This window comes from Panicum virgatum, chromosome 6K (assembly GCF_016808335.1).
Source record: "Panicum virgatum strain AP13 chromosome 6K, P.virgatum_v5, whole genome shotgun sequence".
NCBI lineage: Eukaryota > Viridiplantae > Streptophyta > Magnoliopsida > Poales > Poaceae > Panicum > Panicum virgatum.
In genome coordinates this window covers 13,858,002-13,929,330 of record NC_053141.1, presented here as the reverse complement: position 1 = coordinate 13,929,330, position 71,329 = coordinate 13,858,002, and the positions used below count along the sequence as shown (strand labels likewise).

General features: G+C 45.7%; 5 protein-coding genes, 1 long non-coding RNA gene and 4 pseudogenes across 7 annotated transcripts; 3 read left to right on the top strand and 7 right to left on the bottom strand.

Moving 5' to 3' along the window:
- Positions 1–13,858: 13,858 nt before the first annotated feature.
- LOC120713940 lies at positions 13,859–17,726 on the bottom strand (annotated as a pseudogene).
- Positions 17,727–19,236: 1,510 nt separating this feature from the next.
- LOC120713265 (BTB/POZ and MATH domain-containing protein 1-like) lies at positions 19,237–20,391 on the bottom strand. The gene has a single exon (XM_039999257.1). The coding sequence runs from the start codon at positions 20,389–20,391 to the stop codon at positions 19,237–19,239; it is 1,155 nt and encodes a 384-aa protein (XP_039855191.1).
- Positions 20,392–22,444: 2,053 nt separating this feature from the next.
- LOC120713264 lies at positions 22,445–23,496 on the bottom strand (annotated as a pseudogene).
- Positions 23,497–26,626: 3,130 nt separating this feature from the next.
- On the top strand, positions 26,627–27,730 carry LOC120713263 (BTB/POZ and MATH domain-containing protein 2-like). The gene has a single exon (XM_039999256.1). The coding sequence runs from the start codon at positions 26,627–26,629 to the stop codon at positions 27,728–27,730; it is 1,104 nt and encodes a 367-aa protein (XP_039855190.1).
- A 1,127-nt stretch (positions 27,731–28,857) lies between these two features.
- Positions 28,858–39,870, bottom strand: LOC120713262 (annotated as a pseudogene).
- A 250-nt stretch (positions 39,871–40,120) lies between these two features.
- On the bottom strand, positions 40,121–41,275 carry LOC120713261 (BTB/POZ and MATH domain-containing protein 1-like). Its single transcript, XM_039999255.1, has one exon. The coding sequence runs from the start codon at positions 41,273–41,275 to the stop codon at positions 40,121–40,123; it is 1,155 nt and encodes a 384-aa protein (XP_039855189.1).
- A 1,165-nt stretch (positions 41,276–42,440) lies between these two features.
- On the bottom strand, positions 42,441–43,732 carry LOC120713260 (annotated as a pseudogene).
- Positions 43,733–46,442: 2,710 nt separating this feature from the next.
- Positions 46,443–47,546, top strand: LOC120713259 (BTB/POZ and MATH domain-containing protein 2-like). Its single transcript, XM_039999253.1, has one exon. It carries the CDS (start codon positions 46,443–46,445, stop codon positions 47,544–47,546), a length of 1,104 nt encoding a protein of 367 aa, XP_039855187.1.
- Positions 47,547–50,173: 2,627 nt separating this feature from the next.
- On the top strand, positions 50,174–52,912 carry LOC120711830 (zinc finger MYM-type protein 1-like). Of its 2 annotated transcripts, none has more exons than XM_039997493.1 (3): positions 50,174–51,090; positions 51,172–52,054; positions 52,721–52,912. In XM_039997493.1, exons 1-3 carry the CDS (start codon positions 50,189–50,191, stop codon positions 52,739–52,741), a joined length of 1,806 nt encoding a protein of 601 aa, XP_039853427.1. In that variant the 5' UTR covers positions 50,174–50,188; the 3' UTR covers positions 52,742–52,912. The 2 variants fall into 2 exon arrangements, with proteins under 2 accessions (XP_039853427.1, XP_039853425.1); XM_039997491.1 differs by having other exon boundaries at positions 51,172–52,642.
- Positions 52,913–55,265: 2,353 nt separating this feature from the next.
- Positions 55,266–56,857, bottom strand: LOC120711829. Its single transcript, XR_005690494.1, has 2 exons — positions 56,820–56,857; positions 55,266–56,700 (listed from the first exon to the last, which is right to left on the bottom strand). It is a non-coding gene; the product is annotated as an uncharacterized LOC120711829 (long non-coding RNA).
- Between the last annotated feature and the right edge of the window lie 14,472 nt (positions 56,858–71,329).

Here is a 71,329-nt window from a genome sequence, read left to right as displayed (position 1 = left end):
CATGTTGTTATCATAAGCATCAATGCGGGCCCCACTGTTATGGTAGATGCTTTTCTTGTCCTGTTGTACTGTGTAAAATGTGTATCCATTGATATCATAGGCCTGATATGTCATCACTGTGAATATAGGGCCTGCAGCTAGTTTCTTAATGTCATCATCCGCTACATTGCCTGTTGTCACATGGTCTTTGAACCAATTGTTAAACTATTTCATGTGCTTTTTTGCAACCCAACCTTCACCTCTCCTAGGATTTTGCTGCACAATAAGTTGTTTGTGCTCGAGTACATATGGCTCCACCACCTCCATATGTTCTAGGTCAAGAAAATGAGCTTGATCGTACATTTTTCATTCCGGATTCATAGACTTTTTGTCCAGAGTCCCAACCCCATCCAACCTCCCTTTGTGTCTTTGAATGAGGCACTCCAATTGGGTTATTTGGATCTAAGTAAGTCATCGACCACTCAACAACCTCCTCGGTCCTGTATCGGCTGATGATGTTTCCCTCCGGATATTTACGATTATTTATGAATGACTTCAGGATACCCATGTATCTCTCATAAGGAAACATCTGGTGGAGGTAAGAGGGGCCAAGGTAGTGTATCTCCTGTACAAGGTGAACCGTGAGATGAACCATAATATCGAAAAATGAGGGATGGAAGAAGGCCTCTATCAGACAAAGTGTATCATGTAACCGTCAGCAACAAATCATTAATGACCTTTTGCTCTATGGCATTTAAGAAGAAGCAGAGGCCCATGACTGTCTCATGAACCTTCACAGGGAGCACATTACTGATTACTACAGGCAGTATTAACGTCATAAGCACGTGATAGTCATGAGACTTCATCATGGCGAAATTCAGCTTCAGTTCTTTCATGCTGACTAGCCTGGCAAAGTTGGAACCGTATCGCGAGGAAAATTTTACACTCTGCAAGAATTGGCATAATTCTTTCTTCTCCTTTATGTACATTGTGGTGGCGGTTACATGAAGGTCTTTTTTATTGCAAAGCTTAGGATGAATGCCCATCTCTTCCAGATCAGCTCTTGTGTTCTCATGGTCCTTTCCTTTACCCTTTGTGTTCATGATTGTGCCGACAAGGCTCTCATAAATTTTTTTTCTTTAAATGCATGGTATCAATTGAATGTCGGACTGCTAAGATGTGCCAATACTCTAACTCTCATAGTATGGATTTTTTATTCCAGATCCCTTCATCATGACCATCATCATCAGCTTTATGATCAACTCCACGTTTCCGTTTGCCGAGAACTGTAGTGACATCCTTAACCTGCCTATACACATCACTCCCTGAGAAATGTGGTGGAGTATTTTGTGTCTCCCTTGTACCATCAAACTGTCTGTCCATGCTTCAGTACGGGTGATTCTTCGAAAGCCATCGTCTGTGGCCCATATATGCAAATTTGTTCGAGTTCTTCAGCCACAAGGAGCATGTCTCTGAAAAGCAATGGGAGCAACCTTGACCCTTCCTTTTGCTCTGCCCGGACAAATTATGATGTGCCGGATTGTCACTGATGGTGGATATCAGCATAGCATGCAAAGTGAAATGCTGATTGACGATAGCATCCCCAACCTCCACACCTTGCCAAAGGAGCTAAAGATCTTCTACGAGGGGCTGGAGGAAGATATCAATTCTATCACCGGGTTGTTTTGGTCCGGAGACCAATATTGACAGCATGATATACTTGCGTTTATCACAAAGCCATGGGGGGGATTCATGATTGACAATAAAACAGGCCACGTGCTATGTGAGGTACTCATGTTTCCATAGGTATTCATTCCATCTGTGCTCAGAGCAAACCTGATATTCCTAGGATCATCCCCGAACCAGCCATAGGTGTTATCAATATGTCGACATTGAGCACAATCTGTAGGGTGACGTAGCATTGTGTCTTTATTACGTCTCTCCTCATGCCAACGCAACAACTTCGCCTCCTTCTTGTTTGCAAACATCCGCTGCAGTCTGGAAATCAGAGAAAAGTACCATGCAACTTTCCTAGGAGTCCGCTTCTTCCTCTCATTGAGGTTGTCCTCTCCATCATCACCACCATCCTTTCGACGCTTGTACCTCGATGTTCCACATTCAGGGCAATTGTCAAGATCTTCATTCTCTCCACGAAACAGGGCACAATTATGATAGCATGCATGAATTTTTTTTAATTTTCAATCCCACAGGACACACAATCTGCTTGGCCTCATATGCAGTATCCGGTAGCAAGTTTCCCTCTGGCAGCATATCCTTCAGGAGAAGGAGCAATGCTTTGAAACTCTTGCCTATCCAACCATGAGCAGCCTTTAGTTGCACAAGCTTCAGGTCACCAATTACCCTCGAGTACTTCTCACAATGGGGATAAAGAGATTTTTTGAAATCTTCAACAAATTGCTTATATTTACGCAGCTCAGCTTCAGTCATCTCATCTTCTCCCCTTACATCATGGATCATCTCCTCAACATTGTCGACCAAGGCATCAAATTGGTCGTCATTGCACTCCAAAATGCACTCCTCATTGTTGTCATCATAAGCTTGACCATCATCACAGTTGCCTTATTCCCCATCTTGATCATCATTCCTGCACCCTTCTTGATTATCGGCGACCCATTCCCCCCTTTTGTTAGGCCCTTCCTCTCCGTGCTTATTCCAACAATTGTAATTTGGTACAAATCCACAAACGATCAAATGCGCATAAATCACTTCAAAGTTAGAGTATTTCTTATCATTTCCGCAATCGAGGCACGGACAGTACATTGTTGTTTCAGACCTCGCTTCCATGTCGCCCCTCACAATCTGTATGAAAGACTTCAAACTCCTCAAGTACTGCAGACAACAATGGCTAGAAAGTCCCATCCAACTTCTATCCTCAATCTACATCCGCAAAACACAAGATTTTTTAACAATTCATTGAAGAATGAGGAGGGAGGAGGGAACGGGGAGATCAAGGGGAATAATTTCGAGCTCTAACCTTGCACAACCCTCAAATCGCCCCAAAGCGCCGCCCCCTGCTGCCTCTGCCCAAGATCGAGGGCATGTGACTACCCGAGCAGCGGCTGCTAGAGGGGAAATACTAGGTCAAGATCAATTGTGATGGGCAAGGTTTATAGGTGACAGACGTCTGTAAAGAACATGGCCCCATTTAGGCCATTGTTTGTGATTTTGGTGATTGAGTGACAACATAATCAATGGGACTAACAAGTTTGTGAGATCATATTTGTAGGAGTTTTTAGGTCCCATGGATATAATTCAAAATATCCAAACTACCGTCAAGATGCAACGTTCAATCAATCGTCGAGACGTCAAGTCCAATCCACCATCAAGATGACAAGTCCAAACCGCCATCGAGGTGCCAAAGCATAGTTACAATCCAGAAATAGAATATATTTCAAGGATCCAAATGATCGCCGCGACGGATTGGACGAAAGGATGCAGAGTCAGCTGCACCAGTTAAACTGATGCTGTACCATCGGTGCATCCAATGGTCGCCGGATAGACCGATGCCCAAGCATCGGTGCAAGTTTTGGTGCCAATCAAGTCAAGACAGCTCTTAGGCACCGGTTTAACCGACGGGTCAGAGACAGGCATCGGTGCATTCAACATACTATTGTCCATAGACGATGTCAAGTGCGCAGTAGCCAAGCCTTTAGCACCGGAAGAACCGATACCCCATCGGAGCAAGCGTCGGAGCAATGATGTCAGCAAGGAATAATCAAGTGCAACGGCTACGAGAACACCTCCAAGCCATCCAAGAGCTTAGAGATCAAATCCTTAGTCCTTAGCATAAGCTTTGTGAGTGTTAGTGCTAGGTTAGCATCTAAGTGAGTGAGAGAGCAAGGTGCTGCAGCCTTGTGCACTGGTTCTAGAGTGAACCACTCTTGTATTTCGGTGCGCCGGCCCCTTAGAGCATTGGTGGCTCGCCGACAAGTCAACGACCCTCTGGCTTGGTGTGCAGCGGCGTCGACAACATTGTGCGGGGGACGGAGACCCCTCCTTCGTGGGCAAGCTCCCTTAGTGGAAATCGGGATCAAGGTGACCGTGATTGTGTTCACAGAAGAGACTTGATTGCCGGGAAGTGATACTCTTCGTGAGTGCTTCAACAACGTGGATGTAGGGGCGCCTTGGTGGTAATCTGAACCACGGGATAAATTCTCGCGTCGAGAGTTTGCTTCCTCTCATCCCTCCTATTTAAGCTTCCGCATTCATTCTTGCAACTTGACTGCCTTTACTTTCGTAGAGTAGTATCTTGCTAGGATTGGCTATAGGTTGCAAAACTTTTTTTGGGATGAGGGTTTCACACTAGAAGAACCATAGTTGCACATCTAGACAGATTGTTTTAGTTTATGTTTTTGTGCATACTAGTTGGAGTCATATGTTAAGGTTTTAAAGTGTCTAATTCACCCCCTCCCCCTCTTAGGCTAGAGCACCCTCCTGGCCGCTCTTCTTCTCCACTCGCCATGGTTGCCATCCCCTCACATCACACAACTGCTCTCGCACAGCCGCCGCCGCCGCCATGATGTCGGGTTCCGGATCTCCCTCCCACCGCCACCACTGCTTCGTTCAAGCAGTGGACTCGTCGTCGCCGCCATCGCTGTCTCCCTCCCCCTCTTCCCCTCGTCGCCCTTGCCATCGTCCTCCATCACCTCCTACGCCGGCCCCTGCTCTGGCCCCATCTCCGGCTCTAGCTCTGGCACCAGCGGCGGAGGACTTCGATCTGGACCACCCCTTCGGCCACGGCGACGCCTAGGCAATTGGCGTCCTGAGGTAGTCATTCAACGAGTACCTCTGCCGCCATGGAAGACATCGGGTGGACGCGCCACTCATGGCGAGCGTCGTCGGATATGTCTATGCCATCTTCAGGGTTTAGGGCTGCCATAAACTTCTGCCTTGTTATCTCGCAACAATCTCCTAATTTCAACCCTTTTGTTATTCTTAGCATTGTTACTTCTCAATTTTCATCCTTTTGTTAGAACTGGAGCGACGTTTTATTTGTCCGACAAAAAATGGCTAAGTTTGTGGGCACTGACAAGATAAGGCATACACATAGGTGACGAACTATATGCTTAATGCGTCACCTTTCAAGTACCATACGTTAAGCGCATCACAAGACGCGATGACGCGATAAGTAAGGGCGGTCACCTTCGCAGGTTCAGTCATGGCCCGTCACATTTGAATGTACTTTAGGTGACGGGCAAATAATGTAGACCGTCACCTACGCTAGGTGACGGGCGTTGTTAAGACATGTCACCTATCCTGTCTCAAAGGTGACGGGCCACGTTTCTGGCGAAGACTCGCGAGGCCTAAACTGGTCCGAGGTGACGCGCGGAGATAAAGCCCGTCACCAATACTTGTGGGGTGACGGGCAACAACTGCAGGTCACCTTTGTGCATGTCACTATAGGCCGTGCGTGTCACCACTGTGATGGTTTGTCGCCGATGCCTTGTGTGTCCCCTTCAACGCACAGGCATATTACTATATAATAATAAAACATAAACTCCAAAGGTAAATGCATATAGCTTGGTCTGGAGATAAAATTCTCAGAGACGGCTTGTGAACTAGTATCGACTCAAACTGGTTTAATCCATCACAGCATGCATGCACATTACACAAGTTATTTAACAAAATCTACGTACTGTTCTCCAAATAAAAGACGTCTACAAAATAGCAGACGTTACGAGTACTTTCAACAAATAATATATTTCATGATGAACAAGAACGCGCCCAACTTATTGGTTGCTTTCTCCCACAAATATGAAAACATGCTACCACATGATGTTTTCAGGCATTGATGTTGTCTTGCCTTGGCGCCACCCACTCTACATGAACAATTGGAGATATGATTGACACAAGCATCTCTGAGGTTACCGCAATCGTACTGGTCAGCTAGAGCATGCATGGTATCCATGGTCGCAGCCTCAAGACCCTTGCAAAGGATCCCTTCGCAGATCAGCTTCAGCCTGTTCATGGCATACCTATCCGCAGCGACAAGCAGCTGCCAAACTATTTCCCTCTTTTCATCGCCGTCGAGGCCTTCCATGGCCGGTAGCGTGTCGGTGTAGATGAAGTGAAGCAATGCCTTGAACACAGCAGGCTCCATGTCCTCAATTACAATGCATTCTTTCACATTTCCCAGCACGAGTCCTTCGTCAGGCTCCGCCACGAAGATTGGTGATCGCACCGCGAGCACGATCTTGTGGGCGTGGAAAACCTCGTCTCCAACCTTGAAGATCACGTCGGCTCTCTCCTCCATCTCCAGCAATTTCCCCAAACTGCTCGACAGGTCCGACGGAGGCACCTCGACATCAGACGCCGCCATGGTGTTCTCCACCTGTGGCTCCATGATAACAGTGACGTCACACTCGATCACGAGGCTGTCGTCTATAAGGAAGGCGGACTCTTCTTCCAGCTCGCTCCTCTCCATGAGCTCGTCCGTGCCCCAAGCGAAGTAGTTGTCCTTCCTGACGTCCAGGGTGTCGAACACCAGCGGCGCGGCCGTGCTGAACACCGACGACGAGGTGCCCGTGGAGCGGTCGAGGAGCCTGAAGTCGTAGTGCGCCCTCACCTCGGCGTCCTCGGTCAGGAGCTCCAGGAAGGCGGCGACATTGTCGTCGCCGTCGTCGTCCCTGGAATCCTCCTCGCCGTCGGCGTACCCGTCGGGGTAGAAGCGGATGCACCAGCTGTACCCGCCGACGTCGAAGGCGGCGGACCGGATGAAGTTGCCGACGCCGAGGCCGCGGTGGAGGCTGTAGCCGGCGATCTCGAACGCGTGCGTGCCCCGCGCCATCCGCGGGGTGCACCTCGACGCCGTCCTCGCCGCCGGCCGCGGGAGACTGGATGCCATTGTTGCCGCGCGGGTATCTCGCGATCTGTTACAACCAAGCAACTCACGGCGTAATCTAAGCTAGATATAGGCAGGCACGAGATTATTATTTACACGAAGGAAACAGAGATTGTTACGCGTACGTGATGAAAAGCCTTGGATTACGGTGTTCTGTCCGAGCCCAACACTGAAGCCTGAGTGCCGACCCCCACGAAAAGTATTTGGAAACAATCAGCCAAATCTGTTGGCAATTTGATCACGTCGAATATTCAGTTCAAATCACTTTAAAACCAAAGAACAACTTATGCATATTTTAAAAGAAAAATGACAAAATAATGTTGACGCTTCCTTAACATGAAAATTTTCAAATTTTCTAATTGATACTGAGTTGAACTTTCATTTCCTATTTAACACTTCCGTGCATTCCGTGATTCCAACAATTAACCCACAAAAATACAAACCTTGGACACTGCCCTCTCTTTTCTGGGCTAAAACGACTATCAAATCACCTCCAAAATTCATGAAACTATTTGTAGGGATATAACCAGTAGAGATGAACTCATATTGCATAATAACACATATTCAACATATAAAAACTTAAAATTAAAATTCATCAAAATAGGCTACATTTAAAACCTAAGATTTTTAGGTAACAACATTACTTTCAAAAAATTATGAAAATATACCTGAAAATCATATCACAGCATAAAATCATTTGTAAGATTCTCTTCAATCATTAGACAATCTTAAAGTTATTTCAAAATTTATTTTTTTGTGAAACAACTTTAAATTTACTTTTATTAAACCTTTTTAACTTATAATGTAAAGTAATTTTACCAAATCTTTCGTCCCATCATGTATTGAAGTCTGAGGAGGAGGAGGAGGACACGACAGAGGTACCTCTACGTCCGCTGTCTGGTTGCGCGGTCCCTTGCGACTCCTGGACAGGCTGATACCTATTTCCTTACGCCCGCTGATTCGATCGTGTGGGGATATGTAAGTAACTTTACATGTTATCACTAGCTACCTTTTCATTTGATAACTTGAAAATCGCAATAGAAACTAATATTTTGTCTTAATCACTTTGGCAGGAGTTGGACCATCATCAGTGGAGGTGCTCACAAACACAAGGTCAACGACATCCTAGGTCTTTTGCGCACGGAGCACTTCCCAGGCTTGGTCCACTACCAAGGAAGGTATGAGCCGGCCTGGATGTGGGACCACTACATCGCCGCCAACAACGGTCAGTTAGATTGGTACGACATGTCCTTTGAGAACAAGGCGGAGTGGGTGAAGGAGTAGTGGGTAAGTTTTCCTGCACAAAACTGGTGAATACATCACATTCATTGAACATTTTTGTAAAAATAACTTGATCCGTCGTCTTTATATGCAGGATTTTTACAGGTGGGAGGAGGGATATGAGGAGCAGGCAGTGATTGTGGCTCACAATCGATGCGTTAAACTCGTGAAGGATATGCATTACGAGGCACAAGTCTAGTGCGTCATGAACTACTGTGCATTGTACCTTGGGTAGAAGATCGGAAAGTGTGAGGCAAGAGAATTGAAGCTGACCTGAGAGCAATACTTGCAGCTAAGTTTAGATTTATTATGAGATTAAATACATACCTAAATTTGATCTTCTTACATGTCATACACTTGATCACGTGTAGGTGCCTGCGTGGTGGTGCCGTAATGATACCATGTGTTGGGAACACATAGTGGATAAGTGGTTCGACCCCGAGTGGCAGGAGAAGCACAATGCTGGCCAAGAGCAGCGATTGCTGATGACAGGTTCAGCACACCATCAAGATAGCCTCATGGGATGGGCTATGGCTTGCAAGGGAAAAGCGACATCCGGCGTCACCTACAACCTGGACGACCCGCTCTCGGCGTACAGCAATCCGTCCATCCATGGCCGTCTCCAAGCGTACACAGAGATGGGAAGGCAGGCCCATGGGCCAGACTGGGATCTGAGGACCCATACCCTTGATGGAGAAGTCATTATGAGGGTGGGAGGAGGCAAGAAGCATGAGTGGTACTATATCGGCGACGGCCTTCTAGACACGGCTAACACTCCCACTCTCTCTTAGGTTCGAGCAAGGAGCACGAGCAGTAGCCCGGCCATACGCCCATAGCTGTCCATGTCACAGCTCCAATTGCAGAAACTTCATGTTATTTCTGATTTATTTATCGTTGATTCAGTTTGTACATATGTTTTCTTTGCATTGTAACATTGGGATGAAATATTGTAGACTCAGATGGCAGCGCAAAAGGAGGCATACGAGGCGGCGCTGGCCGAAGAGAGGAGGATACGACAAGTGAATGAGGCGAAGCAGGCAACCGAGATGGTCTAGATGTACAACTTCATTCGAGGTCTTTCTGTCCAAATGGGTAAGCCCATACCGCCGATGGCATTCCCTGTGGCTCCTCCTACTATTTCTCCGGTGAGCAACTTCACAACCTTGTAGTTTCATTTCAAGTATTAGAGACTTAGAGAACTTTAGACTTAGAAATTATAACTTAGAGACTTTGAAAAGATAGAGACTTAGCCTCACTTACAGACTTAGGGAACGTAGAGACTTAAACTGACTTAGATTATAAATTAGAGAACTTGGTTTTTGTCTCACATGCAATATACTCTCTTAATTTTTTTTGCCGAATCAATCGACGGCATCGAATACGCCAGAAATGTCTCTAGGCATCTCACCTACGCTCCCCCCCCCCACAGCAGTTGTTCCCACCTCAGCTCGGCGGCCCACCATCATTCAATGACCCACCTCAGCCATAAACTTGTTGATTTGTGCATTTATGGACTTTTGGATATGTATTTGTCAACATTGGAATTGTAGACTTTGCATTGGACTTATGTGTTGTGATGCTATTATGCTTGTTGTGATATATATGTAACGTCTGTGATGTTTGTTGTGATATATGTATGGGAACATATCAGGTGCAAACCAACCTCTCCGTGCAAACTATGGAAACTTAAATCTGGGCCATCAGATCAACATTCAAGGGAAGGGGCGTAGAGAGGGGGGAGGGGAGATTTCTAAAAGTGTGATTACCCAATCCAAGGGCGGGTCCAGATTGTAAAATTACCCAATCTCCCATACCCCTTGGATGTTGATCCAATGACTCAGACTGGAGTTTTCATAGTTTGCACGGAGAGGTTGGTTTGCACCTGATACGTTCCTTGTATGTATATGTTTGAGTGAGATCCTTTATACGTGAAAAAACAAAAAAAAAACAGTCTTTTTTGGTCAATTTGCCGTGTGTCAGAGCCGTGTGTCAGAGCCATGGCACACGACAAAGTAATCATATGGGCGGCCTGGGAAGGTAGTTTGCCGTGTGCCATGGTCGCGGTACACGGCAAACTGACCAAGCTTTGTTGTGTGCTGCAGCCTTGGCACACGGCGAAGCCTGGCTTTTTTCTTGTGTCCCGCAGGCCAAGGCACACGGCGAAGCCGTGCTGCCGCCGGCCCCCCACGCCGGGTTTGATGTGTACGGCCTCCGTAGACACACGGCAAAGCCATCATCTTCGTCGTGCATCGGAGGCCGTGACACACGGCTAATTACTCCTGATGCGGTCCGTTCAACGCCACGCCGTCTGTTACTTTTTGTCGCCGTGTACCTTAATAAACACATGGCGAAAGTATTTGTCGTGTGCTCGAAAAATGGCACATGGCAAACTCAGCCTTTGCTGTGCCCGTGGCTGCCGTCGGCGGTTCGCCGTCGGCCACCCTCGGCGAAACGTGTGCCGTGTGCCAGGGCGAATTCGCCGTGTGCTTGAGGCACACAGCGAAGTCTTGAATTCCAATAGTGCCCAATGTAATGTTCAGTTTCAGAGTTGAAATTTACGATTGCACTTAAATAATCATCGCAGATTCCAAACTGAACTGATGACGGAATTTGTCCAAGATGTGTTTAGATTAGTGAAATAATGTCTTTTAAAAATGGAAAGAGCATGCAGCTTTCAACCTCCTCTTGGAGGGGGAATCTGACCACACATTAATGCACGTAGTTTTTTTTAACTGTAATACTGCACGTAGTAGACGGACGCCAAATACTCACACGATCAAAGTTCAAATTACCAGAAAAATTATTAAAAGCCAATTTGTAAATTAAAGACCATCCATGGGAGGCATAGAAGTGATTGATGTACCAATGTTTCAGGTGCCTGACACGCCTGAATCATCTCATTTTTATCCTCACCTCGCTGCAACTGCATCCGGTGTTGGAGCCCGTAGATTTCCCTGAATACAACCTGCATCTAAAACTAGAGCTCTGCCTCAGCCCGTTGGACACGAGTCATGAACTTTTGGTCCAAAGTAGTGTCAAAATCTACAGTTGCCATTCACAATTGTGAACATTTTCATGATGAGTTAATACCTCGAATTAACTGTGTATTTATGTGTCATGGATCATATATACTGTGCCAAGCATTTGATTTTCCAAACCTAGGGTGATTCTTGCTGTTCGACAGAAAAAAGGTTATGTCAACTGTATGTCGAAATGTGAATAGCCCAAATTGAAAAGTTTTCATGACGGTTGTGTCACAGCAGAAAAAAGGGAATAAATAGCATTAATTGAACAAATCCAAACAAGCAAGACATATTATTTGGTTTGAGTATGATGAATCTGTTATTTTTTTTTGGAAAAAATCTAAATTACTCCCCTCAATTATAGCCAAAGTTTGGATAACCAGTTAAACCATCGTTTGGTTTATTTTACACCCAAAATATGCAATTTGGTTCAAATTACCGCCTAATATAATTTGTCTTTTTCATTTCTCCATGCATAGGCGGAGTTTTAAGTTGAAATTTTATAAGATAATAGTGCACACTATAACATGTTAGAAAAAATACATCATAATTTTTTTATCATTATTTTGATAGCTTAGGATATTTAATAATAAATTAATTATTGGAGTTCAATATTATATGAAAACTGATGGGGGAAATTATAAAATAATCTAAATATGCATTAGAATGTCCACTAGTACCCTGCAAAATTTGAAACTAAAATTAAATTTGTGTATGGAGAAACAAAAAAGATAAATTATATTATGAGGTAAAATAAACTAAATAGCAAGTTTATGGGGTAAATTAAACCAAGTTATAGTTTAGGGTTATCCAAACTTTGGCTATAGTTGAGGGGAGTAAATTGAACTTTTTCCTTTCTTTTCTATCTATGTTAATTGATATTATTTGGATTGATTCTGATGAATCTGTTATTTCTTTTCTATCTACTTAGAATTTAACTGTTACTCCCAAGTCCAGAATATATGCATGACCAATGAAGTAAACATCACAGTGTGTGTTTTATAGATAAAAGCAAACAATGAACTGAAAGAATCAAAATTGTTCAAAATTTGTTTTCCTAATTTGCTGAGTGATAAATATAGGCAGCTTCTGCTGAGAGTTCTTGTTTTCATTTTTGTAGGGGGGTTTCGACGAACTGCTGAAATATGCGAGGGGTGCACAGATCAGTCTCGAATCTGTTTTCCTAATACATTCTACAGTGGCTGTCTATATGTTGTGTCCCTCTCGAGCGGTAATGATCAGGATGCGACTTGGATAAGAAACTTGATTCTCTGAAGAAGGTTGGGGATATCTATAGATTGCCATTCGGGCTGCCCGGCCCGGCCTGGCCCGAGCCCGAGCTAGCCCGAAGACGACCTGATCTGGCCAGGCCCGGCACGACCAGGCTAACGGGTCGGGCCGTGCCGCCCAACGTGCCGTGACCTCGGCCCAAGCACGAGCCCACGGGCCTCTTTTCGTGACGGGCCGGCCCGAAAAGCCCGGCACGGGTTATCAGGACAGGCCAGCCCGGGCCCGTTGGACTTCGAGCTGTGCCGGGTTTGGGCCGGGCCAAAAATTCGAGCTTCGTGCCGGGCTAGCGGGCTGCGGGCCAAATGGACAACTATAGGGATATCGGCTGTTCCGTCTCGGTTTGCGCTTCAGTGCTGCTGGTGGTAGGGCTCTGCCTTTGGGCTTCATGTTGTTGGATATGCCAATAGATGGGCGGCTCATTGTGTATTTTTTGTTGCTTATAAGACTCATGCTCCCTCCATACTCGTAAAAGAAGTCGTTTAGGAAAAGATTTAAATCAATCCTTGAAAATATAAATCATGAATAACTCTCAAGTTGTTGAGTTTGAAAATGAGAAAATTATATGAATTTATTTGTTATCAAAAATACTTTCATAAAAGTATACATATATCACTTTTTGATAAATATTTTTATAGAAATAAGAAGTCAAAATTGTATTTTGGAGACCATGACGCTGTACAAAACGACTTCCTTACGAGTAAGAGGGAGTACTTATTACTTGCTTGTGTGGAAGAGTTGTAGCTACGCAACATTGCTGATAATCATGGAGGCCTGGCTTGAACCCAGGGTGCTGCTTCGGGTCGTGTGACCCGGAGTGGACCTGTCACACCTACTCCCACCCCTTCAGGATTCTGAGTTTTGAGCCTAAAATCAGCCCAACAAATGGCTCATTTGTATTTTGTTGCTAGAACATATTTTTTCTGAAATAACTTTTTTATTGCTCGAACAATAACAATTATTCCAACAATAAAAAATATTATTCTAAAATAAAAAATAATTATTAGAGCTTGTGTGATAATTTGACTGACAGTCACACGTGTAACTTCTAACATTTACGTGAACCCGTGCTATTAATTAACATGTGAAATTTCATCAGTTCTCGGTTGTAGCAAATTTTATCATAGACCATGTGCTGGCTATTGATTTTATGCCTCCCCAATTCAAATGCAATTTATTCTTTGTGTGGTGCGAGGAGTATGGTTTATCGTCCACATGTTGGCACGAATTCAAATTTAGCGATGACATGAGCCCTGTGCCGGCACAATACACCATCCGTAGCATCGTTTGGTATGAGGAATTTAGATGGGAAGCACGATACATCTAGTATTGTACCAAATCCAGAGGAAATTACTGGCAGACAGCAACCAAAACATAATTAACCCGATCAGTTGCCACTAGTTATCGTTACCATCAAACAGCGTACTTTCAGCAGAAATTATGCAATGCGGCATCGATCATCGTCACAGGCCACATCTAGCGAACAAATACAAGCGAAACGCAGATTCTGTGGTCTGTAGTAGCCATCCACAAGCATTTACCATGCACACAAGCATTTGCATCAACATTGTACTATTAGCTTCGCCACTCAAGCTAACCATGCTGGCAGAGCTAATGACAAGAGAGGTTCAAGTGTAGCCACCTAACATTATCACAGAACCAGGACATCTGCATGCAAACAGGTTCAAGATCGACCTCAGATACAGCTCGCGCCCATCCCATCAGTCTTGTTTTTTCTTGGCGCTCAAGCAGGGCCTATTGTCACGAGAAAAGCAACATAAAAGAACACAACATGGTTAGCAACAGATTGAACTATTGTTATATCAGGCTATATGAAAAGTTCTCCCTTAAGTGAGGGCCGCTACTTGAAGTATATGTTAGTTGTCACTTAACAAAGGTAAAAAGTTCAGCTACTGCACTATAGTAGCATAGCACAACTCTGTGTTGCCTGAAATGATAGTCTGGTAAGAATGTCCCTAGGAGTTTAACTTCCAGCGTTCTCAAATCTGTGGTCACTGTATAATCCACAACTACGTGCATGACTGCAACATAATTTAAAATGATACAGTGCATAATTAAATACATAGTAGCACAAGCAAATGTTAGCAAAGCTCAGGTATGAGCTCATGAAGTAGATAAAGACAAGTGGAATGTGGTGCTGCTAGCACACGCTTCTCAGCTTGTCCCGTTTTTCATTTATATGTAAAAGAGAGTTACACCAACAGGAAAAATTACACCGTGGAGAAAATATGGGCATACAAGAAGCAAAGCTATATAATTCAACAAAATGCAACTTATAGCTTTGTAGAAAATCAAAATTGAGAAACATGCAACCCCTGTAATTCTGAATGTCCACAGCCCACCTGTGGTACATGAACATGATACACAATTGAAAGCAAAAGGTCCACAGAAAAGACCTAAGAAATGTCAAGGCTTGGTGTGTGTAAGTCATAATTGTTCAGGTGCAGGTCCAATGTTCATGCACTCAGAAGGTGTGGCATCACCAAAATGCATAATGCAAGAACTCAGAGTGACTTATTTTGTCAATGTCAAATGCTACCACATGATAATGACTTTGTAGTTAACAAACGGGAGACAAGCGCCTGAAACAATACGATTAAATTGGTGCCACAATTTTCGTACTACTACAATCAGACCCTCCAAGAAACTGCAATCAGCGATGCGCTACTTTTTGTGACCAACTTGCATCAGTCAAAAATTTCTTTTTGTGAACATCGACAACATAAAAACTGCAATCTTGTGATAATAATGACACATAAAGAAATGCAGTAACATGAATAAAATCTATGCATGCATGACAACAAGAAGGAAAGCAATACTGACCGCTTTCAATGATTTTAACTGGTGCAAAGGGTCATCATCATAAAAATTTGCTCCTCTTTGAAACATCCAGGGTCTACCACCTTCTGGACCAGTGCTCCCCAAGATAGCCAGTCTGAATTTAGTGGCCCATCTTGAATCATCCATATTCTGAACAATGGAAAACATCTGTTCGTCGGATATTCCAGTGATCCTTACATTGGCTGAAACGATTGCTGCATGCTTCAGCACCCGTGCATTCTGGTAGAAAAACTGGAGGAAGGCCAGCTCATGTTGCTCCCCTCGGAACTCACGGATTGTCATCACCTTGATGCGAAACAGGACACTTACGATGAGATCAGCCTCTTGCCATAACTTGAGGTTGAGCTTGTTAGCGGGTTCATCACATTTTACAGACTTCAAATGTTTCATACCAATAAACCATTGAAAAGTTAATCAACTGATGGATCATAAAGTAGGCAGCTCTTGTGCATAAAGATTTTAGAAGGAAGATAAACATTGAGTCCTAAAGTGTGTCTACAAATTATAGCAAATGGGTAAACAAAATACTAGAATGGATTCTCTAGACTTCAACCTGCAGTTACAGCAGTTGATTAAAGCACATTGCTGAAAGCTAGCACGCATAGTAGCAGCACGCATAGTGGCTGTGGCTTAATCATTGAGATCACTAAGTATAGACTATAGAAAAGATATCCGCACAGCTTTCCGCTGGAACGCAGAGCTCAGTTTACAGAACATAACTTTCCCTATTAATGATCATGTTTAACCCATGACAAAATACCACATACCAATTTATTCATTCTATTCCTCTCGTTTTGTGAAGTTACAGACTACCCAGAGTAGGTTCACTCCACCAGTTGGCTTGTCAGTGTTTCATGGTCCTCAGAATGTGTCAGCCAAAGCCTGAAGCAAAATACTTTACCAATCCATGGCAACAAGTAGATAAAAATCCCTACTTGCGTTTATACAGTGTTTGTTCTCATCCAATGGACAGACTTTGAATGTCGATATTACACAAATATTCCGTCTATGGACATTGAGGACAGACCAGAAGAGAATTTGAAAGATTGACTCCCCATTGATATTGAAAAGAATATGTTATGAAAGCTTGGAGACATGTCCATGGCATAAAAATACTACCGTTAACATTCACTCAGGCTTGCGCACCATGCTAGCTAGCGACAGCAGTATGAGTGTGCAGTGAGAGTACATGTAAACTATTACCGTAATATGCAGCGCCTCGACATTGGGAAAGCATTTGAGGATGGCAGGCACCATCATGGCACCATTTGCTCCAAAACACACTGTCAAGCTGAGGGTCTTCACGCTTGTGAGTATTGTGGTTGCGGTTGGTGTAATCCCAGCCTGCAATGCACGAAATTCAACAACATTGATCGCACATTGAATTCCACATCGTTGCAAAGTGAACAAAATGGAACGACGGGAGGCAGAAGAAGTACCATGATGACAGTCCCTCCAATCTCTAGCTGGTGCTGTGCTGGGTCCAGATATCCCAGTATGCGCAGCTTGGGGGCAATTCCAATCTTGATCCTGGTGCTCAAGCCACTGGCAGGGTTGGGATATCCCCGCACTTCCCACAGGATAAGCCGGTCGAGACAGGGGGCGTTCACCACAGCGATGCTCTCCTTGATAGTCCCTTGGAGGTTGAGGATCTCCAGCACGGGGCTCCTGGCGACGAGGGAGTCGATGTCCCCGTCCTCCACGACGACGCTGCAGACGCCGAGCTCGCGGAGGTTGGGGAAGGAGGCGCCTTTGAGGCCCGCCGCGCGCGGGAACTTCCAGAAGCCAAGGTAGAGGCGGGTGAGGGCGTCCATCCGGAAGAGCGTGTCGGGGAGGAGCACCTCCCGCGGGGTGGGGCGGTCGACGAGGACGAGCTCCTGGACGCCCTTGGTGGCAAGGAGGCGGAGCCAGCGCTTGAGGTCAGGCTGGCGCGTGTCCACGAGGCCGGACACGAGGTGGGCGCAGCGGAAGGGCCCCGGGTGCGTGGCGAGGGCGCACGACACGGCGGAGGTGACGGCCGCCGCCGCGGCGCCGGCGGAGGCCGGGGCCGGCGGCCCAGGAGGTGGGCGTCGGCGACGGCGAGCGGCGCCGCGAGCCAGACCCCGCGCCAGCGCGGCGGTGCGCGCGGCGTCCTTGCAGGGGAGGCGGGAGACGATGTCGCGAAGGAGCGCGTCGGATAGGCCGCTGATGCGGTCGACGCCGTCGGGGGCGGCGGCGGGCGCGCGGCGGGCGGCGAGGGTGGTGGTGGGGGAGACGGGCGGCTCGGGGGCGCAGCTGCGGACGTAGGACAGGAGCAGCTCCGGGTCCCGGACCAGCTCGTGCGGGCCGCATGCGGCCGCCGTCGCGGGGCCCGGGACGAAGAACGGCGCCCGGGGGGCCATGGGCGGCGGCGCCGGCAGGGGAGAAGGAGAGGATTCCGGGAGGCCAGGGTTTAACCGGCCGGGATCCTGATTGAGGAGCCAGTCAATAACTAGTTTCCAGTGAAAAAGTCCACACTCCAGACATACTCTCCTTCCTTTCTCTGAACCTCATCTTTCTTTGTGTTTGTGTGTGCATTATCAACTTCTGTTTCATTAGATCTCCTCCAATGGTTAGAGTCAACCACTAATTCAGAAATAAAAAAATAGCAGAAGAGATAATAATTTTTAATGATCTAACTCTTAGGACATACTCCCTCTGTCCCGAAAAAAATTCAATTCTGATTGTGTATCTAGACAAGTGGTCGTCCAAATACATACACATACAACAATTTATACAAAATCATATAATAAAAAACTGTACAACTATTTCAAATTATACAAATTATAGAACAAAACTATGTATATCAGCTACAAATTATATGGACTTAGGAACAAAAGTATGTATATTAGAGAAGCCGGCCACATTCCGCTAGAGAAAGGGGTTGCCGGTCACGGGAACGTCGAGGTTCATCAGGTTGCCGGGCACGGAAAACACGGAGGCCTGATGAACCGACAATCTCTACAAAGCCAGGCTGGATTTTTGGTGTCGAGCCACGCCAGGGTAAGGATGGAAGCGGATCGAATTTGGATAGCATTTTTTACCATATTTTAAATCGAATACAGATATGGATTCGGATATTATCGAATACAAATGCAAAACGGATATTACCTTGGATTCGGATATTTACTCGATATATACGATAACATTTAGCGATTTTCTTAATTGGTAGTTTTAGAATACAAATTTAATTTCACTAATAAATAGATAAACAAGAATATTTAAAAGTAATTTTTATCTTTTTATATCTTTTTTATAAAAAAATATAATCTAAGTTATGAAAAAAATAATATAACTTTTTATATAGTTTTAATGAAAATGGATATGGATAGTGTCGGATATTGTTGAATACGGATGTAGAATAGAATAGAGATAATCAATAAAAATTGCATTTTGATGTATCCACATTTATTATATTAAATTCAAATAAGGATACAAATATTTATATTGATGTTAAGTAGATACGAATATCGGATATTTTGGATATCCATATTCACATTGCCATCTCTAACTAGGAGGGACGCACACGGCCTCGAGGTGGCTTTTCCCTTCTTAATAAAAACCAGCGGTGAAGGAGAGGAGCAAGAGATGCTAGCACGTCCACGGGCAGAGGCTTTGGCTGTCTCCCAGGCGCAGGCAGGTGATGAGCCCCGCCGTTGAGGCTCATGGGCCATGGCCGCCGGTATTCCATGGGGCATGGAGAAGGCCTGGGTGGTGCTGGCAACTTACGGCTCAGTTGCAACCCAATTGCTATGCTAGTTGCAACTCTCTTGCCACATTGGTTGCAACCAAATATGTTTTAATAGTACTCTTATTGCGACATGATGCAAATAGTACATGATGCAAAACTTAGAACTTCAAAGACGACTGTAAACCATCGGATCAGAGGGCTGCTTTAGTTCAAGATCAGCCTCTACGCGAATGCTAATCTAGCTCGTCTAGGACGCGCTCATCACGCTGCTCAGCATACGCAATCTTGTGCGACTTGGATGATGATGCTTTCTCCCACAACTCCACGGTGGTAGCAGGACACGCCCTTTTGAGCTCCTCGTACCCTCGGCTCGCCACCACCTCATCCATGCTATTCGAAGAGATGACGTACTGGATGCAGGAATCTTTGAGCTCGCTGCAACTGTAGCGGTCAGGTAGAGCTAGGGTGGTCGACACGCCCTCGACGTCAAGTCTCCTGCAAAGGATGCTCGCGCACACCAGCTTCATCCTCTCCATGGCGTACCGGTCCGCCGCCACGAGTGGATGCTTGACCATCTCCTTGCTCTCGTCTCCGTCGAGGTCGTCGTCCGTTGCCGGCAACGAGTCCGTGTAGATGAAGTGGAGCAGCGCTCTGAAAGCATCAGGATGCACGCCTTCCACCGGTATGACGGCCTCACCGTCGCTCTTCTCTCTCAGTGGTCCGTAGAGCTCCGCCTCGAACACCGGCGAGCGCGCCGCGAGCACGACCCGGTGCGCCCGGAAGGTCTCCTCCTGGACCTTGAACGCCACGTCAGCGCCCTCCGCCGTCTTCAGCAGCTTCCCCAAGTCGACCGGCAGGTCCGACGGCGGCGCTTGGATGACCTCGCATGGTGTCTGGGGTGAGGCCTCTTGTTTCGCCACGATCACGGTGAGGTCGCACTCGATCACGAGGCGGTCCTCTCGCAGGTATGTCGACGCCTCCAGCTCCGTCCGCCGTATGAACCACCGGGCGCCCCAGACCGGGCTCTCGCCGCTGAACGCCCTCGGCGCCGCCGGGTGGAAGAGGACCTTGGACTCGCCGGTGAGGAGGTCCACGAGCCTCAGGTCGTAGACCGCCCGCACCTCGGCGGCGCCCTGCTTCGCCGCCATGAGCTCGATGTAGACGCAGACGAAGTCCTGGTTGCTGTCCTTGCCGGTGTGGCCGTCGGGGTAGCAGCGGACGCTCCAGCCGTGGCCGCCGACGTGGAAGGTGGCGGAGCGGATGAACTTGCCGGCGCCGAGGCCCCTGTGCAGGCTGTACCCGGCGACCACGAACGTGTGCCGGCCGCGCGCCGTCTCCGCCGTGCACGTCGACGCTGTCGTGCTCACTGGGCCCTGCGACAGCGCCATCGCTCTTGCTGGCGTTCAAGCCGAAGAATTCGCGGCGGCGGCGAGCTGGGGTTTCCTTGCCTGTCACGGAGATTCCCCTGCAGGCTGACTGTAGGTCCCACCTATAGTGCCTCGCTCTATCGATGATCAACAGAGTTCGAAACCGAAATCAATTTTTTTTGGGTATATATACAGAGTTCAAAACCGATCTAGATTTGGATTTTTTTTATATATACGAACTCTAAGCGGGTGTATAATGGCGTAGACTGTTTGTAGGGACTGTTAGGGACACAAACTCAAGGCGTATAGTACATTTAGATTTAGATCCTTACATTTGCCAGATGTTCTATGGTAACACAGTTTAACAGTCAGCGGACAGGGGGCGACACATAGAACAGAGTATATTACCAAATCTGTCTCTTTCGCCTGAAAATTCAGGGTTAAACAAAACAACTTACTCGCTAGATTCAGTCAATGGAAAGATTCATTACTTCCAAAAATACATCGCCATGCATTAGAGGAGACTAGTCTTCCTTTTTTTTTCTACGGAAAAGCTGAAACACCTTACTTGATTTTTTTTTTAGTTACGGTTTCATTAAGCTTACAAGTGCATACTCAAAGAACGGACGGATGCAACACTACAATTATTCATCACTGTAAAAAAGACATTCTGATCTTCATTTACCAATTGAAGTTTGAACCGAAGTGTATGTGTGAAGAAACAAAAAGGAAGAGCTGCACTGGTTCATGATGATTCACGAGAAACTATTTTGGTCCAGTCTATTTCAGGTACGTCTTGTCCACCTTGAAACAAATCAATCAGTCAGTTTTCAATAGCTTTGCACCGTCTGTGTAGTTAAGATTTTGTAAAACAGTTTAGTACACTTAAGAACCATTAAAATCTAGATAAACAGACAGGAACCTCTTCTCCTCTCACACACCGAAACCAATAGCTTTCCTGTGATTAGTGGAATAGTTAATCAGAGCAGAAGTGCAGAATCATCAGACCAAAGGTATCTTTGGTATAAGAAAATGTAAACTCGACTAAATCATCTCATATGAAATAGCATTATATTATTAGAGGAAAATTGGCATCTAAATCTCTAACCATCCTTTACCATCAGCCATGAGCAAAAAAAAAAAAACGGAAAGTGTGATCTTATATATATTGACAATGTGAGACAGAAGGTATACAGAAAGATTGATCTTTAAGAATGTTTCAGTAGCCCTTGATAAAAATATATTTCAGAACATAAAATACCATTATTTGGGATATATATTTTTCATTCACCTTGCTAGAAAAATTTTGATCTGATAGATGACTTGTAAATTTAAGAATGTTTCAGTACCCCAAATGACTTATAAATTCGTTCAGTGGAACTACACAAAGTTGATTAACAACCAATTTATCAATCAGACAAAGATTACTTCTTTCAGAAGAGCTGAGCACGTTCAGCTTGGCTTTGGCCTGATAATTTTGAAAGTACATTCTGATAATATAGAACTTATCAAGTGAAATCAATGTCATGAAAGCTATAACTGTAGAACAACGGGGGCTTCTATTTCAATATATAGCATTAGACTTCCAAAAATATTAACTACATTATTTGGACAATGATCTTTATATTTGTACCAGAAACAATTAGCTATTTTAGAATACCATAAATTAGCACTATGACAATATAGAGTTCAATACAGATAATATTTCTACTGCTCATCAAGTTGCAATAATGTTCCTATTTCTTGGTGGTCATAACAATTCATAATGAACTAATTTGACCAAGAGTCCATGACTCACAACGACAATGTTCAGTAAACCATGCTGGATTGCTGGTTGTTTTCTTCGGTAAACATGAAAGGAGGACATAATAGGATAACTATATCAGTAAACGAATTATCTACTGTTTAGCAAGAATATCATGATGTCTTTAACACTGATTCATACTAAGGTGATGAGTCCGGAAGCCATCACCACATATCAGGCATACATTTCACAAAACCTAGCTTCCTTCAAATTCTGAAATACCACTGGATAGCTAAAGGACAGTCCAATTTTCACCTACATGGCTATGTATTAACAAAATTTTGCTGACCGCTCCCATATATCCGCAAAGACGGTGGGACATGCTCTTTTGAGGTGCGCATACCCATGGCTTGCCACCAGATCATCCATTTTAGTGGAAGAGTTGATAAATTGAATGCAAGCTTCTTTGAGCAGGCTGCAATGATGCTGATCAGCTAGAGCTAAAACAGCTGCCACACTCCCAGCATCAAGTTTCCTGCAAAGGATGTTCTCACACATCAATTTCATCCTCTCCAAGGCGTACCTGTCTGCAACCTCAAGCAGATGCTTCACCATTTCTTTATTCTCATCTTCATCAAGATTGTCCATCACCGGCAACGAATCCTTATAGATAAAATGTAGCAAGGCCTTGAAAACAGCAGGCTGCATATCTTGGACTGTTATGCTTGGCTGATTCATGTCCCTCATAGGTCCATAGAGCTCCGCCTTGAACACAGGTGACCGCATTGCAAGCACAATCTTGTGGGCATGGAAAACCTTGTCTTCAACCTTGAATGTCACATCTGCTCCCTCCTCCGACTCCAGCAACTTCCCAAGATTATCCACCAAATCTGAGGGCGGCACTTGGATGCACAATGTCCTGGATTCAGACACAGGCGCCCCCATGATTACAGTAACGCAGCACTCCAGCACAAGGCGGTCGCGCAGGAGGAAAGGCCGCCCTTCCAGCTCGCTCTTCTTCATGAACTTTTGAAAGCCCCAGGTCGGCTGTAGTGTGGTGAATACCCTCGGCTTCTTCACGATCGCCACAACCTTGGACTGGTTGGTTTCACGAGCGCCTTCACCTCGGCAGTCTCGCTGATGCGCTCGAGGAAGACGGCGACGTACTCTTTGTCTTCTCCAACTAGGACGTCAGGGTAGAACCGGATGCGCCAGTAGTGGCCGCCGACGGCAAAAGCCGCCGACTTGATGAACTTCCCGACACCGAGGTCCCCGTCCTTCTGCAGGCTGTAGCCCGCGATCTCGAACACGTGCCTGCCCCGCGCCGTCTGCGGCGCGCTCCTCGAACTCGTCACCTCTATTGGAGTGTTGGATGCCTCCATAGCTGGAGGTTCTGGGAGGAACGGAAGGTTGCGGAGTTCCGGAGAGGCGGCGGCGGCGGTCAGGGTTTTCTAGGTCTCCGCCCAGTTGGAATCTGGGGGAAGTTTGGGAGGCTTATTTTTTTTTAACGCTAAAGCCACCACAAAGGCACTTTACCTCTCGATAACTACACAAGGATCCACACAGCCTAATTTTTTTTAAATGGCACTGCTGGCATCTGGACGTTTCATTAAAATTTTTTGATAGGAGGATCCACAACAATGATAAATAACAGTTGCAATATCAAAATTCAACGCTTGCAATGGCAAACTATATACACACATGACTCTAATATCCAATTCGAGGATGGAAAATTCTCACCGTAACATTAAAATCATGTTTCATGGAACAACCACAGCATAACATAAAGAAATAATAATTGTAACATCGATACTTGACATTTGCAATATGGTTCACAACGTCCAATTTTTTTTTCTGCATGACAGATGCCGACATCCTAGCATTGCCATTTTTTAAACGAGATCCACATAGCCCAAGTGCATTAGTAGTTTCTAGCTGAGAACCCCCTGGCTAACCCGGTGTGGTTATCCATCACATAGGAGAGAATCTATGCATGCATGCATGGAGAAGCAGATAAAAGTGATGTCACCCATATGCATCCAAATCCGAAATTTTAAAAAAATATAACTATTAAACTAAGCATCTAGATTAAATTTGTATTACACTGTTATCATTCTTATGACAAAATCTTTAAAATATGACTACACTTGCCTCTATTTAACAACAATGTTTAAGCATACTGAATTCTTATTTTCGGAAACTGTGAACAAATATTTTAAGAAAACAGATAAATAATTATTACTGCAAATAAAAGTTAAAAAAATAAAAAATAAAATTGTACAATGAATAAAATATTACATGTCACGAACATTTAATTATATAGGATAAATAATAAAAAATAAATATCACGAATAAATGGGTCAACATCACGGTACAATTTAATCTAAAAAACAAAAAAATAATTTATTATTGCGAATAAATTAATTATGCAAGGATAAATAATTTTACTTGAAGAATAAATACATCTACATTGTAAAAAAATTTCATATAAATATATATACACATGTAAACAAGTTGGTACATAAGAAAGATTAATTATAAAATAACTCTACAATGCACGTCCACAATTTATATAAATTCTATACCATGCATAACAATTTATTAAACAACATGAATAAATGATTGTGATACATGGACTTAAAACACAAGTATCAAGAAAGTAATATATAAAAAATTACATAAATTGAAAAAAGAATATTAAAACAAAATAGAAAAAAATAGAAAAATAAAGCGATAATGCTACCTCTGATGTGGATGCAATGCATGATACGCAGTTACAAAGGAGAAGCACATGCATCATAGGGATGGATATGGATGTTCGAAAATCTTAATTATCTTTATTTTTACCCGCTAACATTAATATGGATTTTTGTATTAATATCCGATTTTGAAATGGATGCTAGATGGATATATCCGAATCTAATTTTCAGTATTTTTCTCTACCTGATCAAATATAAGTTTGAAATAAATTTGTAATACGCAACCATATTCGTATCCAAAACAAAAAAGTGACCAGTGACTTATCTTTATTACTAATTACTTAATGATCTACACCATGTAAACTATCTAAAAATTGTCCGTATGACAAATGATTAATAATATTAATTGTAATATTACTAATGATACTAAATAATTAAATATAGTTATTTTTATTCATTTGTTTAACGTTGAAACTATTTTTATGTGTTGATTTACTTATTTATTTAATGGTGAAACAATTTTTTATATGTGTTAATTATTAATGACCTAAATATTATTTACTTTATTTTTATATTTCATTTCACATGTTCAATTATAAAAATTATACATAAATAGGTATCAAGGTATGCTGAATTTTATTACCTATGTTTATGTAAATGTGCTATATACTAATCCTTTACTCACTATTTTGTATATTGACTTTAATCTACTATAAAATTATTGATAAAACAAATTGATACTAACGATGATGCTATCTCTTGAATCAACAATCTGTTCCTTTTGTCTCTGCATTCACATTCGAATTTGGATTAAAATTGTTCAAAAAATATGGTATCCATGTTCGATTTTATCCAAATTGATCTACTATGTCACAATTTAGCAAAGAAGACACCCCATTTAATGACACATAATTGAGCCGTGTCACGTATTCGACATTGGTGATGGAGGTGCATGCGTAGGAGCGGGAGCAGACGCGCCTAGACCTGTGGCTATGTACAGTGGCACTAGAACATTATTTTTGCTGCTGTCTACAACTAGGGGTAAAATCGTGTTTTCCACTAAAAGTTAACTGCTGTTGGATGAAAAACTAATGGAAGTGGCACACAAGTAAAAGAAACTTCCATTGGTATAGAGGAATTTTCTAAAATTTTAATGGCACGTAGGTCATTTAAAACTTTTCTGATGACATACAGGTAAAAGACTCATTTTTAAACCGTCAGCTATATAGGTCACCCTTTAAGTCCGGATCTGAGATTTTTATAAAATGCGATTCACCTAGACTCATTTATCAACCGTGCATTCTTTCTTCTCTTGGCTTGTATAAACAATTACATCAATGAGAATCTCTTGGCATTTTTAATCCCAAAAAATCCTTCCTGCCTTTATATATAGTACGTTCATCAGAAGAATTAGAACAAGAATAAAAGGAATATAGAATAGAATATTTTTTTGAAGCATCAATAGAATGTTTGGCTGTAGGGAGACACATGTAAAAGGAAGGCCTTAAAGTTCCATCGGATTCTCAATCTTTCCTCTTTTTTTTCCCGGTAGTATGCATATGGCAATCTAATAGGCCTGACAAATCCTGTATCTGAAACTTGTACGCCTTCCCGGATAACTAGCAGATCCGTGCCTACAAATTCTCCAGCAAAGCTTGTCTCTTGTATACCTTCCTCCAATCCTTACTTCCTAGATTTCTGTGAATCCCGTAGCTGCTCTAGCCTCTAGGTTCATCGACTCGTCTACATCCGATCAATCAGGCTTCAGGGCTCATCCATGGGCAATATCTGGTCGTCTCCGGCGACGGCGAGGATGACGTCCTGGTGCGCCCCGCCGGCGCGCGGCGTGCTCTCGTTCGAGATCACCGGGTACAGCCAGCACCGGGCCCTCGGCGCCGGCACGTTCATCCAGTCCGCCGCCATGGACGTCGGTGGGTACCGGTGGTGCATCCGCTGCTACCCGAACGGGGACAGCAGGAAGGAATCCAAAGGCTACGTCGGAGTCTACCTCGAGCTCCTCAGCAAGAAAGCCGAGGTGAGGGCGCTCTACGAGCTTTGGCTGGTTGACCAGGAGAAGGGCGGGCGCTGCTCGTCGCTGATCTATAGCGCCAGGGCGCCCACTCTGTTCAGCACCAGGGACGCTGCCGCCGGCGGCCCCAAGGTTTGCTGGGGCGCCGGTTGGAACAAGCTCATGGAGTGGAACGCGCTGGAAGCGTCGTCGTCGCCGTACCTCAAGGACGACCGCCTCGTGATCGAGTGCCACGTCACCGTCATCAGGGAGCCATGGGTGGTCGAGAGCTCCTCCTCCTCCTCCGCCGCCGCCGCCGTCGAGGCGCCCCGCCGGAGCCTGTCGCAGGATTTCTCGAAGCTGCTGGAGACCAAGATCGGAGCCGACGTCACCTTCAAGGTCCAAGGGCAAGCTTTCGCCGCGCACACCTGCGTGCTGGCGGCGCGGTCGCCGGTGTTCAGGGCGCAGTTCTCCGGCGAGCACGGCGCGCAGCAGCGCAGCGTGACCATTCAAGCAGAAGACATGGAGCCTGCCGTCTTCGAGGCGCTGCTCCGGTTCGTGTACACCGACTCGGTGTCCCCCTCCATGGCCGGCCTCGGCGCCGACGAGAAGACCGAGATGTGGGAGCGCCTGCTGGTGGCGGCGGTCCGGTACGACGTCGAGGGGCTCAAGTTGGTGTGCGAGAGGGCCCTGAGCGAGGGCCTCGACGCCGACACCGTGGCGAGCGTGCTGGTCCTCGCCGCCCAGCTCAACTGCGACGTGCTCAGGGACGCGTGCGTCGAGTACATCGCCGGCACGCACAGGCACAGGCTGCGCGACGTGGTGGCGAGCGACGGGTATGGCCACCTCAAAGCGTCGTACCCTGCCGTGTTCGTGGATCTCTTTGAGAAGGTAGCTAGGATTCGCTAGACTTTTACTTCGTGAGTGCTTGATCCTGATCATCTATCCCTATTAGGGCCTGAAAACACGTTTCTTAAATACTTTGCCACCAAAATTAAAGGCCATTTGTTTGAATCGTATTATTTTTAGAGAATTTCTAATCTGTTTCGTAATGAGTTAATTCAATTTATGCCACAGAAAATATACAACTTTTGGGGCTGGTGAGCTCGAGTAGCTCCTGGCCGGGGTTCAATCCCCCGCACTAGGAGGCCCCGATCTATTGCCTCCTCCGATCCGGTGAAAAAAGAAACCATCACATTTGTAATCATACCATTACAATTTGTACAAAATTCAAACCTTACGTGCAATTTTCTACGTCTCCAGTTCCATTGAACCCATACCGGACACTATCATATTTTCGTATAACCCTAGATCATACCCCTACTCCTTCTCTTTCCCTCTACTCACCCACACGTGGACCCACCTATCATCTCCTTTCTCCATCCTTTGGAATATAATCCAACTACCCCTGCTACTATGGATGCCGCCAACCAAATCCGCTTCCTCAAGTCCCTCCGCTTGGGTCCACCGAACTCCAGCATGGCATGGCTCCATGACGCGAGACCGTCTAGCAGGAGGCCATCCACATGGGCCCGGCGGCGATGTCTTTTCTTATGGAGCACTTATCCTTTTGGTTCCAATCGCCAAAGTCACCAATCCATGGGATGAAACTCCCTTGATCGTTGCCCCTAGTTACTGACGCCTCGGTCCGATCCCTCGAGTCAGCGACTCTAAAGTTAGAGGAGGAATGTCAAAGTAACCCTTTCCCAATCCAAGCACGCCTGCTCCTTTGTGCTTGCTCCAATCAAACACTCCCTCCTCCATGTTCGAGCAAGCAGCGACACCATAAGCCAGGACTTTAAACAGCAACATGTATATCCAGCATGTCCAGCTCCAACACTTGTACCCAAGGAGCAAGTTACGATCACAGTCATGAGTCGACTACACAGGATGTCAACTACACAAAAGCAGGAAGTCCAGCAGATGTACTGCTAGCCAATGGAGAGGCCTTTTCACTCTCTAGCTAGCTACATGTTACTAACTATTACACAAAAGGTTAGCCTTCACAAAAGATGTACACTGTACCCTTCCCCATTTCATTCCAAATTAGGGTCATCTTCGTTGTCACGGTTGCCACTACCAGAAGTGTAATTGTCATGGCTCCTAGAAGGAGAACCATTGTCGGCAGTGCCATTTCCATTGGCATAGCCACTAACCTACAAAGTGGTAGGAATCAAAAGGCAGATACAAATGTAGCACACAATGAGAATAGGTCAACATGACATCATGTTAGTTTGCAATAGGGGAGAATTGAAAAGTACTATGCATTAGGTCTGAAAAATTCAACAGGTGAGGTCAGTTCATTTGATAGCTAACTACAAAAATCTATTATTATTTTTACTATTTGTTGGGACAGACATGGAAGGTGTGTGCCTGGTTCTGCATATATGAACACACTAGCACAAGAGAACTAACACCAGTGATTCATATGAACTGCTAATCCAACATCTATAATCATTTTCCAAGCCAAAGGCTCTGAGATACGCAGGTGTTGGCGCCTATTCGGGGCCAACAAACGAGTGCGCACGGTCGCGCGGAGCAAGGAGGAGCTCGATGCAGTGCCTCCTGCGTAGGGCGGTCAGACCGGTCAAAGGGACCGGTCAGACCGGTCGTCGGGGTGAAGCGGCGAAGTCCGACAAACGCTAGCCCAGGAGGGACCTGTCAGGGCAAGCGCATGTAGGGTTGTTCTAGGATCGGCAGGCCACCTAGAATGCCTTCAGACGTCACGGAGACAATGGAAAAACAACAGATAATGGGGTTGGAAAAGCTAGGGTTGAGAGATAAAAGTAAAGGTAGGCCTGTTAATGGGGATGTACCCGCCCCTTCCCTGCCCCTACCCGCAGTAGTTTAATTAATTTTTGCCAACCCGCCCCCACCCAAATGTTTAATTAATCAACCCGCCCCACCAATGGTGGGTTATGCATGGGTTGTTGCTACGCAACATATTCAGCACTCCAGCATCGGCCCAACAATTGTATCGTGCAACACCAAGGCCTGCAGCTGTACCACGTCAAAGAAAAAAAAAGGCCTGCATCTGTACTGTACATGCAAGCTATCAGATCAACCACCTTCCAAACACCTCCTGGTATCGTGGTAGTAACAATGGTAACATTAAAACATAAAAAACTGTGACACATGTAGCTCGAACAAATGCGATGGTAATTTTTGTAACTATCACATGAAGTTACAGTTCCTCAAAAGGGCGATGCTGTTGCTATCCTAAAAAAGCTGCATCAGCTCCTTGCAATCCTGAGCCCCAGGTTAACCCTTGGTGCTGGTGCGGCATTCTGCCCACAAGTTGCTCCCCAATTCAGGCTCTGGCAGGTCCTCCTCTACTGCAAGCAATGCTATTTTGCTAAATCAGCAGTTAAGTCGTAGCCTCTCCATTCAGCACAGGTCCATTGTATGTAGACTTGTCACTTAGTTCTCATCTGCTTCAGGCCAACCGAGTGAGTCATTAGGAGATGCAGAGGAGCTCAAAAACAAGTAATCTAGAGATAAGACACCTTGAAATTAAGCATTTTGTTTTCTAGACCATGTATATAGGCTGCGGTAGAAGGTTTCTCTTAGTTCAGTTTGTTGAGCTTGTGTTACAGGTAGCAAAACTTATACAAAAGAATGCCAATTTAAAACGAACCAACTGAATAAACAAGATAACACGATGCTAGCTATCTGTATGAGCAGTACCCAGCACCATCAAGGCCAAAAACCCCAATCAAGTCCAATAAAAGTTATAAATTATAATTGTTTTTTTTTTGTGTTTCTGGATCAAGTAGTTCTGCATTGCATTTACTGTGGCTCCCATATAATTCAACAGCATAGTTCGATGCAAACAAGATCAGGGGCGAGAGTTAGACCTAATAGGTATTCCATTCCCTGGAGAGTTAGACCTAATAGTTTCACTCTGTGCAAGACAAAGCTAAAGAATATTGCAAAAATTTTAACTCCCAAGACATCTGAGGAAAAAAAACTGCAGCATCAAAATACTTCCATAAAATTTTGATTAGAATTATTTCTTAGTCACTAGAAATCTTTATGCTAATATCTAGGGCCTGTCAGGCATGAATACTAGCTAGAACTGCATTAATACAATACCAAGCAAAGAATTGGTGGAAGTTCAGTTCTTATTTTGTGTGGCAATATCTAACACAGCCATCAGCTACTGCTAGATTGGCTTAAAAGAAATTTAAGGGGCTGCAATAAGTTTAATCCCACCACATTACTACTAGTACTATATTCTAATCCAAGTTAATGTTTTCAGGTACCATTTTGGTTAGTGTTAAGAGCATGATGATGGTGTCGCTCTGGATTCTCATCAAAACTAACCAAAGGTCAAGAGTCATGGTTTACTTGAATAGTGGTACTGGGAAACTAGATTTCAGTATGGCAACAGCGTTAAAGCATGCCTGCATACTCATAAGCCAAATGTACCTGGCCAGCCTCCCGGTCTACTTCTGCCACCATTACTGACCCGATCCCCAAGACCCCAAGTGTGGATGTGTTATCGCTATAAATTAACAGGATTAATTTATGGGCCGAAAGCAAGGTGGACTTAAAGCAGAAGATTAAGAAGACTTGTAAATCGGCTCCTGCGTGAGCATCTGGGCCACATGGGCCATGTATTCTTAGATTTAGTTTAAGGTTAGAGATAGAGTCCGATCGGGACAAGATTAGTTTAGATTGTTTCCCAAGTCTCCGGACTATAAATATGTACCCTTTGTTATTCGTAAAGGAGAGCGTCATCACGTCTCACAAACAACAACTCTCGGCGCATCGCCACCCCTAATCCTAGGGTTTCATCCAAGTAAGTGCCATGCTGCCCTGATCGCTTCTCGCGATCAGGGCAGCGTCGTTCTTGCTTTTACCTTGGTATTACTCGTACTGAAGCATTTTTGATGGCGAGTAATACTAGTTATCTTGATGTTCGTAGCATGGCTTTTAGTGGATCCGTTGCGCTTCGTTGCTTATCATCTACGAATATCATGTTGTTTCTGTGCAGTCACGTTTCAATCTCATGCTAGTTCTTGTCGCATATAATTAGTTGCACAGAGGCAACACCCTGCTTCTTTTAAGTTTAATAGATCTGATCTGTTATGATTTGCTCTTATCTTAAGAGTTTGTGTAATATCTGCTAGGTTAGGCCTTGCAAATGGGTTGGATGATCCGGTGGTGTAGTAGATGCTTTATCTTAGCCTTGATAGGGATTGTTCCGGGAATCGGCTCTTGCTAGTTCTTAGGCCTCTGTTTTGGGTTATGGTTTAGTTGTCTGTTATGTTCATTAGGCCTAGTCACGTGTAGGATGTTCCGATCTAGCAGTGAGGCTTTTATCATCGTGGATTAGATTAATTAGATTTAATTGAAGCAGCCTTATAGTTATTTGCTTTATTCAATAATATCTGGATGCAAACAGATCCCATCTGACACCGGGACTCGATCGGCTCTTTAAAGCCGATGCAAGAGTCGTCCCGAGGAGCCGACCACGGCTCAGACTTATGTTTACACGTGTCTTTTTATGCAGGAAACTGTTTGGAGCACGTTCGCACCCTCCTGATCGGGTATAGGTCAGGTGGCATGCCCGGCTTTCCATACATTCTCCGGGCGCGTGACGGAATTGCGGGCCGTCGACGAGGGATCAGTGCCTGCCAGCGCTCCGGTGACCTCCTGGCTCTTCGTGTTGCCTGTCGCTGCTCGCCGGTGGGTTTCGACCGACAACACATTCTGGCACGACCAGTGGGATGCTTCTCGGCAACAACGTCCACTGCAACAATGACTGGAGCTCAAGATCAAGAACCCGCTCCCAAGCCCGTCACATATGAAGAGCTCTCTCCTGAACACAAGAAGAAGTATGATGAGATCAAAGCTCTGCTGGAAGCCGATCTCATCGGCTCTTTTGAGAGGACCCGCAACCCTGACATCAGGTGGAAGGGGTTCTCACCAGAAGGTGCTCTCGACAACGTAGATCTGTCTGTGCCATCAGAAGAGCGCACCAGAGCCCTGCGTCAGGAGATGAACTACATGGTGGCCCATTCGCTTCATCGGCACTCTCAAAGCCTGATGAACGAGCTCGAGCGCATGGCGCACCGCGTCATCCAGGAAATAATCAAGAACCAGTACTCAACGTCTGGGCCAACCCTGGGGAGTCACACAGAGGAAGCTGCACTGCATTCTAGACCAGTATTGCTGTTCTCATTCGTGGCTCCAAAACCACAAAATTCGCTGATCTACGTCGTCCACAAGATCGGCGGTGATCCTGTAGAAGGCCAATTCCTCACCGAGCCACCCAAGGAGATTCCGCATGGCTACACGTGCGCCTACATCCCCGACAGCGTCAATCCAACACGCTCGGTGCAGATGGTAAACCCAGGAGCTTCTGGAGCAGACGCGGAGAAACAAGCGTGGCTGGCAAAGTACGCTACTGGGCCGAATGCTGAGCCATCGGCCCCAGGAGTTCTTAGTGTGGAGCAGGTCAGTGCAATACTGAGAGACCAGTTCGGCATCCTGCCCAAGAGGAAAGCGATCGGCTATTCCAAGCCGTATCTAGGTGACTATGACTTGATCCCACTGCCACCCAAATATCGGCTTCTTGAGTTCACCAAGTTCAACAGGTCAGAAGGAGCCAGCTCCATCGAGCATGTGAGCCGATACTTAACGCAGCTTGGGATGATCTCAGTGTCTGATCTGTTGAGGGTCCGGTTCTTCGGCCAATCCCTTACAGGCCCAGCTTTTGGATGGTATGCATCACTGGCTCCGGACTCGATTCGGACTTGGAGGCAGCTTGAAGATCAATTCCATACCCAGTACCACTCGGAGGCTGCTGAAGCTGGAATTGCCGACCTCGCCCAAGTCAGGCAGAAGCGAGGAGAGACTGTGTCAGAATACATACAGCGCTTCAGGGAGGTCAAGAACCGATTCTACTCATCGCGCATCACAGAGAAGGAGGGAGTCGATTTGGCTGTCCTGGGACTCACTAAGCCGATCAAGGATGCAGCTTTTCAGTTGGAGTTCACATCTCTGGCGCACCTGGTACAGAAGCTTACAACATACGAACATTACCATCCTGAGCTGTACCAGGACAAGTTCAAGTGCCATGTAAACATGGCCCAGGCGGATGAATCTGATGACTCTGGCGAGGAGCAAGAAGTGGCCGTGGCAGTGTGGACTCGGGGGGCAAACCCTGTCCCTTGCAAGTGGGTCAAACAGCAGGGGCTTGTGAAGGGCTTCGACTTCGACGTAACCAAGGCAGAGCAGATATTTGATCTGCTCCTCAAAGAAAAACAGTTGAAGCTCCCAGAGAATCACAAGTTACCGACGGCACAAGAGTTGAAGGGAAGACTGTACTGCAAATGGCACCACTCGTTCACTCATTCCACGGGTCAATGCAAGGAGTTACGTCGTCAGATACAATCGGCTATCGAGCAAGGCCGATTAATCCTGGCTCAACACACGATGAAGGTTGACACAAAGCCCTTCCCACAAGCTAACATGGTGGAGCTGTCAGATTTCGGATCCAAGGGCCAGGATTTGGCATTCCAGATCAACATGGTGGGACCCGTGCGCCGCCATGACAAGCAGAGGAGAGAGGCCGCTTCTGGCAAACGGCCGTAGGATAGACGCGAACTGGAACAGCAGCATGTGACCGAAGAGCAGGTGCGTCACATCCGCAATCAGCTTCCACCTTCTAATCGGCTTCTAGAAAAATACCAGTACCAGTACAAGCTGCGCCGCCGATACGAATCAGAAGAGGACGAGTATGAGCACCGCTCAGGAAGGACATTGGGAAGACGCCAGGCTATACGCGACCACTGGCATTGCCCGTTCTTCAGGTACTGCTGGAATTCCGGCATGAGCCGATTGCCTACTATAGATGATTGCTTGGAGTGCAGGCCATGAGGATGCCAGCAGGACGAGACATCGGTGTTCCGGTGCTTAGGGCCTAGAACACGTCATGATGACCATATGAGGAGGCCAACCAGGGGTGATTCCGAGCAAGAAGAAGAAGAAGACAGGTACCATCATCCGCGGTGGTGTCCTGACAGGCTTAATCGCTCGCAAAAGCGCAGAGTGCAGCGTTTGCGCAATCTGGAAGAGACAGAAGCAAAGTACCTTGATGTGCTGAGAAAAGCGAGTCCGGATCTCGCGGAACAAGTCAAGCGACCGCGAAGGGAGGAAAGGCACCCTACCAGAAAAGAGTGGCGCCCCAAGCAGACAAAAGCCGATGGGAAGCCATCGGCTGATGTGAACATGGTATTCGTGCTCCCATCGGAGTTTCGGGCACCCCAACCGGAAGAATCGGCCATCGCACAGCTGGATTTGGGCCCACGTCCGATCATCTTCGAGAAGCCCAAGGAGAAGAGCTACAAGCACCTAAAGGGATTGTATCTCAAGGGCTTCATCAATGGCAAGCCTGTGAACAGGATGTTGGTCGACACTGGTGCCGCAGTCAACCTGATGCCATACTCTGTGCTGCGCCGATTGGGTCGTTCTTCTGCCGATCTGATCAAGACCAATGTGATGCTGAATGACTTCAATGGACAACCATCAGAGGCGATGGGGGTTCTTAATGTGGAACTGACAGTGGGCCGCAAGACTGTACCAACATCGTTCTTCATCGTTAACAGCAAGAGTACATACACAATGCTGCTTGGGAGGGACTGGATTCATGCCAACTGTTGTATCCCTTCCACAATGCATCAGTACCTCGTCCAATGGGACGGCGATGAAGTAGAATTGGTCCCTGCAGACGATTCCAGCGAAGTCTCGCTCGCAGAAATGAACGATTGGGACGCAGATGGACAAGAGCCGATCTCAGGGATCGCCCTGGAAGACTGTGATCGGATTGAGGCGACAAAAAATGGACTGAGGCTGGTCTTATCCACTGGCCTCACAGAGTAGACGCATCCTGGCATGCCACGGGATGTAATAGAGATAGAGAGGCCGGTCCTAGCGACCGGCCCCAAAAAATAGAAAAATTCTGTTTGGGTTCGGAATTGTTACATCATGTACACACGATGGCCTGCTCTGGCAGTTAGCCACTCATCGACTGTTTGGTTTCGGATGATAATGGAAATGTAGAAGCGGCCAGCCCACGCGGTTGGCCAAAAAAATTTTCTTGTCATCTCCCTGTGTTTGCCGCTGATCTTGTGGATAACAAAGACTCGCTTGCATTCGCAGCTGATTTTTCAGACGACGGCAAACTGGGATACGGGTTCACGTCAGCTGATGATTTGGAAGAGGTTGACATCGGTCCTAGGGATAAGCCACGGCCGACATTTATCAGCAAGAAGTTGGATCTGGCCTTGCGAGAGGAGATGATTGCACTGCTGAAAGAGTACCGGGACTGTTTTGCATGGGACTACACCGAGATGCCCGGTCTGGATAGAAGCATCGTCGAGCATCGGCTCCCGCTCAAGAAAGGGTTTCGGCCGTTTCAGCAACGAGCATGTCAGATGAAGGCCGAAATCCTAGAAGAAGTCAAGAAAGAGGTGGAGAAGATGCTGGTTGCTGGGTTCATCAGGCCATGCCGGTATGCAGAATGGATCTCTAGCGTGGTACTGGTACAAAAGAAGGATGGCCGATGGCGTGTCTGCATCGATTTTAGAGATCTCAACAGAGCGACGCCAAAAGACGAATACCCGATGCCTATTGCAGAAACATTGATCAACGCAGCTACCGGCCACAAAATGATGAATTTTATGGATGGCAATGCCGGTTACAACAAGATCTTCATGGCCCCGGAAGACGTGAACAAGACCGCGTTCAGAGTACCGGGCGCGGTCGGCTTGTTCGAGTACTTGGTGATGACCTTTGGACTGAAAAATGCCGGTGCAACGTACCAACGTGCCATGAATTATATTTTTCATGATCTCATCGGCAAACTGGTAGAGATCTATATTGATGATGTTGTGGTCAAGTCCAAATCGGCTAGGGGGCATCTCGAAGATCTGCGTCAAGTTTTGGAGCGGACTCGGAGGTTTGGGCTCAAAATGAACCCAAAGAAGTGCGCTTTCGGTGTGTCGGCCGGTCAATTTCTGGGATTCCTGGTGCATGAACGGGGAATCGAGATCGGCCTAAAAAGTCAAGAAGCCGTGAAGACGTTGAAGCCACCTACTACAAAGAAAGAGTTACAGAAGCTCATCGGTAAAATTAACTTTGTCAGATGATTTATTGCTGCATGCTTCAGCACCCGTGCATTCTGGTAGAAAAACTGGAGGAAGGCCAGCTCATGTTGCTCCCCTCGGAACTCACGGATTGTCATCACCTTGATGCGAAACAGGACACTTACGATGAGATCAGCCTCTTGCCATAACTTGAGGTCGAGCTTGTTAGCAGGTTCATCACATTTTACAGACTGCAAATGTTACATACCAATAAACCATTGAAAAGTTAATCAACTGATGGATCATAAAGAGTCCTAAAGTGTGTCTACAAATTATAGCAAATGGGTAAACAAAATACTAAAATGGATTCTCTAGACTTCAACCTGCAGTTACAGCAGTTGATTAGGGCATTCAGACATACAAAATAAAGCACATTGGCGAAAGCTAGCACGCATAGTGGCTCAGGCTTAATCATTGAGATCACTAAAGTATACTAGACTATAGAAAAGATATCCACACAGCCTTCCGCTGGAACGCAGCTCAGTTTAAAGAACATAACTTTCCGTATTAATGATCATATTTAACCCATGGAAAAATACCACATACCAATTTCTTCATTCTATTCCTCTCGTTTTGTGAAGTTACAGACTACATAGAGTAAGTTCACTCCACCAGTTGGCATGTCATTGTTTCATGGTCCTCAGAATGTGTCAGCCAAAGGGTGAAGCAAAATACTTTACCAATCCATGGCAACGGGAAAGTAGATAAAAATCCCTACTTGCATTGTATAATGTTTGTTCTCATCCAATGGACAGACTTTGAATGGCGATATTACACAAATATTCCGTCTATGGACATTGAGGACAGACCAGAAGAGAATTTGAAAGATTGACTCCCCATTGATATTGAAACGAATATGTTATGAAAGCTTGGAGACATGTCCATGACATAAAAATACTACCGTTAACATTCACTCAGGCTTGCGCACCATGCTAGCTAGGAGACCCCCTATTTGAAGCTAGTGACAGCAGTATGAGTGTGCAGTGAGAATACTTGTAAAATATTACCGTAATATGCAGCGCCTCGACATTGGGAAAGCATTTGAGGATGGCAGGCACCATCATGGCACCATTTGCTCCAAAACACACTGTCAAGCTGAGGGCCTTCACACTTGTGAGCATTGTGCTCGCGCTTGGTGTAATCCCAGCCTGCAATGCACGAAATTCAACAAGATTGATCACACATGGAATTCCACATCTTTGCAAAGTGAACAAAACGGAACGACAGGAGGCAGTAGAAGTACCATGATGACAGTCCCTCCAATCTCTAGCTGGTGCTGTGCTGGGTCCAGATATCCCAGTATGCGCAGCTTGGGGGCAATTCCAATCTTGATCCTGGTGCGCAAGCCACTGGTAGGGTTGGGATATCCCCGGACTTCCCACAGGATAAGCCGGTCGAGACAGGGGGCGTTCACCACAGCGATGCTCTCCACCACGGAAGCGCAGATCTGCACGCACCGGAGGCTCCGGCTGACGAGACGCAACCCCTTGATGGTCCCTTGGAGGTTGAGGATCTCCAGCACGGGGCTCCTGGCGACGAGGGAGTCGATGTCCCCGTCCTCCACGACGACGCTGCAGACGCCGAGCTCGCGGAGGTTGGGGAAGGAGGCGCCTTTGAGGGCCGCCGCGCGCGGGAACTTCCAGAAGCCAAGGTAGAGGCGGGTGACTGGTGAGGGCGACCATCCGGAAGAGCGTGTCGGGGAGGGACACACTCGAGACAGACTCTCGTTCCTTTCTCTGAACCTCATCTTTCTTTGTGTTTGTGTGTGCATTATCAACCTCTGTTTTGTTTCATTAGATCTCCTCCGAGTCAACCACTAACTCGTAGCAGCAAAAAAAACAGAAGAGATAATAAATTTTAACGATCTAACTCTTAGGACATACTCCCTCCGTCCCGAAAAAAATTCAATTCTGATTGTGTATCTAGACAAGTGGTCATCCAAATACATACACTTACAACAATTTATACAAAATCATATAATGAAAAACTGTACAACTATTTCAAATTATACAAATTATAGAACAAAACTATGTATATCAGCTACAAATTATATGGACTTAGGAACAAAACTATGTATATTAGAGAAGCCGGCCACGTTCCGCTAGAGAAAGGGGTTGCCGGTCACGGGAAACGTGGAGGTTCATCAGGTTGCCGGGCGCGGAAAATGCGGAGGCCTGATGAACCGACGATCTCTACAAAGCCAGGCTGGATTTTTGGCGTCGAGCCACGCCAGGGTAAGGATGGAAGCGAATCGAATTTGGATAGCAACTTTTACCATATTTTAAATCAAATACAGATATGGATTTGGATATTATCGAATACAAATGCAAAACGGATATTATCTTAGATTCGGATATTTACTTGATATATACGATAACATTTAGCGATTTTCTTAATTGGTAGTTTTAGAATACAAATTTAATTTCACTAATAATTAGATAAACAAGAATATTTAAAAGTAAATTTTATCTTTTTATATATTTTTTATAAAAAATTATAATCTAAGTTATGAAAAAAATAATATAACTTTTTATATAGTTTTAATGAAAATGGATATGGATAGTGTCGGATAATGTTGAATAAGGATGTAGAATAGAATAGAGAAAATCAATGAAAATCGCATTTTGATGTATCCACATTTATTATATTAAATTCGAATACGGATACGAATATTTATATTGATGTTAAGCAGATACGAATATCGGATATTTTGGATATCCATATTCACATTGTCATCTCTAACTAGGAGGGACGCACACGGCCTCGAATTTAATATAAAAACCAGCGGTGAAGGAGAGGAGCAAGAGATGCTAGCACGTCCACGGGCAGAGGCTTGGCTGTCTCCCCGGCGCAGGCAGGTGATGAGCCCCGCCGTTGAGGCTCATGGGCCATGGCCGCCGGTACTCCATGGGGCATGGAGAAGGCCTGGGTGGTGGCTGGCAACTTACGGCTCAGTTGCAACCCAATTGCTACGCTAGTTGCAACTCTCTTGCTACATTGGTTGCAACCAGATATGTTTTAATAGTACTCTTATTGCGACATGATGCAAATAGTACATATGCAAAACTTAGAACTTCAAAGACGACTGTAAACCATCGGATCAGAGGGCTGCTTTAGTTCAAGATCAGCCTCTACGCGAATGCTAATCTAGCTCGTCTAGGACGCGCTCATCACGCTGCTCAGCATACGCAATCTTGTGCGACTTGGATGATGATGCTTTCTCCCACAACTCCACGGTGGTAGCAGGACACGCCCTTTTGAGCTCCTCGTACCCTCGGCTCGCCACCACCTCATCCATGCTATTCGAAGAGATGACGTACTGGATGCAGGAATCTTTGAGCTCGCTGCAACTGTAGCGGTCAGGTAGAGCTAGGGTGGTCGACACGCCCTCGACGTCAAGTCTCCTGCAAAGGATGCTCGCGCACACCAGCTTCATCCTCTCCATGGCGTACCGGTCCGCCGCCACGAGTGGATGCTTGACCATCTCCTTGCTCTCGTCTCCGTCGAGGTCGTCGTCCGTTGCCGGCAACGAGTCCGTGTAGATGAAGTGGAGCAGCGCTCTGAAAGCATCAGGATGCACGCCTTCCACCGGTATGACGGCCTCACCGTCGCTCTTCTCTCTCAGTGGTCCGTAGAGCTCCGCCTCGAACACCGGCGAGCGCGCCGCGAGCACGACCCGGTGCGCCCGGAAGGTCTCCTCCTGGACCTTGAACGCCACGTCAGCGCCCTCCGCCGTCTTCAGCAGCTTCCCCAAGTCGACCGGCAGGTCCGACGGCGGCGCTTGGATGACCTCGCATGGTGTCTGGGGTGAGGCCTCTTGTTTCGCCACGATCACGGTGAGGTCGCACTCGATCACGAGGCGGTCCTCTCGCAGGTACGTCGACGCCTCCAGCTCCGTCCGCCGTATGAACCACCGGGCGCCCCAGACCGGGCTCTCGCCGCTGAACGCCCTCGGCGCCGCCGGGTGGAAGAGGACCTTGGACTCGCCGGTGAGGAGGTCCACGAGCCTCAGGTCGTAGACCGCCCGCACCTCGGCGGCGCCCTGCTTCGCCGCCATGAGCTCGATGTAGACGCAGACGAAGTCCTGGTTGCTGTCCTTGCCGGTGTGCCCGTCGGGGTAGCAGCGGACGCTCCAGCCGTGGCCGCCGACGTGGAAGGTGACGGAGCGGATGAACTTGCCGGCGCCGAGGCCCCTGTGCAGGCTGTACCCGGCGACCACGAACGTGTGCCGGCCGCGCGCCGTCTCCGCCGTGCACGTCGACGCTGTCGGGCTCACTGGACCCTGCGACAGCGCCATCGCTCTTGCTGGCGTTCAAGCCGAAGAATTCGCGGCGGCGGCGACGGAGATTCAACCCTGCAGGCTGACTGTAGGTCCCACCTATAGTGCCTCGCTCTATCGATGATCAACAGAGTTCGAAACCGAAATCAATTTTTTTTGGGTATATATACAGAGTTCAAAACCGATCTAGATTTGGATTTTTTTTATATATACGAACTCTAAGCGGGTGTATAATGGCGTAGACTGTTTGTAGGGACTGTTAGGGACACAAACTCAAGGCGTATAGTACATTTAGATTTAGATCCTTACATTTGCCAGATGTTCTATGGTAACACAGTTTAACAGTCAGCGGACAGGGGGCGACACATAGAACAGAGTATATTACCAAATCTGTCTCTTTCGCCTGAAAATTCAGGGTTAAACAAAACAACTTACTCGCTAGATTCAGTCAATGGAAAGATTCATTACTTCCAAAAATACATCGCCATGCATTAGAGGAGACTAGTCTTCCTTTTTTTTTCTACGGAAAAGCTGAAACACCTTACTTGATTTTTTTTTTTAGTTACGGTTTCATTAAGCTTACAAGTGCATACTCAAAGAACGGACGGATGCAACACTACAATTATTCATCACTGTAAAAAAGACATTCTGATCTTCATTTACCAATTGAAGTTTGAACCGAAGTGTATGTGTGAAGAAACAAAAAGGAAGAGCTGCACTGGTTCATGATGATTCACGAGAAACTATTTTGGTCCAGTCTATTTCAGGTACGTCTTGTCCACCTTGAAACAAATCAATCAGTCAGTTTTCAATAGCTTTGCACCGTCTGTGTAGTTAAGATTTTGTAAAACAGTTTAGTACACTTAAGAACCATTAAAATCTAGATAAACAGACAGGAACCTCTTCTCCTCTCACACACCGAAACCAATAGCTTTCCTGTGATTAGTGGAATAGTTAATCAGAGCAGAAGTGCAGAATCATCAGACCAAAGGTATCTTTGGTATAAGAAAATGTAAACTCGACTAAATCATCTCATATGAAATAGCATTATATTATTAGAAGAAAATTGGCATCTCAATCTCTAACCATCCTTTACCATCAGCCATGAGGAAAAAAAAAACGGAAAGTGTGATCTTATATATATTGACAATGTGAGACAGAAGGTATACAGAAAGATTGATCTTTAAGAAAATTTTGCTGACCGCTCCCATATATCCGCAAAGACGGTGGGACATGCTCTTTTGAGGTGCGCATACCCATGGCTTGCCACCAGATCATCCATTTTAGTGGAAGAGTTGATAAATTGAATGCAAGCTTCTTTGAGCATGCTGCAATGATGCTGATCAGCTAGAGCTAAAACAGCTGCCACACTCCCAGCATCAAGTTTCCTGCAAAGGATGTTCTCACACATCAATTTCATCCTCTCCAAGGCGTACCTGTCTGCAACCTCAAGCAGATGCTTCACCATTTCTTTATTCTCATCTTCATCAAGATTGTCCATCACCGGCAACGAATCCTTATAGATAAAAATGTAGCAAGGCCTTGAAAACAGCAGGCTGCATATCTTGGACTGTTATGCTTGGCTGATTCATGTCCCTCATAGGTCCATAGAGCTCCGCCTTGAACACAGGTGACCGCATTGCAAGCACAATCTTGTGGGCATGGAAAACCTTGTCTTCAACCTTGAATGTCACATCTGCTCCCTCCTCCGACTCCAGCAACTTCCCAAGATTATCCACCAAATCTGAGGGCGGCACTTGGATGCACAATGTCCTGGATTCAGACACAGGCGCCCCCATGATTACAGTAACGCGGCACTCCAGCACAAGGCGGTCGCGCAGGAGGAAAGGCCGCCCTTCCAGCTCGCTCTTCTTCATGAACTTTTGAAAGCCCCAGGTCGGCTGTAGTGTGGTGAATACCCTCGGCTTCTTCACGATCGCCACAACCTTGGACTGGTTGGTTTCAAGATTAACTAGACTAAAGTCGTAGAGCGCCTTCACCTCGGCAGTCTCGCTGATGCGCTCGAGGAAGACGGCGACGTACTCTTTGTCTTCTCCTACTAGGACGTCAGGGTAGAACCGGATGCGCCAGTAGTGGCCGCCGACGGCAAAAGCCGCCGACTTGATGAACTTCCCGACACCGAGGTACCCGTCCTTCTGCAGGCTGTAGCCCGCGATCTCGAACACGTGCCTGCCCCGCGCCGTCTGCGGCGCGCTCCTCGAACTCGTCACCTCTATTGGAGTGTTGGATGCCTCCCATAGCTGGAGGTTCTGGGAGGAACGGAAGGTTGCGGAGTTCCGGAGAGGCGGCGGCGGCGGCCAGGGTTTTCTAGGTCTCCGCCCAGTTGGAATCTGGGGGAAGTTTGGGAGGCTTATTTTTTTTAACGCTAAAGCCACCACAAAGGCACTTTACCTCTCGATAACTACACAAGGATCCACACAGCCTAATTTTTTTTTTAAATGGCACTGCTGGCATCTGGACGTTTCATTAAAATTTTTTGATAGGAGGATCCACAACAATGATAAATAACAGTTGCAATATCAAAATTCAACGCTTGCAATGGCAAACTATATACACACATGACTCTAATATCCAATTCGAGGATGGAAAATTCTCACCGTAACATTAAAATCATGTTTCATGGAACAACCATAGCGTAACATAAAGAAATAATAATTGTAACATCGATACTTGACATTTGCAATATGGTTCACAACGTCCAATTTTTTTTCTGCATGACAGATGCCGACATCCTAGCATTGCCATTTTTTAAACGAGATCCACATAGCCCAAGTGCATTAGTAGTTTCTAGCTGAGAACCCCCTGGCTAACCCGGTGTGGTTATCCATCACATAGGAGAGAATCTATGCATGCATGCATGGAGAAGCAGATAAAAGTGATGTCACCCATATGCATCCAAATCCGAAATTAAAAAAAATATAACTATTAAACTAAGCATCTAGATTAAATTTGTATTACACTGTTATCATTCTTATGACAAAATCTTTAAAATATGACTACACTTGCCTCTATTTAAACAACAATGTTTAAGCATACTGAATTCTTATTTTCGGAAACTGTGAACAAATATTTTAAGAAAACAGATAAATAATTATTACTGCAAATAAAAGTTAAAAAAATGAAAAATAAAATTGTACAATGAATAAAATATTACATGTCACGAACATTTAATTATATAGGATAAAAAATAAAAAATAAATATCACGAATAAATGGGTCAACATCACGGTACAATTTAATCTAAAAAACGAAAAAATAATTTAGTATTGCGAATAAATTAATTATGCAAGGATAAATAATTTTACATGAAGAATAAATACATCTACATTGTAAAAAAATTTCATATAAATATATATACACATGTAAACAAGTTGGTACATAAGAAAGATTAATTATAAAATAACTCTACAATGCACGTCCACAATTTATATAAATTCTATACCATGCACAACAATTTATTAAACAACATGAATAAATTATTGTGATACATGGACTTAAAACACAAGTATCAAGAAAGTAATATATAAAAAATTACATAAATTGAAAAAAGAATATTAAAACAAAATAGAAAAAATAGAAAAATAAAGTGATAATGCTACCTCTGATGTGGATGCAATGCATGATACGCAGTTACAAAGGAGAAGCACATGCATCATAGGGATGGATATGGATGTTCGAAAATCTTAAGTATCTTTATTTTTACCCGCTAACATTAATATGGATTTTTGTATTAATATCCGATTTTGAAATGGATGCTAGATGGATATATCCGAATCTAATTTTCAGTATTTTTCTCTACCTGATTAAATATGAGTTTGAAATAAATTTGTAATACGCAACCATATTCGAATCCAAAACAAAAAAGTGACCAGTGACTTATCTTTATTACTAATTACTTAATGATCTACACCATGTAAACTATCTAAAAATTGTCCGTATGACAAATGATTAATAATATTAATTGTAATATTACTAATGATACTAAATAATTAAATATAGTTATTTTTATTCATTTGTTTAATGTTGAAACTATTTTTATGTGTTGATTTACTTATTTATTTAATGGTGAAACAATTTTTTATATGTGTTAATTATTAATGACCTAAATATTATTTACTTTATTTTTATATTTCATTTCACATGTTTAATTATAAAAATTATACATAAATAGGTATCAAGGTATGCTGAATTTTATTACCTATGTTTATGTAAATGTGCTATATACTGATCCTTTACTCGCTACTTGTATATTGACTTTAATCTACTATAAAATTATTGATAAAACAAATTGATACTAGCGATGATGCTATCTCTTGAATCAACAATCTGTTCCTTTTGTCTCTGCATTCACATTCGAATTTGGATTAAAATTGTTCAAAAAGATGGTATCCATGTTTTATTTTATCCAAATTGATCTACTATGTCACAATTTAGCAAAGAAGACACCCCATTTAATGACACATAATTGAGCCGTGTCACGTATTCGACATTGGTGACACATCACAACCAGAAGTGTCACCTATATATCTGCTACCCTTAGCATGGAATAAAATGCGTCACTGATATGAGCATATCGGTGATGTGCCCTATAAAGCCACGTCACCTATCTCTAACAGCATAGGTGACGCAGATTTTTCAAGTCTTTTACCTGTATGCCATCAGAAAAGTTTGAAATGACCTACATGCCATCCATATTTTAGAAAGTTACCTGAAGTTTCTTTTACCTGTGTGCCATTTCTATATAGTACGTTCATCAGAAGAATTAGAACAAGAATAAAAGGAATATAGAATAGAATATTTTTTTGAAGCATCAATAGAATGTTTGGCTGTAGGGAGACACATGTAAAAGGAAGGCCTTAAAGTTCCATCGGATTCTCAATCTTTCCTCTTTTTTTTCCCGGTAGTATGCATATGGCAATCTAATAGGCCTGACAAATCCTGTATCTGAAACTTGTACGCCTTCCCGGATAACTAGCAGATCCGTGCCTACAAATTCTCCAGCAAAGCTTGTCTCTTGTATACCTTCCTCCAATCCTTACTTCCTAGATTTCTGTGAATCCCGTAGCTGCTCTAGCCTCTAGGTTCATCGACTCGTCTACATCCGATCAATCAGGCTTCAGGGCTCATCCATGGGCAATATCTGGTCGTCTCCGGCGACGGCGAGGATGACGTCCTGGTGCGCCCCGCCGGCGCGCGGCGTGCTCTCGTTCGAGATCACCGGGTACAGCCAGCACCGGGCCCTCGGCGCCGGCACGTTCATCCAGTCCGCCGCCATGGACGTCGGTGGGTACCGGTGGTGCATCCGCTGCTACCCGAACGGGGACAGCAGGAAGGAATCCAAAGGCTACGTCGGAGTCTACCTCGAGCTCCTCAGCAAGAAAGCCGAGGTGAGGGCGCTCTACGAGCTTTGGCTGGTTGACCAGGAGAAGGGCGGGCGCTGCTCGTCGCTGATCTATAGCGCCAGGGCGCCCACTCTGTTCAGCACCAGGGACGCTGCCGCCGGCGGCCCCAAGGTTTGCTGGGGCGCCGGTTGGAACAAGCTCATGGAGTGGAACGCGCTGGAAGCGTCGTCGTCGCCGTACCTCAAGGACGACCGCCTCGTGATCGAGTGCCACGTCACCGTCATCAGGGAGCCATGGGTGGTCGAGAGCTCCTCCTCCTCCTCCGCCGCCGCCGCCGTCGAGGCGCCCCGCCGGAGCCTGTCGCAGGATTTCTCGAAGCTGCTGGAGACCAAGATCGGAGCCGACGTCACCTTCAAGGTCCAAGGGCAAGCTTTCGCCGCGCACACCTGCGTGCTGGCGGCGCGGTCGCCGGTGTTCAGGGCGCAGTTCTCCGGCGAGCACGGCGCGCAGCAGCGCAGCGTGACCATTCAAGCAGAAGACATGGAGCCTGCCGTCTTCGAGGCGCTGCTCCGGTTCGTGTACACCGACTCGGTGTCCCCCTCCATGGCCGGCCTCGGCGCCGACGAGAAGACCGAGATGTGGGAGCGCCTGCTGGTGGCGGCGGTCCGGTACGACGTCGAGGGGCTCAAGTTGGTGTGCGAGAGGGCCCTGAGCGAGGGCCTCGACGCCGACACCGTGGCGAGCGTGCTGGTCCTCGCCGCCCGGCTCAACTGCGACGTGCTCAGGGACGCGTGCGTCGAGTACATCGCCGGCACATGCAGGCACAGGCTGCGCGACGTGGTGGCGAGCGACGGGTACGGCCACCTCAAAGCGTCGTACCCTGCCGTGTTTGTGGATCTCTTTGAGAAGGTAGCTAGGATTCGCTAGACTTTTACTTCGTGGGTGCTTGATCCTGGTCATCTATCCCTATTAGGGCCTGAAAACACGTTTCTTAAATACTTTGCCACCAAAATTAAAGGCCATTTGTTTGTATCGTATTATTTTTTAGAGAATTTCTAATCTGTTTCGTAATGAGTTAATTCAATTTATGCCACAGAAAATATACAACTTTTGGGGCTGGTGAGCTCGAGTAGCTCATGGCCGGGGTTCAATCCCCCGCACCAGGAGGCCCCGATCTATTGCCTCCTCCGATCCGGTGAAAAAAGAAACCATCACATTTGTAATCATACCATTACAATTTGTACAAAATTCAAACCTTACGTGCAATTTTCTACGTCTCCAGTTCCTTTGAACCCATACCGGAGACTATCTTATTTTCGTATAACCCTAGATCATACCCCTACTCCTCTTTCCCTCTACTCACCCACACGTGGACCCACCTATCATCTCCTTTCTCCATCCTTCGGAATATAATCCAACTACCCCTGCTACTATGGATGCCGCCAACCAAATCCCCTTCCTCAAGTCCCTCCGCTTGGGTCCACCGAACTCCAGCATGGCATGGCTCCGTGACGCGAGACCGTCTAGCAGGAGGCCATCCACATGGCCCCGGCGGTGATGTCTTTTCTTATGGAGCACTTATCCTTTTGTTTCCAATCGCCAAAGTCACCAATCCATGGGATGAAACTCCCTTGATTGTTGCCCCTAGTCACTGATGCCTCGGTCCGATCCCTCGAGTCAGCGACTCTAAAGTTAGAGGAGGAATGTCAAAGTAACCCTTTCCCAATCCAAGCACGCCTGCTCCTTTGTGCTTGCTCCAATCAAACACTCCCTCCTCCGTGTTCGAGCAAGTAGCGACTGAGGAATGTTGAGTACTCTATCCTACTTGTGATGAGTGTATTGTCAACCGTGCGGTGTGATCGTGCACTTGGTCTTTGGATCGCAGGTACACGGGTGTCTAGTGTCGATGGAGAGCTGCCGTGGAGGTGCTGTGGCCGATGGACCATGCGGTGGACGGCGGTGAAGGGCAGCCGGGACCGGAGCTCGTGCCGGGCGACAGCTGTGGCGTCCACTCCTGGATCGAGGGCGCAAGCGGCAACGGAAGACGGGTTTCTTAGTTTGCACCACAAAACCAAGGAGGCGGACGGCGGTTGAAGACGCCAAGTCGTGGAGGCACGGGCGTCGGTCTCGGGATTGACGGAGGTGACGGGCGTCGACGACGTCTAGGGCCTCGCTGTAGGCGAGGAGGTGACGGGCGTCGGGTGGCGTCTAGGGCCGTCAGAAGGCCGAGGTGGGAACGGCGTCTAGGGCCACGGCGTGGAGGCGGGAATCTTCCTGCGCGTGGAGTTTTGGCGGTTTTTCTCAAAACCGGTCACCTACCCGGGTTTCGCGGACCCCCCAAAACCGCGAACCGGATCTTCATCGACATGGCGGCATCGCGGAGAAGACTTCGAGTCAAAGAAAGAAACTCCGCCGTCGGATGAGATTGTGTACATATTTCCGGTTTTGCCCCTACGGGCGTTTTAGTGTCCAGTTTGAGTCGAGGGTATTTTGGACCCCTACGTGGGCACCTTAAATACCCCTCACCCCTCTCCTCTCTCCCCTGTGCCTGGACAAAATTTAACGGCATCCCCCCCTTGTGCCTGGCGCCACCTCTCTCTCCTTGTCTCTCTGCTCCACCTCCCCTCTCTAGGATTTGAGCCATGGATTCTTGAGACTCTGTAAGTGGATCGATCGGGAAAGGAGGCCCTTTACTCCTTGCGCCCTTCGGGGTTTTGATCTCGTCTCAATTCCTTTCGTCTTCATGCCTTGTTTGTTTGAAATTCGAGTTTCGAGTTTCCTTTGTCGGCAGGGGCGGAAGGAACGGTGGGTCAGGGGGGGCTTGAGCCTCCCCTACCGCCACCGGAGCCATGAAGCCCCCCTAGAGCCCCTCCATGAATTTTTGAGGCTGGATGCAATGTGAAGGGGGGGCTGGAGGTGGAAGACAAGCTGCAGTCGCGCTGCTCATGAATTGGACGGAGAAACACACTATGGCGGCCCACTAAAATGTTAAGCCCAACTGCCCAAGGCCCAGCGAGAGAGAGCAAAAAATCTAAACCACATCACCAGGCTGTCCAGGCAGCCGGCGGCTCGTTGCTCGACAGGCAGAGGTGACGCAGATCCAGGTGGAGCCGCGGAGAGGCAGTCGGCGGACGGCGGGCAACTGGGCAGGGCGCCCGCGCCGTGCGGCAGCGGCCACAGGCCACAGCGGCGAGCGGTAGGCCACCCGGCGGCCAGTAGCCCAGCGCCCAGCGCCCAGCGGCAGGGGGGCCACGGGCACGGCCGCACGGGGCCCGAGCCCGCGCGCGGCACGCGGCACCCGGCGCCAGGACTGCCCGGCGCGGCACGCGGCGCTCCGTCAGCGGCAGTCGGCAGGGGCGGCGCCAGAGCCCGCGCGGCAAGTCTGCCTGCGCGCGGCTGCGCCGGGACCTGCGCCCAGGCGCCCAGCGGCAGGCAGGGGCGGCGCCACTGCGCCAGGTAACAGGCAGGTATGATTTAGTTTCTATTCTCAATTTCTTTGATTCAGTAGATCTATGATTCAATTTTCAGTTTCAATGATTCAAAATTTGATTGGTATAACAAAATTCAGAATGTCGAAAAGAACTATACAATCATATTTTTCAAGTTCAAGTGCTTCAACTCCACACACTAATGAGAGCACATCTGAACCAAAGAAATCTAGAGCAGAGTTTAGTCATTCAGATTTAATTGGGGATCCTGGAAAACGCAAACCTATTGATGATTATCAACCTGAAATTAGAGATCAAGTAAGGAGGGCATATGCTTTGAATGGTCCAACTCAACCTCGTGATCTTGTATTTCCTCGTAAATGGATGAGTGGTGAATTTAGATCTTTTCAAAAGACTTGGTTTGATGAATTTGATTGGCTAGAGTATAGTGAGTACAAAGGTGCAGCTTATTGCTTGTATTGCTATCTCTTCTTTAATTCGTCAAAGCCTGAAAAATTTGGTAGTTCGGTCTTTGCACATCAAGGTTATGTGAATTGGAAGAAAGCTAAGGATACTTTTAATAAGCACAATGTTTGCAAGACTCATGTAGAAGCTAGGCAAAAGTGTGAAGACTTTATGAACCAAAGGACAAATGTGGGTAGAAAATTAGTTCAAGTGGGTAAGGAGGAAGAAAAACGCTATGAGATTCGTTTGACAACTTCTTTAGACGTTGCAAGATTTCTCATAATGCAAGGGGATGCTTTCCGTGGACATGATGAGTCTTCTACTTCGCTTAACAAGGGTACATTTAGAGAAATGGTTGATTGGTACAAAGATAAGGTTGAGATAGTGAAGGCGGCATATGAAAAAGGTTACAAAAATTGCCAAATGTTATCTCCTTATGTGCAGAAAGATCTTACAAAAGCTTGTGCAGAGGAAGTCATGAGTGTCATTATGGATGAGATTATTGGTAGAAAATTCTCAGTGCTTATTGATGAGTCTCGAGATGTATCAATAAAGGAGCAAATGGCAGTGATTCTAAGGTTAGTAGTTGTATTTTCTTGCTTACGTTATTACCTCTATTTCTATAGTTTTACTAACACACGATGAAATATGGCATGCAGGTTTGTGAATGATGAAGGGAAAGTGATGGAGAGATTTCTTGGACTTCAGCATGTTGAGAGTTGTACAGCTATTGCATTGAAAGAAGCTTTGGTCCGTATGCTTTCAAGTCGTAAGTTATCAATCTCTATGCTTCGTGGGCAAGGGTATGATGGAGCTTCTAATATGAGAGGTGAATTTAATGGGGTGCAGAAATTGATTCGCGATGAGAATCCTTATGCTTTCTATGTGCATTGTTTTGCCCATCAATTGCAACTAGTGGTTGTTTCTGTCTCAACTTCTAGTGCGGATATTGCAGATTTCTTTAACTATGTTCCTTTAATAGTCAACGCTGTGGGTGCATCTTGTATGAGAAAGGATGTTTTGCTTGCAAAGCATCATGATGTGTTGCTAGAAAAGATTGAGAATGGTGAGATTATGACCGGAAGAGGTTTAAACCAGGAAAGTGGTCTAGCTAGACCTGGAGACACCAGATGGGGTTCACATCTTAAAACTTTGCTTCACATTTTGGTGATGTGGGAGGCTATCATAGATGTCCTTGAGATAGTCAAGAAAGATTCTGTTAAACCAGCATGTACTGGAGGAGCTTTAGGTTTAATTGGAAAAATGGAGAGCTTTGATTTTGTGTTCATCATGCATTTGATGATAGAATTGTTGGGCATGACAGATATTTTGTCACGTTCTTTGCAAAGGAAAGACCAGGACATAGTTGAAGCTATGCATTTGATAACGGATGTGAAAGATAGTTTGCAGGATTTAAGAGAAAATGGATGGGAGCCATTACTTAAAAAAGTGAAAACTTTCTGTGAGAAGAATGAGATTGAAGTGCCAGATATGGATGAGGAAATAAGTATCAGAGGGACATCTAGACGTAGGAAGCAAAAGGTAACAAACATGCATTACTATCATGTTGAGATTTTTCTTGTCGCCATTGATGCCATCTTGACTGAGTTGAACCATCGATTTAGTGAAATCAGTTCAGAGTTATTAGTATGTATGGCTTGTTTTAACCCAAGGAACTCTTTCTCTAATTTCAATGTGGATAAACTTATGAGACTTGCTGAAATTTATGCTGAGGATTTTGATATTGGTGAGCTTACTCTTTTGCCAAATCAACTTAAATCCTTCGTCAACCGTGCTAGAAGAACTCAAGAGTTCCTTGGATGTTCTGAACTTGGAAAAGTTGCTGAAATTATGGTCAAGACTACGATGAACACATCTTATCAATTGGTTTATCGTCTCATTGAGCTAACCTTGATACTACCAGTGGCAACTGCTTCAGTAGAGAGGATATTTTCAGCCATGTCCCTTATAAAGACAGATTTGCGTAGTAAAATGGGTGATGAATGGTTCAATGACTTGATGATATGCTATAATGAGAAGGAGATATTTAGAAAGATTGAAAATGAAAAGATCAAAAAGAGGTTTGAAGAGATGAAAAACCGTCGTATGTTAATGCCTAAAAAATTGATGGTATGCTCTATTCTATTCTAAATTCATAATTTGAAGGTTCATATATGTTTGACTAATCAATTGTATCTATTTCTGTAGATTGCTTCTTCGGATGAATAATGGGTGTCACCGTCACGCCCGTCGTCTATTAGTCTCGTACTTTGTCTTTTCGGTATGGATAAACTGCATTTTTATTTTTTCATGATGTATTTTTAAATTTCCATCGGTCATTGATGTTTCAATATCATATTGCTTCAAACTATTATATTTCTCTTTTGTGGGGTGTCTTAATGGAGCTACAAGTTGTTGTAGCGTGTTTTTCAGCCCCTCCTAAATTTTTTTCTGGATCCGCCACTGTTTGTCGATTCTTGAGCACGAGTTGATGGCTTGATTCTTGATGTTTTCGTGACTCTTTGTAGTGATTCAAAATCATCTAGCCTAGTGCTAAACCCTCCGAGATCACGAGTCACCACGAATCGAAGTTTTTGCGTTCTTGAGAAAACCCCAGTCTTGCTTCGAATTTCGCTGATTTCTCCCAAACCATGAAGTAATTCGTCGATTCCTTCCGTGGACGTATTCACAAGTCCCTTGTGATCATGCCTACGAAATTTGGTGAGATTTGGACTTGATTTGGTCACTCGATCATCGAGTTTTCGAAAGAACGCAGGCTGGAAAGCGTTTATGGACTCTGTTTCATCTAGCACCGGATGAACTGACGCTTTGAAATTGTATGCGTCGGATCAACCGGTGTATAGGTCTTTCTCTGACTTAGGGTTTTTTGGTGTTCTTCAGTTACACCGGTGCTTTAGCTACCACGAGCATCGGTTTGACCGGTGCATGGTCACCAGCTGCCCCACGTGCAAGAGCTCACTCATTTAACCGGTGTATTGAGTTTTCACAACACCGGTTTTACCGGTGCTCAAGACTTTTCGAGTTGGTGTTCCTCTGAACAACTACACCGGTTCTTGATTGTGCCAACGTCGGTTTAACCGGTGTAGTCAAAGGTTATTTTGTGGACTCTCTAGACAACAACACCGACGCTCGAGCTTGATTTTGTAGGATCATCCGGTGTCAGTCATCGGTTGAACTGACGCAGTTCGAACCATTGCGTCGGATCAACCGATGCTTGCTTTTTCTGCTACCGACTCTGCTCATCGGTTGAACCGACACTTTTCGAATCAGTGCGTCAGATTAACCGGTGGGTTATACCGTGTGTTCTCTTCTGCTGCTTCTTGTGCTGTTCTACGTGATTGCTTCCGATATCATCCTAGCTTGTTCCTAGGGTTGTTTTGTGTTGGTTTAGCTCTTCCATAGCTACTCCACGCTTCACCTAGGACTCGAGGATTTGGGTGTACATTTGGGACTAAGCTGATCTTTCCGATTGCAAGAAATTTTAATCGGCTCCCATTCACCCCCCTCTGGTCACCCCTTCGGTCCCTCAGCGACACCAGAAGCCAGGACTTTAAACAGCAACATGTATATCCAGCATTTCCAGCTCCAACACTACCCAAGGAGCAAGTTACGATCACAGTCATGAGTCGACTACACGATGTCAACTACACAAAAGCAGGAAGTCCAGTAGATGTACTGCTAGCCAATGGAGAGGCCTTTTCACTCTCTAGCTAGCTACATGTTACTAACTATTACACAAAAGGTTAGCCTTCACAAAAGATGTACGCTGTACCCTTCCCCATTTCATTCCTGATTAGGGTCATCTTCGTTGTCACGGTTGCCACTACCAGAAGTGTAATTGTCATGGCTCCTGGCCACTAACCTACAAAGTGGTAGGAATCAAAAGGCAGATACAAATGTAGCACACAATGAGAATAGGTCAACATGACATCAAGTTAGTTTGCAATAGGGGAGAATTGAAAAGTACTATGCATTAGGTCTGAAAAATTCAACAGGTGAGGTCAGTTCATTTGATAGCTAACTACAAAAATCTATTATTATTTTTACTATTTGTTGGGACAGACATGGAAGGTGTGTGACTGGTTCTGCATATATGAACACACTAGCACAAGAGAACTAACACTAGTGATTGATATGAACTGCTAATCCAACATTTATAATCATTTTCCAAGCCAAAGGCTCTGAGATACGCAGGTGTTGGCGCCTATTCGGGGCCGACAAACGAGTGCACACGGTCGCGCGGCGCGAGGAGGAGCTCGATGCAGCGCCTCCTGCGTAGGGCGGTCAGACCGGTTGCCGGGGTGAAGCGGCGAAGTCCGACGAACGCTAGCCCAGGAGGGACCCTGTCAGGGCAGGCGCATGTAGGGTTGTTCTAGGATCGGCAGGCCACCTAGAACGCCTTCAGACGTTACGGAGACGAAGGAAAAACAACAGATAATGGGGTTGGAAAAGCTAGGGTTGAGAGATAAAAGTAAATGTAGGCCTGTTAATGGGGATGTACCCGCCCCTACCCGCAGTAGTTTAATTAATTTTTGCCAACCCGCCCCACCAATGGTGGGTTATGCATGGGTTGTTGATGCGCAACATATTCAGCACTCCAGCATCAGCCCAACAACTGTATCATGCAACACCAAGGCCTGCAGCTGTACCACGTCAAAGAAAAAAAAAGGCCTGCATCTGTACTGTACATGCAAGCTATCAGATCAACCACCTTCCAAACACCTCCTGGTATCGTGGAAGTAACAATGGTAACATTAAAACATAAAAAACTGTGACACATGTAGCTCGAACAAATGCGATGGTAATTTTTGTAACTATCACATGAAGTTACAGTTCCTCAAATGGGCGATGCTGTTGCTATCCTAAAAAAGCTGCATCAGCTCCTTGCAATCCTGAGCCCCAGGTTAACCCTTGGTGCTGGTGCGGCATTATGCCCACAAGTTGGTCCCCAATTCAGGCTCTGGCAGGTCCTCCTCTACTGCAAGCAATGCTATTTTGCTAAATCTGCAGTTAAGTCGTAGCCTCTCCATTCAGCACAGGTCCGTTGTATGTAGACTTGTCACTTAGTTCTCATCTGCTTCAGGCCAACCGAGTGAGTCATTAGGAGATGCAGAGGAGCTCAAAAACAAGTAATCTAGAGATAAGACACCTTGAAATTAAGCATTTTGTTTTCTAGACCATGTATATAGGCTGCGGTCGAAGGTTTCTCTTAGTTCAGTTTGTTGAGCTTGTGTTACAGGTAGCAAAACTTATACAAAAGAATGCCAATTTAAAACGAACCAACTGAATAAACAAGATAACACGATGCTAGCTATCTGTATGAGCAGTACCCAGCACCATCAAGGCCAAAAACCCCAATCAAGTCCAATAAAAGTTATAAATTATAATTGTTTTTTTTTTTGTGTTTCTGGATCAAGTAGTTCTGCATTGCATTTACTGTTTTACCTGGCTCCCATATAATTCAACAGCATAGTTCGATGCAAACAAGATCAGGGGCGAGAGTTAGACCTATTAGGTATTCCATTCCCTGGAGAGTTAGACCTAATAGTTTCACTCTGTGCAAGACAAAGCTAAAGAATATTGCAAAATTTTAACTCCCAAGACATCTGAGGAAAAAAAACTGCAGCATCGAAATACTTCCATAAAATTTTGATTAGAATTATTTCTTAGTCACTAGAAATCTTTATGCTAATATCTAGGGCCTGTCAGGCATGAATACTAGCTAGAACTGCATTAATACAATACCAAGCAAAGAATTGGTGGAAGTTCAGTTCTTATTTTGTCTGGCAATATCTAACACAGCCATCAGCTACTGCTAGATTGGCTTAAAAGAAATTTAAGGGGCTGCAATAAGTTTAATCCCACCACATTACTACTAGTACTATATTCTAATCCAAGTTAATGTTTTCAGGTACCATTTTGGTTAGTGTTAAGAGCATGATGATGGTGTCGCTCTGGATTCTCATCAAAACTAACCAAAGGTCAAGAGTCATGGTTTACTTGAATAGTGGTACTGGGAAACTAGATTTCAGTATGGCAACAGCGTTAAAGCATGCCTGCATACTCATAAGCCAAATGTACCTGGCCAGCCTCCCGGTCTACTTCTGCCACCATTACTGCTCCGATCCCCAAGACCCCAAGTGTGGATGCAACATGGGTGCATGGTGCTACTAGTATCAGTATGTGAGTATGTCAACGAGGTGAATGGCCAGCGCAAGCACATGCATCAGGCTTGAGATAAACTAATCTGATGCGTCAAGTGAAATCCACATGTACATGTAATTACCTATACGAGCAGGCGCCGCCGTCCGGGCGATGGAGAAGTGTTGGAGTAATGGGCTTGGCCCATTCATTCTAAAGCATTAAAAGAATTTAAAGCCCACTATTAATGCTAGGGAATCAATGCTTAATTCCGTACCGGGAATTGAGGAGGATCTCAACCGACTTAAAAGGTGGACTTCGTGTACACCACTTGTGAAGCCGGTAAGAGGAGGACGGTGAACCACACGCGCGCGCGCTCGCTCGCCTCGCCGGGCCGGGCCGTGGCGAGGCGAGGCGAGGCGAGGCGAGGCGAGGCGCGGCCGGGCGGTGCGCGTGCGCGGCCGGACGTGACGTGACGTGACGTGCAGGTGCCGGTGCGAAGGATGTTTTGCAGTAAAGAGTATTAAAACAGAGGGTTAATGTCGTCACTAATGACCAGACATTGAAGTGGTTGTCGGTATCTAGCTTTGCTGCATCAATCAAACCATCACCTTTTGATGGTTCAAATTACAAACGTTGGCAAGAGCGGCTTATACTGTGGTTAACACTATCGAGAGTGATCCATGTGAAAGAGGGTAAGCCTGAACAATTCTCTCCAGAGGAAGGGAGTGCGTTCGATGAGGCTGATATCCTCTTTCGAGGCTTGATCATTAGTGTTCTCGGTGATAACCTGGTGGATTCTTATATCCGGCTGCCAACTGGCAAAGCATTGTGGGATGCTCTTGAGGCTCAATATGGAGTATCTGACGCCGGGAGTGAGTTGTATATCATGGAGCAGTTCCTTGAGTACAGGATGGTCGAAGACCGTTCTGTAGTGGAACAGGCTCATGAAATACATACTCTGGCAAAAGATCTCAAAAATTGCAGCAAAGAGTCCCCATGTGTGTTACCCAATAAGTTTGTGGCCGGAGGTATAATCTCTAAGCTGCCACCTTCTTGGAGGGACTTTGCTACTTCTCTAAAACACAAGAGACAGGAGTTCACAATAGATGGACTCATAGGGACTCTTGATGTTGAGGAGAAGGCGAGAGCAAAGGACATACGTGGGAAAGGAGTTGTTGGTGCTTCAAGTGCCAATCTTGTTCAGAAGAACAACTCCCACAAGAACAAGAAAAAGCCACCGCAGAACCAACCAAAGACTAAGAAGACAACCACTTTTAAGAAGAAGAAGAAGACGGGAGCTTGCTATGTGTGCGCTAGTACGGATCACTTTGATGCAAAGTGTCCGAACCGCAAAGGCAACGACTCCGCCAACATGGTTATTAGCGAGCCTGGAGGAACTTCGGGGTACGGTAATTTATTACCTACTGTTCTTTCAGTCTTTGGTTCACCCGAGTGGTGGGTTGACACTGGTGCTAATATTCATGTTTGTGCTGATGCTTCTTTGTTCTCTTCTTACCAGACCGGCGAGACTTCCTCCTTGCTGATGGGGAACGGATCACAGGCGCGTGTTCTTGGTGTTGGTATGGTAAATCTGAAGTTTACTTCGGGGAAGACCGTGCAGCTGAAGAACGTGCAACATGTCCCCACCATCAAGAAGAATTTAGTCAGCGGCTCTCTACTGTGTAGAGATGGTTTCAAATTAGTCTTTGAGTCCAATAAATGTATCTTGTCTAAGTTTGGTACTTTTGTTGGAAAAGGTTATGAAAGCGGAGGCCTGTTCCATCTTTCTTTGTCAGATGTTTGTAATAAAATTGCATGCAATGTTATTAACGTTGATGAAACAAATGTTTGGCATTCGAGGCTTTGTCACGTTAATTTTGGTTGTATGATGCACTTAGCTAATTTGAGCTTAATTCCAAAGTTCACTTTTGTCAAAAATTCTAAGTGTCATGTATGTGTTGAATCAAAACAAACTCGTAAGCCTCATAAGACCGCGGAGGCAAGGAGCTTGGCACCCTTAGAATTAATTCATTACGATTTGTGCGAAATGAATGGAGTGTTGACAAAAGGTGGTAAAAAATATTTCATGACTTTGATTGATGATAGTACTAGATTTTGTTACATCTATTTGTTGAAGTCAAAAGATGAAGCTTTACACTACTTTAAAATCTATAAAGCTGAAGTAGAAAACCAACTTGAGAGAAAGATCAAAAGAGTTAGGTCAGATCGTGGTGGCGAGTATTTCTCAAATTTATTTACTTTATTCTACGAGGAACATGGTATTATTCATGAGAGGACGCCTCCCTATTCACCTCAGTCAAATGGGGTTGCCGAAAGAAAGAACCGCACTCTAACGGATTTGGTTAACGCCATGTTAGATACAGCGGGACTTTCCAAGGAATGGTGGGGTGAGGCTATATTGACTGCATGTCATGTCCTAAACCGTGTTCCTACAAAGAATAAAGAGATAACTCCATTCGAGGAACGGGAGAAGAAAAGGCCAACACTGTCATACTTACGTACATGGGGTTGTTTGGCAAAAGTGAGTGTGCCAATAACCAAGAAACGTAAGCTTGGACCTAAAACTGTGGATTGTATCTTTCTAGGTTATGCTATTCACAGCATTGGATATAGATTTTTAATAGTGAAATCTGGAGTACCTGACATGCATGTTGGTACTATAATGGAGTCCAGAGATGCTACATTTTTTGAAAACATTTTTCCCATGAGAGATGAAACAAGTTCATCTAGGCAAGAGTTCATCGAGGATGATGGCTCTGCTGAGCCGATAGAACACAATGAACATACACTTGTAGAAAATCCTGAGGAGGATAACAATGATGCTCCGAGAAAGAGCAAGAGACAAAGGACTGTAAAGTCTTTTGGTGATGATTTCATTGTATACCTCATAGATGATACACCCAGAACCATTGAAGAGGCATATTCATCTCCTGATGCTGACTATTGGAAGGAAGCAGTAAGGAGTGAGATGGATTCTATTATGTCTAATGGAACCTGGGAGGTCGTTGAACGTCCTTATGGATGTAAACCGGTTGGATGCAAGTGGGTGTTCAAGAAAAAGCTTAGGCCAGATGGTACTATTGAAAAGTACAAGGCTAGGCTTGTGGCCAAGGGTTATACCCAAAAAGAAGGAGAAGATTTCTTTGACACTTATTCACCAGTTGCCCGATTGACCACAATTCGAGTGTTACTTTCCCTGGCAGCCTCTTATGGTCTTCTCGTTCATCAGATGGACGTTAAGACGGCTTTTCCTCAATGGAGAGTTAGAAGAGGAGATCTATATGGATCAGCCGGATGGGTTTGTATCAAAGGGTCAAGAAGGAATGGTTTGTAAGTTGTTAAAATCTTTATATGGTCTCAAGCAAGCGCCTAAGCAGTGGCATGAAAAGTTTGATAGAACTTTGACCTCTGCCGGCTTTGTTGTGAACGAAGCTGACAGATGTGTGTACTATCGCTATGGTGGGGCTGAAGGAGTGATTTTGTGCTTGTATGTGGATGACATACTGATCTTTGGCACTAGCCTTAATGTGATTAAGGAAGTCAAAGAGTTTTTATCTCAAAATTTTGAGATGAAGGATCTGGGAGAACCTGATGTTATCCTTAATATAAAACTGGTAAAAGAGATCAATGGTGGGGTGATTCTTACACAGTCTCACTATGTGGAGAAGGTGTTAAGTCGCTTTGGTTATAGCGACTATAAACCTGTCTCAACACCATATGATGCCAGTTTAATTCTTAGAAAGAACAAAAGGATAATGCGAGATCAGCTGAGATATTCTCAGATCATTGGTTCATTAATGTATTTAGCGAGCGCTACAAGACCTGACATCTCGTTTGCTGTAAGCAAACTGAGCCGGTTTGTTTCAAACCCGGGAGATGATCATTGGAAGGCTCTTGAAAGAGTAATGCGCTATCTGAAGGGGACAATGAACTATGGAATTCACTACACCGGGTACCCAAGGGTACTAGAAGGGTATAGTGATTCAAATTGGATTTCTGATGCTGATGAGATAAAGGCCACAAGTGGATATGTGTTTACACTTGGTGGTGGAGCTGTTTCCTGGAAGTCTTGCAAGTAGACCATCTTAACGAGGTCAACTATGGAAGCAGAACTCACAGCATTAGATACCGCCACTGTTGAGGCTGAGTGGCTTCGTGAGCTCCTTATGGACTTGCCGATAGTTGAAAAACCGTTACCGGCAATCTTAATGAACTGTGACAATCAAACGGTAATTGTCAAGGTGAATAGTTCAAAGGATAACATGAAGTCATCTAGACATGTGAAAAGGCGGTTGAAATCTGTCAGAAAATTGAGAAACTCCGGAGTTATAGCCCTGGACTATATTCAGACGGCTAAAAATCTGGCAGATCAGTTTACAAAGGGTCTTTCACGAAATGTGATAGACAATGCATCTATGGAATTGGGCTTGAGACCCACGTGAGTCATTCTATAGTGGAAACCTGTCCTATGTGATCGGAGATCCCGTGAATTAGGATGGTGAAACAAACTAAAGTCTGACTGTGAGAAGAGAACCTTTGTGAAAAGGGCTCATTCCGTGTATAAGGTGCATTTCTCTTCTAATCTGTATGGCAGGTTGGTCTATACCTTAATGTGTGCCAGGTGGTTTCTTTTAAACAAATGAGTTGTTTTCTTGAAACAAAGATGTTGTCCTACAGAACATCTGAAAGGAACACACCTATATGAGTTTGACCACTGGTCATGGTCTATGAGAATTGGGTATTCTCTAGAAACTCATGAAGGGCCTGGAGTATGACTTATAAGCTCCAAACCGCGGGGATGCTTTTGCAGCCTAGTACCAGTGTAGGGCTCTGGTCAAACTTGTTTGCACAAAACTGGCAATTCAAGGCATAGTCCATTGCACAGTTGTGAATAAGTGTAGCCTTTGTCCTAGATGGAAGTTCAACTTAACAGTCTCTGTCGAATACTGGTATATCAATGAGGGAATGAGGGTATTTCTAGTGTGGCTTGAATTTCTTGGTGGGGATTGTTGGAGTAATGGGCTTGGCCCATTCATTCTAAAGCATTAAAAGAATTTAAAGCCCACTATTAATGCTAGGGAATCAATGCTTAATTCCGTACCAGGAATTGAGGAGGATCTCAACCGACTTAAAAGGTGGACTTCGTGTACACCACTTGTGAAGCCGGTAAAAGGAGGACGGTGAACCACACGCGCGCGCGCGCTCGCTCGCCTCGGCGAGCCGGGCCGGGCCGGGACGTGGCCGAGGCCGAGGCCGAGACGAGGCGCGGCGCGGCGCGGCGCGGCCGGGCGGTGCGGTGCGCGTGCGCGGCCGGACGTGACGTGCAGGTGCCGGTGCGGTGCGGTGCGGTGCGACGTGATGTGCTGAGATGAGAAGGATGTTTTGCAGTAAAGAGTATTAAAACAGAGGGTTAATGTCGTCACTAATGACCGGACATTGAAGGCTCTTTACGACGTCCAGGTTCGTTGAACCTGAGGCACATTAACTGCCGCTCATCAAAGCCATTCATGACGTCCAGGTTCGTTGAACCTGAGGCATATCGTGCCTATATAAACCAGCACCCTCTCCTCTCATCCTCACTCATCTCAAGCACTCATCCAGGTACTCCTCTTCAGGAGACCTCTCCCTTCTCCCTCAGCTGCTTTCTGCCTTCCCCACCGCTAGCACTGCGCGCACAGGTCTAGCGAGAGCAGGGCCTCCGGAACCTCTGCTCGCTAAAGGTCCTGCACGGGACGCGGGCAATTAGGTTTTTGGGAAGCGTCTTGACGCGACTGGTCGCTCCCTGAACGACTCCTTCGTCTACTTCCCGGCGTAACCGCTCGTGCGAACAACTACTTCGACTACTTCCCAGCGTAACCGTTCGTGGGACTGCACTGCGAACATCTTCCTGCATTGTCATAGTTCGGCTACTTCGAGCAAGACCAGTCGAATAGCATGTCTATTCCAGCTGGTAACGGCGCAACCGGTGCCTCCGGCACTGGTCCCGCCTTGGGGTACTTACTAAACCTACTCTGGTTTAATTCTTTGTTCATGCTTATTAGTGAGAATAACATGAACACATGCACATATCTTGTACACACATTATCACTCATCTACATCATGAAATTGATATTAATATTTGGAATTAAAATATACCGAAAATTGCCTAGATATCTAACAAGAAGCACCTGCAGACGTTCCACCACTGGGAGAGGAAGAAGCTGCCGTCGTTCCTCGACTGGTTCGGCTGGTGCACCTGGGATGCCTTCTACACCGACGTCACCGCCGACGGCGTCAAGTGTGGCTCCAGAGGTATGCCGGCCTATTCTGTTCACCGGCGAGATTAATTCCCCCTCCACCTGCTCTGCTCGATCTTGTCCTCCTAATGAATCGATCAATCCTCCTGCAGCCTGGCCGAGGGCGGCGCGCCGCCGCGGTTCCTCATGATTGATGACGGCTGGCAGCAGATTGCCGCGGTTCCTCAAACTTCAAGTCGACGGTGGTGCCGAAGCCAGGTCCATCCACCTACGGCTCCTGCGATGGGGGTGTACAGAGGCCTACAGCACCTCCCCCATAGATCTTGGAATCTTGCAAGAAGAGGAAGGGAGCGAGCCGTTGAGGAAGATGAAGGGGTGATGCAGAGGAGATGGAGATGCGAGGTGGAAGAGGAGTACCTCGATCCGTGGACGTCGGAGGAGGGGAGGTGCAGCGGCGATGGTGGCCGGCAGCGGCGACGGCGACGGCGGCGGTGTCGCGCCTTCAGCTTTCTCGCGGGATCTCGATCTGTTTTCTCAACCCAGTCACCCACCCCGCCCCAACCCGTTGGCCTCTAAACCCGTTACTACCCACACAAACGGATCCCCATTCGAAAACCCGCCCCAAAATCCCCATCTGACCCCGCCCCACTAGTAGGCCTAAGTAAAGGCAACAAAATAGTAGATTTGTTTTGTATTTTGATCGATTGGATGCCTTAATCAGCTGTGATCCTTTATATTTATAGGATGGTGTGGCCTTATCCCGCAAGAAAGCCTATTACAAGATTTAAAGCTATAAAAATCTCTAGTTGTACTCGGACTTTGCTTGGACCGGTCAGACCGGTCGGACCCACCGGTCAGACCGGTTGCTCGTGCCAGACTGTCTACATACGCGTCGACCGGTCAGACCAGTACCTGCCAATTTTGGCCGTCAATATATGCCCCTCCTGTTCTTTGTCAAAGCTTGCGTGCCAAAGAACACTCTTCTGGACAAAAATTGTCTAAGGACATAACACATCAGCAATTTTTGTACTAAGGGCGATAACAATTTATCGGCCATGTCTTGCTTTCCTTCAAGTTGATGACGAAAGAACATGCTTAGGCCTCCAAACTTTCTTTGTAACTACTGATCTTGCTGGCTTGACCTCCGCCTGTTGCTCTATCGATTCTTGCTTACGCAAACATTGCAACCTTCTCTTTTGAGTGTGAGATAAGCCTGAGGGACACCACCTCGGCTGTAGTACTTTGAATCTTTCTTCACGTCTTTCTCACCCTCCTTGCTACAATTAAGACTTTTTTTGTCTAGATTAGTGCTAATCGGTCTATGTGAAATATAACATGGATATATAGAAGGATATTAAATATAATATGGTTACATATACATCCTACTATAATCCGAAGGTGTACAATAATAAGGATATGACCAGAACCATGGAGCAATCGGCCTAGAATTTGGCATAACAACACAATTACCTTGACTAAGCCGAGAATCCGATTGCTCACTAGATGTTGACGTTGATTTGGTACCTTTGGCTTCATCTAGCCATCCCTTCTGCTTCTGTACAGCTCCCTCTTTCTCGTATTTGGCCAAGAGCTCTTTGAAGCTCGGCCTTGTTCTAAAGTTGGTAGTGGAGGAACTTCTAGAATTACTGGACACACTGATCAGACCGGTTGGGACACCGGTCAGACTGCTCGATGGACCGGTCTGACCGGTCAGGCTGCTGCCGGTCTTCTTTTCCTTGTGTTGCCCCCCGAGTGTTGATGTCTTTGTTGCAGCTCGGGGAGTCTTGCCCTGCAGCACTTTTCTCTCAGGTCTTTCTTCTCCAATGATTACATTCTTCCTTTTAGTCGATTCGGCATGACTTGGCCGAATTAAAATCTTGGGATTCTTCAATTCAAGCACATGCGCAATCATTGGAAAAGGATTCTGATCAATTTGCATTGCAGATATAACCAATCATCCTTCATTTATGGCTGATTGTATTTTTCTACGAAGAACATTGCAATCATTGGTAGCATGAGAAAAAATATTGTGTAATTTACAATAAGCACATCGTTTCAACTCATCTACCGGCGGAATTTTGTGAGAGAACTTAATTTTTCCAAGCCTTGCTAACTCATCAAAAATTCTATCACACCTTGACACATCAAAAGTATATTTAACTTCATCATGCCAATTTTTAGGAATCAGCTTTAAAGAGGCATAAGTGCTTGGTTTATCATTGGGCGACCACACAAATTCAGCAGCGTAAATATCTTTAGACTCATCGTCCGAAGAATCTGAATGATACTCAAAAGCATGAGTATTTGGACGATGATGTCTATGAATTTCTTGCAACTCTTTTCTTCGGCTTTCTGCGGCCATTGCTCTTTGATACACATGGTTAACCTCAAAAAAATCATTGCCCTCTAGGTTTTTCTTTAATGTGAGATCTCAAGCCATTAAAAGCTAAATCCGCTAGATCTTTTTCAGCAAGATTCACATTGAAGCATCAGTTTTTTGTATCACAGAATCTTCTAATGTAATCATTAACAGATTCATCACGCATTTGCTTAACTGATGTCAAATGGGACAATTTCAGCTCATGACTACCGGAAAATAAGTGATCGTCAAACTTTTGCTCTAATTGTTCCCATGAAGTAATGGAGTTAGGAGCCAAATAACTAAACCAAGAGAAAGCTGTTCCGGTTAAAGATAAAGAAAACAAATGAACTTTCAATTTGTTTATAGAACTAGCTTCTCCTAATTGTGCAAGATATTGGCTAACATGCTCAAAAGTGCTTTTACTGTCATCCCAATTAAACTTCACAAATTCAGGCAACCTAAAACCAGCAAGATATGTAACCGTATCAAAAGACATAGGATACGGCTTTTGGTAAGATTGAACTTTGCCTCTAACATCCACTCCAAGATTTTTCCTTAATCATCTTAGCCAAATCATTCTTACATTCTGCAAGAAATTTCGCAATATCAATTGATGAATTTGGCTGTGTGGAGGTAGACACGATTTGATGGTTTGAAGTCGCATGACCGGGGGAACCGGTCTGACCAATCGTATATACAACCGGTCTGACCGGTTGAGGTGAACCAGTCTGACAAGTTGATGGGGTCGGTCTGACCGGTTGCTACCTGTGTTGCCATCGCTGCACGTATCGGTCAAACATCTCATCCGTGATAGGACCGATATGTGGCATGGTATTTCTGGGGGGTACCGATGGCATGTTATAAGTATGAGTAGAATATGGTGGCGTATAATTTTTCAACTCATACGTTCGGCAAAAGTTAGCCGAACCATGGATGCTTCTAAGCTGATCTGAATATGTTTGCTGAGCTGCCAATGCGTTCGTTGGCATTACCGTCTGACCACTGAAATAATGCATCAGCATTCCATACGGCGGTTGACTCGCCAGTAAAGTTACTGATGGTTGAGAGATAGGGACTTCAGAAAGTTCAACAGTAGAAACAGGCGATATGTCATCAATTACTGGTTGTCTACCGGTTAATATCAGAAACTTCTCAGTAAATAGATCAACTAATCGCACATCTCGCTCAGCGAACAAATTTTCAACTTGTTCCGTAGTAACACCAGTAGATGTTGCACTTATAGAGGGTGTTCCCTCAAATGTTTCCGTAGAAGTAGAGGTGAAGTTGATCTCCGTAATCTTGGTGACCTTGCCACGTCGATCAACCTTGATGCTTGCAAGCGCCGCTTTCAGATTTTCTTCATCGCGCTTCTTCTTGTGCTCCTCTAGCAATTGGCGAACATCTTTAGGAAGATGCTGCTCAGTTGCCGGGATGATGTTGTCCTTGTCGATGTTGGTAGTTGATCCCATCTTCTTGAGGTAGATTAGATCGATTTTTGTTAAACAAAATCTTTCTTCCCCAGCAGAGTCGCCAAAATATGTTGGCACCTATTCAGGGCCAACACACGAGTGCGCACATTCTTGTGGTGCGAGGAGGAGCTCGATGTAGCGCCTCCTGCGTAGGGCGGTTGTTGACGGTCACTAACGACCCATTTTGACCGTCAACTATCGTGCAAAAGTTGAGCATCGGAATGAATGAATGTTAGCATAGGACGAATTCCACAGATACTGGTCTGAGAATGTGTGCAGGTGAATTTGGGCTAAAAAGACAGAAAACTAGCAAGAATGATCCAAGGTACAAATGCCCAATCACTCATGGGAGAGTCCAAGGGCCAAAAGAGCCCACTTGGCAGCTGCACATGAGAGGGAGACGCAGCCCAGGAGCAGTGACACGTCAGCGATCCAAGGCACTCTCTTCTCGACCAATCAGACGCAAGTGCGAGGATCCGTGGACCCACATGCAGCAGCCAAACCGACTTATCAGAATCAATACCACGTGCTGAAGACCAAGGACTCCACGTGTCAACCCCTGGGCGAAAGCTGGAGGCGGTTGGCAGCTGGGCCAGGTCGGCTGACCTCCTTGGTCGGCCGACGGCCCAGTGGGCCCCACCGCTAGGAGGTCCGCCGACCTGGCCCAGCTGCCAACCGCCTCAAGCTTCGGGACGAATGTGCCCGCCAGTTAGAGTGCGGCAGCAGCGCGAGGTTGGTCTAGAAAAAAGGCCCGCGAGTAAGCATTTAGGGTTTCGGGGGTAAACTATATTGACCCTGTCGGACCAAGTGTGGGTGAATAGCCCGCCCAACTTACATTTGGCGCAGGAGAATAGCCTGCCCAGTTTTCGTTTGGCGTGCTGAGTGAGTTTGTTGCCTTGATTTTTCCCAAGTCCTGCCAGTTTGTTGTAACTGTCAGGATTCGGGGTGCTGACTCCTTATGGTTTTTACCATTCATGTCGGCTATTTCCACACCGACACAAATGGCTGCATTGATTCTTATCGGTTTTCCTGCTATGATGGGAATTGTTCCGCATCCCTAACAGTTTTTTGGAAGCCGAAAGGAATAGCACAGGCTGACAGGAATCTCCCTGTTTCTGGTAGTAAATCAAGTGGTCCAGGGTTTGTAAAACCAGAAAGAAGGGGGCCATGGAATATTGGTCTGCTATGGTGGTGGAAACTTGAAAGAGGAGAAGGCCTGTGGCAGAAGATAGTGTGGAAAAATGTCTGAAAAACTCTTGTGTTTCTAAGCTAAAAAGAAAAGAAACAAATTCCCCAAGCTTGGAATAATCTACTCTCGGTCAGGGATAATTACTTGAGGGGGAGGAAATTGAGGATTTATATTGGTAAAGGTACCAAAACTGATTTTTCGCAGGATGCCTGGTGTGGTAACACCCCTCTAAGAGAAAAATTTCCCTCTCTATTTGAGATCTGCAACGAATAGAGGAGATCACTGTGGGAAAAGTATCCCAACAAAACTGGAGATTGACCTTTAGGCACTAGCTAGTTACAAAAGCAGTGGAGAACACTGAGTGATATGCTCCTTGTGCTCTCAACAATAGGGGGATACAACAATAGTGTAGAAGTCGGGAAAGTCTGGGTCGTTCTCCATCGAATCCATGCACTCCCACCTTAGCTCTAATGAGGTCGATGTTATGGCTGTTGTTGGGCTGAGATCGTGAGAGAGGGAGAAGGGGTGATTGCTTGGGTTTTGGGCGCCGAGGGAGGCCGGCTGCGGGGCTTTGCCCACGGCCGGCAAGAGAGAAGGGAATTCCTTCTAATCTCTTGCTTGATTAGATTGATACATCTCCTCTCCTTATATAGAGAGGTTTACTTGACCCCTAAACAAGCAACTAATTAACCCTAATGGGCTAAGGCCCAATAGGCTCTTGACTACTCTAACACTACACCCTACTTGGACATTGTTGACAGTCACTAATAACCCATTTTGACCATCAACTCCTGCACAAAAAGGAACCATAATGTGGAATAAATGCTAGGATAGACTTATTTACTAACGAATTCCACAGATGATGTTCTAGAATGTGTGCAGGTGATTTTGAGCCAATTTTGCAGTATAATGGTGAGGAATGATCCAAGACACAACATTCCAGCAAATCAGGACGCGACACGTGTCAAAACATGGATTAGAGGGCCCACAAGAGCAAGAAACCAACACACCAGAAGCCAATCCCCGTGCCATTGACAAGTGGGCTCAGGAAGAAACCCACAAACCAAAAAGGAAGGTTGGTGGGCCCACTCGAAGGCCGGCCGACCAGCCTGTGGGCCCCACCACCTTCAGGTTCCACATGGAGGTTACTGATTGGTTGCTTAAGTAGGTTTGATGAGGCTTGGCTGCAGCTCACCCCGTGGCTCCCTCCTATAAATACAAAGGGAGGGTTTAGAAATGAAACACACCACACCCAACTCAACTCACCTTTCTCCCTTGGAGCTTGAGGCCATCATCCTAGATGATTAGGTAATCTAGGAGGTGTAGAAGAAGAGGAGGAGAGTGAGGAGGAGTCGGGGGAAGTGCCGGGCTTGTCGGCACTCTTCTCCGCTTGTATCTCGACGGATGCTTATTCAGTTGTAAGTGTTCGAGACTTTCTTGTTTATTTAGAATTAGAGTTTAGATCGCAAGTTACCATCTCTGTCTTATATTAGTTGATGTGTATGCTTAACGAGTAGCATTTGTTCTTAGCTTAAGACCCCGGATAGAAAAGGGTAGTCTTGGCCAGGGCTATGATTAGTAGGGAAAGGCATAGACGTGGTGTCTAGGTGGACTATACCACTCAGTTGTCCGATAGTCCCACGGTTTGTAGAGGTAGCCGGCAGGTGGTGATAGCCCTGTTCGAGCCCTAGTAATCCTCCACGTTCGGATATTGGATAGAGCACGTATTATTGGAACTATCGGCTTGTATATGTTGGTCGAAACCAGTAGCTCGAAGTATAACGGTGACATGATCTCTTCTTCTAGACATACATTCTAGATCTAGTAAGTCCTCTCTTCTATCTTTTCCACACCGGCGTGTGTGTCCTTGGATGAGCCTAAATCCGTAGATAGTGCACTCACATTCCCCAGTGGATACGATACCCTGGAATACTCTTGGGTGAAAGCTACAGCGGTATCCGTGCGCTTGCGGATTTATTCGTGACGTTACAAAGTACCAACAAGCTTTCTGGCGCCGTTGCCGGGGAACGGTAGCTACATTATCTTCGGACTCAGTCATCCTCGTATCTTCTTTTTTCTTTTTTCTTTCCTTCTACCTCAACCCCCACTACCCATGGAGCAGCTATCCCTTTTACAGCTCTCTTCACCCAAGAGCGAGTTCTATGAGCCAGCAGCCTCTGCTGACCCAATTCTTTTCACTAGCTATGAACTCAGCTCAGGCTATATAGCCTTACTTCAGGGAAATTCCTTTTAAGGAAGGAATTGTGAAAATCCCTACCATCATCTGCGTGAGTTTGAGCAAGTGTGTTTATTCATGAAAATTTTGGGCATGACACACGAAACTCTTAAATGGAAGTTGTTCCCTTTCTCCCTTTCGGAGGAGCCAAAGCAATGGTACATTCGTGTCGTAGGCTGTGTGAATGGAAGTTGGATTGAACTTCGGGACAGATTCTATTCTGCGTTCTTTCCACTTTCACGAATATGTGCCTTACGAACGAAAATTTTAACTTTCCGTCAGAATGATAAGGAATCAATCGGTGTAGCTTGGGCTAGATTTACTTTATTGGTAAAATCAGGTCCAGACTTGTCATTACCCGATGTTGACGCAAAAATCAACACACTAGAATCTGAGGGCAAGTGTTCGCCGAGTCACGAAAAGTCAACCAAGCGTGCCAGTCAATTTGACCTGAAATTGACAAGGGAGAAAACAAAGTCAAATTCGAGAGCGTATCGGCTGGGATTCCGAATATCTCTCAGGTAGGCGTATCGACAAGCTTTGCCGATACTGAATGCGACAAAAAGATATTGAATGCAAGCATATAATAACGAGTGCAACGGCAGGATCAGCCGATGCACTAAACGACAAAATCGGCTCTGAGCAGCCGATCACATATGTATAACAAGATCTAAGCTACGAATGTGTAACTCAGATGATGAGAGCTAGAAACAGATCTAAACCGGCTCTTGAGATAACAAAAGTGTTACTTCAAAACCTAAAGCCAATCCAATATGTTTTTAGATGTGATAATGGCCAAAAAGCATAGGAAAACCTACAAATCTAGCCGATATCGATAAATTTTGAATAAATCTAGACGAGACGACAGCAATGCGCCTGGAAGTCAAAGCCTAGATGAACTCGATAACTTTGAATAGATTTGAATGAAGCCACAGCGATGCGCCCGGTAGCTAAAGCTCAAATATACTCGGTAAAACAAAAACTCACCAGCAAATCAAGTCGCTCGAATGTGAGGCGTCCTTGATCGACTTGAAAGAACTCGTCGAAAAAGAAAAGAAAAGGCGAAGTCCCCGAAAAAGTGCAAAGGAATTGTAAAGTTGTGTTGTATTGGATGTGTATCAAGTTTTTTCGGTCCCTTA

Excerpts from the sequence above, each read along its gene's own strand:
- LOC120713265 (XM_039999257.1), bottom strand. The coding sequence starts at position 20,391 with ATGGCGCTGTCGCAGGGCCCAGTGAGCACGACAGCGTCGACGTGCACG.
- LOC120713263 (XM_039999256.1), top strand. The coding sequence starts at position 26,627 with ATGACGTCCTGGTGCGCCCCGCCGGCGCGCGGCGTGCTCTCGTTCGAG.
- LOC120713261 (XM_039999255.1), bottom strand. The coding sequence starts at position 41,275 with ATGGCGCTGTCGCAGGGTCCAGTGAGCCCGACAGCGTCGACGTGCACG.
- LOC120713259 (XM_039999253.1), top strand. The coding sequence starts at position 46,443 with ATGACGTCCTGGTGCGCCCCGCCGGCGCGCGGCGTGCTCTCGTTCGAG.
- LOC120711830 (XM_039997491.1), top strand. The coding sequence starts at position 50,189 with ATGTCGAAAAGAACTATACAATCATATTTTTCAAGTTCAAGTGCTTCA. Across the intron at positions 51,091-51,171 it reads CAAATGGCAGTGATTCTAAG|GTTTGTGAATGATGAAGGGA; the intron begins GTTAGTAGTTGT and ends TATGGCATGCAG. Across the intron at positions 52,643-52,720 it reads TAATGCCTAAAAAATTGATG|ATTGCTTCTTCGGATGAATA; the intron begins GTATGCTCTATT and ends CTATTTCTGTAG.